The following is a 72,089-nucleotide window of genomic DNA, read 5'->3' as shown; positions in this document are numbered from 1 at the left end:
GCCAAACATGTAGTGATGAGATCACTGCCCAAAGGAGCTCACAGTCTAAGAATAGGATAGAACAGTCTTATCTTCACAGCTGTAGGGAGAGGCAAGGCTACCATGCTGACAGCTCTTGGACTCTAACATTTTGGCTGCAGTAATTTCATTTCATGTTGCAGATCAAACCTTTGAGATAATCCTCTCTGATCTTTCATGTTTCAAGTAATTAATGGCGATGAGCTGTCCTTTATCGCCCCTACTCCTGAATATCTCCAAAATACCACTAAGTGCCATTGTTTCCTAAAATGACTTTACAGTTTGGTGACAGTTATGTGTTATTTAGCAACCTCAGCAATGCAGTGCTGTATTCCTAAGGGATTACATTTTAAGAGGCAATGTCTTATAAGAGACCACAGCCCACAATACAGCATTCTGGATTCTGGCTGCCTGTGCATGCACAAATGGGGCTCTCACAGATTCTATTTCCTCCCTTATACATGGGAGCAAGGAGCAGCCAGAATCGTAGTCCTTGTGCTCTCTAAGCACATGGTATAGGGTAGCAACAGAGCTGCTAGAGATGGCACCTCACTCAAAAGGTTATGTGATGGGAGCTGGTGAGGCAATGCCCAAAGCCCAACCCTCCTGCATACTGGCTGGTAGTAGGAGTCTGGTGCTCAGGAGTATGTGTGGCCCATCTCCAAGAAAGAGGGAAGAGACCCACTTCAAAGTACTCTTCCACAATGCACCTGAAGGCATTCTGCCTCCTTCAGAATGCTGCCCTGAGTTCCTTCAGCAGTTGCCACTTGGGTTCTTCACATACACAGCTCCTCTCCCTCTCCAGTGGCTGTTGTTCTAGAGACCACATTATATAACTGAAGACATACCAAAGCCTGTGAGAATTGCCACAATGCAGCAATACCACCAGTTATGGGTAAATCGTACCAAATGTAGCCGTTCAAGCATGGGGATGCTTGTCTCAATCTTACGCAACCAGATCTCTAGATCACTTTGGTAGAGAGATAAGGATGGATGCAAACTCTTAAAGCATTTCTGAATCCTTCCTCTTTCTTTCTTAAACTACCAATTTTCAAGGCCAAGCACTCACAACTGAGGACAGATTTTCAACAGAATTCAATTACCATTTTTAAACACTTACATATGGGCCAGATTTTCAAAAACAGGCAGCAGTCCATTGTGACCCAGTCAGATTCCCAAAAGAATTCAGCACCAAACATTGTGAGCTCTTTTAAAAATCTGGCTACCTATTTTGGAGCTGAGCATTTTTTTAAAAAAACAAGTCCTTAATTTCCATGGAGAGTGAATGATGTTCTTTCATTTTCATAGACAGGAATCAGCACTTCTGCAATGTTATTGTCTTGTCCTACAATAATCATATCAGGACATGAAGTTAGAGAGCAACTCTTGCAGGATCCTTTGTCAGGGTTTGATCCAAGGTTTCAAATTGGAAGAGCATTGCTTTCCCAGGGCCAATCAGAGGAGAGACCGGGAGGGCCATTTGGCATGGGCCTCAAGCTCAAAGGGGGCCTCAGATTTAGACACTTGTTAATTTTTTGGCATTTGATAATTTTTGCAACTTGTTTTTATGCGCATCCCTATTGGACCAAAGTATGACACGCTCTCTCAGCTTACAGCTGCAAATTTAAGCAAATAAGAGATGTGATTTGGTAAAAGACATAATTTTTTTGTTAACTGATATAGATTTTGTCATATTAAAGAGTTAAAAATATTCATAAATATTGCGTATTTTTGTCATTTTGCCTGCATCAGTGGCTTCAGGTGAATGCACCTTCAGCGTGTTGAAGCAGGTAAAGAACTATCACCATCCAGCTATGGGACAAGAGCGTTTGAATGGGCTCGCCATGCTTAATATCAACTGTGACATTGCATGAAAGCTAGATTTTTCCTCAATAATTAGTGCATTTGCACAGAAAAAGGCTAGAAAAGCATTTGTTTAATTAAAAAAAAATTCATATTATGTCTCACTCTTTTTTTGGTGCCCTATTTTGTTTTCATGTGTTGTCATTTTTTATTTTTATTACGGGTAGGGGCCTCCAAAGCTGGAAGTGGCCTGGGCCTTTCTGGACCTCTGAGAGGGCCTGCACTTCCCTTACAATGTTACATTCAAAAGGGTTGGCAGGCATTAAAGTCTGTGCCCTGTGCAATATTTCCTTCAGCAATATGTCTCCACCCTAAAAGAACTCCATTGCTAGCTTTTATTTTGTAATAGGGTTTGAGGTTGTCTTTAACAAGCATACCATATAAGCCATCAGCAGGCATTGTGTTTCTTGTCTGAATTAGCTGGGGGTTCGTTCAAGCTTGGTATTGAGTGAGGAAAAGACAGGCAGGACCAGGGTAACACTGAAAAGCCAAGTGGCTGCGTTTATTTAGGGATTTCTTTACACCTTGGGCCGGGGGAGGAGGCAATTTCCAACTGGGACTCAGATAAACAATGCAAGCAAATTCAAACCAATAACAGTGTACTGTATACTGCTCACCACACCACCAAATAGACAGGCACACCAATCTCTCAAGGTAGGAATCGGGTTCGTCAGGGCGATGCCCGGTGCAACACAGAAAAGAGACCCACGGGCCACTGCCTCAGCCACCCTTGCGTTCACACAGAGGATAAATCCAGAGTGTGGTGCGGCTGCAGCTGGGCAGATTCCACTCACTCAGACCACGGGGACTGGACCCCCTTGGTCAGCTACCCTCTAAGTAGAGGCAGCTCCCAAGTTAAACACACACACACTGGACACAGACAGAGCAGTGATTCAAACACATAAAGCAGTTTGCAATTAACAATTCAATAACAACTAGAACAATTATACAAGCTAGCTAAACAATTGTGCAATTCTGAGCTCACTAATACAATTCTGATATCCTGAGTAGATATTTGGTACCAAGTTAGGGAGGGGAAAAAATAAGAGGCTAGATAAGCTAACTGTCAGATATCAAAAAGCAAATACCGCACTCCAGGCACAGCTGACCAGCAGAACAGACACCAGAAGCATGACGAGCTGACAGGGATCGGGTCCAAACGACAACAAATCCAAACGATACGACACGAGCGCGCTTTACCGGGAGGAGACCCTGGCCGAAAGAGTGATCAGGTCCTTCAGCTAACACACGGATGCTCCACACAAATTTTGGGGGGAAACCTAGTTTTATAGAAGGGTCTTACTCCCTCGTGTCAACATCTGATTGGCTCCCTGGTCCCTCCTCCCTTCAGGCTTCGAGCTGTTGCCACCCCACGTCGGAAGGATTTGCACACGGCACACTGGAGTTAACAAGTAAACAAACTTGACCCTTAGATGACTGGGTCCAAAAAGAGCGGGAAAGTGAGTCTCTGGGCAGAATTAACCTGACTTCCAGACGACCGACCCAAAAAAAACAGGTTGCTGGGCAGAATCAGGCCTTCACACACAGAACTAGCCTGACCTTTAGATGGCCCAGCAGGAGAGAGATAAAAACAAAAACACAGGAGAGCATACACAGCCAGTGTTGCTGGGCAGGATTGAGTCTCTGCCCTCTCCTATACAACAAGAACCTGGTCCAAGATGGAGGCTGCCTTGTCCTTTTAACAGGACAAGATGGCCATGGACCGACAAGTGGCCATACATAGCCATAACTGTGCAACGGATTGCGACATTTCTTATAGATTTTAAAATGAAAGTGTGTTTTACTTGATTTCTTTATGATGTTCCAATGGGCAACCCTTTAGTTCAACAGAGTATCAGAACTGTCATACAAGTTACATGTTAACAGTTACAAGTTACATACTGTCACATGTCCCCTGTCACATCCTATCCCATCACATTATCATAACTGTCATGCAAGTTACATATTAACAGTTAGATCTGCAGTTAAGAGCTTGTCAGTGTGTTGGGTTTTTTTTAAACACACTTTATTTTGCTTACAAATCCTAACCAACTTTTTAGAAACATGAATGTTCTCTTGAAGGGCTCGATGGTGTAAGGTGCTGAGCACGGTGGACCTGACCAAGTACAAACTAACCCAGTGCTTAACTTTAAGCATGTGATTAGGCCCATTCACTTTAATCTCTCCTCCTTTTTCTGGACCCTGCAGAGGGCACTTCACAACACTTGGGCTTTCGGGGGATGGCGCCTGGAGGAATTATAAAAAGGAGTTGGGAGGGAGCTTGACAAAGAGGCATATGGGGTGAAATTCTGGTCCCATTCAAGTCAAAAGGAATTTTATAATTGACTTGAATGGGGCCAGGATTTCATACAGTCCCCACTCTCACCTTTCAGAGGGTCTGATTTACATATTAGAGTTTGTCAGAACAAAAAAATTGACCGCAAAATTTTCCCACTCAAAATGATGGGGTGAAATGAAAAACATTCATTTCACTCTGAGTTGTATTTTCCAACAAAATAAAAGTAAAAATGTTCAGTGAGAGTCAAGACAAAAATGAAAATTTTAATTTAGTTTGGAAATTTCCACCCAAAACTTCAAATAATTTCCAATGAGCACTTTTCACAGGAGGATGATTTCTTGACCAGCTCTATTATGTATTCTGAGGCACTCCACCCCTAGGGTCACCTGGAGTCAGAGGAAATAACTGATAATGCCTCTCCCTTTGAGCAGCGCTGCCAGTGGAGTTAGGAGTGGTATTTTGGGGCTCAGAGCCAGTGCTGAGACATAGGGCCCTCTGGGGCTGACAACCCTGACCTCCCATAGATCCCAGGACCCACCATGCTTCGAACAGGGACCCACAGCCTATTCCACAAGAAGGTAAGTACAGCCTCCACACTACAAAAAGTGAGTAACTACATGAGGAGATGCTCATGGATATGTACTTCTGAAGTGTGTCCCACCCCAAACTGCCAAGGTGCTTTATAAACATTGATGCTTAAATCCTTGCAACACTCCTATGAGGTTGGTAAATAATAGAGAGGGTTGAAATGTAAGAAAAAGAATTTTGTGAAAAATTTCAATGTCACAATTGTTGCCATTTCCCAAAGATCACAATAAAACAATTTCTCATTTTTAAATTTGTCATATAACTTTTTTTGTTACTGAGTGTAATAAAATGAGTGATTTTCACCCCACACGTTATTTTTTTTCCTTTTGTGATCCAAACTAAAATTTGCTTATTTCATAAAAGTCACAGAATGGCAGAGTTCTAGAGTTTCTTTTGCCACCCTAACTTTTGAGAAGTTAAGAAATAAAATGAAAAATGAAAAAGTGAAAAAGAAAAACCCTAAAAGTTCTCCACTCAGTGGTACAAATTAATAAAGGAAAAAAAAGAACAAAGGAAGAAAAACTTAAAATTTCAGGTTTTTAAGGAGAAACAACATTTCTAAAAAAAACCAAAGCTTTTTGCAAATGTTCTGAGTTTTCAAAAAAGGCAATTTTTTTTTGTTGGGAAAAGAGTTCTAAATTAAAAAAAAAATTAGCCAGCTCTAATAGGTAGAGCTGGGTAGGAAATTGTTTTCCCATCCTGAAAGAATTTTTTGAGATGTCAGATGTTTCCCATCCTGAATTGGGTTGAAGAGTCAAAATTTTAAATTTTTTTTGTGAACAAAACAAACAAACAAAAAAAGATCAGGTCAAAGTGCTTTGTTTAGATTTCAAACTTTAAAAAAAATTTAAAAACATTTTTGAATGAAATTAACAAGCTTAGAAACAAAGTTGTTTCAATGTGAAAAACTGAGCTTTTTTTTTCAAAAAAGTGTCAAAACAGGATCTTGACAATTTTGAAACTTTTTAATGATCAAAATGGAAAGTTCATCGACCCTTTCCTGCCGTTTGTTTTGACAAAACATTTTCCAACAAAAAAAAGTTTTATAATAAAATTCCTGATCAGCAATCCTAGTGAATATTATTATGCCCACTTTGCAGATGGGGAATTGAGTCCCAGCGAACACAACAAGTCTGTGGCAAAACCAGGACTAGAAGCCAGACAGAAGACTATAAACTGCATTTGCATCAGAAGAAAGACATCCAGTTTTACATTTTCTTTGAAAGAGCTATGTCTACTGCTTTGTAAATGCTAAGTGTTGTATTGTTAAAAATGTAGCCTGAATGATAAATACAGTATGCTGTGTATATCTTCCCTCAGATGCTGTTAAGCAGAGAATGCTCAGAGACCATGCATAAGTTTTTACCATGCAACATAACTAGAGGAAAAGAAATTAAAGCAGCAAGGGCAAGACAACAACATAAGACCAGAAAATACTCTTATCTGGGTGTCCATCTCTATGTTTTTATTATTGTCGCACTAACATGACTAAATGCAGAAGTGAAAGAACGCCCCTCCCTCAAGGACAAAAGAGGAGCCTGACCACTGATGGAAATATAACTGCTCTGACCACAAGACAGTTGCTCTATAGACGTTAGAGAAGCATTGCACTTACTCTGCTAAAGTCCATTAAAGAGATTGTAGCCCAGCTGGAAGATGCATTTTCAAATGGATAAACAGCTGAAATGGAATGTTTCCAACAGTTTTAACTTGGGGCAAAATCTAGAAAAAAAATAGGTTTGATTTAGTGGCATAGCACAGTCTTTTGCAGCGCAGAAGTGACATATGTTTCTACTCAATTGCTTGAGCCCTAAAGCTGCAATACTGTACAATAAATCTCCATAGGTTGATTAAAACTCCCCCCGTTCCCCTACCCCCTTGGTCTGTCAGTGCTTGAATTGATGATCTTCAAAAATGCAGCAAACCTCATATGATTTAAAGGGTAGGTATAGATAAAGGGCAGTAGTTTGTCATAGGGGATTGGAAAGTATTGGCCTTTTTGATCTGATGAGTTGAGCTTTAGTATTTTTTAAAAGCACCCAGATAAATGCTTTACAAGTATGAATAAATTAATTCATTTAAGGGCCGGATTATATCATTTAGTGTCCAGCCCACATTCTGTTCAGTGTTGCTCTAAATACATCGGGACACATTGGCTCTTTAAATAGAAAGCACCCTCCTTGAGAAATAGTGGAATGCGGAAAGTGCTCCTGCTAGAAGTTACCAGTTATCTGTGCTCCTCTGAGCATGTGAACTGCTCCCTTCTAGTACCCCCTGCAGTACTATCCACTCCAAAGACAGGAGGCCAGGCCAAGTCCCCACCAGCCTCCACCCTGGCTGGGGAAAGAAGGTATGCGCTGTAGTCTCTTAAGAGGTGGTTCAGCAGGCATGGTTCTCTTGTGTAGTGAGGAAAATATGGGGTAAAAATCAGTACTTGGTCCTGCTAGTGAAGGCAGAGGGCTGGACTCAATGACCTTTCAAGGTCCCTTCCAGTTCTAGGAGATAGGTATATCTCCAATTATTTTTTTTTATTTTAAATTGTGCATTAATTTCCTGAGTGCCTTGAAGTTCATTGCCTCCTGGAGCTTGGCTGGGGCTATGCACCAATCTCAATGCAGGCCAGTGTCTTGATCCTACCACCGATCCTTTGATGGTTGGATAACACATGGGCTTAATTGTTTTTGGAGAATGTGGTAAGAATATAACTTAAGTACAATGAATCTAGTGCTCCTAGTGCTGGTGGAAACTGGTCCACACCACTGAGTCACTGCACAATCTGGCACAATGACATTTTCGGTTTAGCAGAGGCTGAGGATTAGAAGTCAGGGGTGTTGGAAATAAAGGATCAGAGCTGGATGGGGAACCATGAGCAGCACCGGTCTATGCTGTCACGAGCTCTAGCTTATGCTGTCAATTTCTCACTTTCAAGATAACTCAGAGCTACCCCTGACTTAAAAAGAAAACGGAATCATGACTTGGTGAGTCAGCACACTTTTCTGCTTTTCCTGACCACCACCTGTTGGGTTAAACCACACAGCACAAGAAACACTCTGAATAGAAACAGTAAATATGTTCCCACCCATCAGTGAGCCTATGAGTAACTGTAAATCAAGGAACAAAGCAAATCACGAGTAACTGTAAATCAAGGAACAAAGCAAATCAGCAGCTGGCATTGTAGCTGGGTTAATTTTATAAGGTGCCAACAACATGGTCTCTACAAAGTCACATTTTCCACAACATTTTTAGAACTATTCTCTGTAATGAAAAATTGTGTGTGCAGTTTATTTGTTCATACACAAAACACAAAGAGACAAAGCCACATTCACAGAGATGACAGAAAAACAGGCAAAACAAAGTAAAACCCTTGAGGACTGAAAATGTTAAACTGAAAAATGTGTAAATTTAGGAACATAGAAGTTGTCATACTGGATAAGACCTAAGGTCCATTGAGTCCAGTATCCTGTCTCCTAACGTGACCAGGGCTACCCGGGGGTGGGGAGCAAGTGGGGCAATTTGCCCCAGGCCCCGGGCCCCAGAGGGGCCCCCACGAGAATATAGTATTCTATAGCATTGCAACTTTTTTTTATGGAAGGGGCCCCCAAAATTGCTTTGCCCTAGGCCCCCTGAATCCTTTGGGTGGCCCTGGCAGTGGCCAGATCTTTCAGAGGAAGGTGCAGCAGGCGGATGTGAGAATCTGATTTTGCACTAAGGTAATGTGGCTTTTGAGACTAAAATCCTCTGGTTAGTCACAGAATAGGTACATCTGAGCAGCAGCAGTGTGAAATTGCCCACAATGCCATGTGCCTCAGTTCTGACCTGGAGTGGTGGCCCACACTGGATGAGACAATAGTTTATTTCCCATGTTGATTTGAGGCTGCCAGAGATGACCTTTAGTGCCAACTATCGAGGTGAATTCTGTCACTAGGAACTAGACCCAGGTGACCAAATTCATTCTTAATAGGCTACAAAAATAGTGCTCAGATGTTAATATTCAGCACAGGCTGGATTTGAATGAGATTTGGGAGTTGGTTAAACTTGCTGTCTCAGGTTTTGTTGCACTTCCCTTCCCCACTACCTGCTTTTATTCTTACTAATCATCTTTAACCTGCCCTTTTCACCTAACTGCAATTGCTAATTCCAAGAAGGCAAATTGTGTTTCAGTTGAAACAATCTCCTGAAACCTGCCCTCAATGTACAACTGAGTAATTGTGGGTTCTATGGGTGAAACATTGCAATTTTCCTACTTTCTGTGAGATAACTAATCTTCACAATAATACCTACACAATAATGCTTATGAGTCATTAGAGAAATACATATATTTAAATTACATGGTTAATTTTGAGGAATACTATATAAGCCATTTCCTTATTTCTGAGCTTATCTTATGAGCATAGTAATATTCTGATACTTTGAAAGAGCTAATCCATATGCTTATTGTATCACCAATATCTTAGTTTAAATCCTCAAAGCTTCACACCACCAGAGTAAATCTACACTTTCACATGTGGAAAAAATGAAGCAGAGCTTTAAGGGGCAATTTTTCAAACAGCTTCTGATTTTGAGTGCTGAAATAGAGTCTGATTTTTTTCAGACGTGCTTAGTGTAATGAATCATAACTGTACACACCCACCCACCAGATCTCAGGAGACTGAGTACTTCAATTCAGCACAAAAAGGCACAAAACCCTTTCTGGATGGCCATTACATGAAGGCCACCCAGGCAGTCACTGAAGGCACTGAATTTTCAAGGTGGCTTTGCCCAGCTGCCCCATCTCTCCCTGGGAGCAGTAGCAATAGCTATGCAAATGGGCTGCTAAGTCCCTGTGGTTTCTGTCCAGCTTCCCCTCTTGCCATCTGGGATAGCTTCCAGAGATGGTAGGATCTGCCCCTTACAAGGAACCCCTCCCCACATATACACACACAATCAGTAGCATGGGGGACTGGGAACAGCTATGCTGATGCAGCTGCAGCCTGGCCATGCCATCCCTACACCATGCGGGGAGGAGCAGCAGCAGTTGTGGCCTGACTGAAACTGTCTGAGTGGCCCACAGATGGCCTGTTCCCTCTCTCCTGTCCCCTCTCCCCTGTTCCCTCTCCCCAAGACAGTTCAGACGATGGGAATATCTGCATATGATGGTAAATGGTCTAATGTTGGCTCTGAAGCCTATAGTACTTGAGCTACAGGAGAACGTCTTTAGCTAGCCAGTACTAGCAGGGTGTCCAGTAACTGGGACAAGCCACCAACACGAGTCAAGATCATGCGCACTAGGCCAGTGTGTGCCACTGAGAAACCACAGCACCAAAAGCAGCTGCTCGGCACCTCTGAAGAGGTGGGCACATAAAAATGGAGGTGCCCAAAATCAGTGGCCTCACTAAGGGCCTGATTTTCAAAGGTGCTGAGTTCCCACAGCGCCCAATGACTTACAGAGGAGTTTTGCGTACTGTGGTCTTCTGAAAAATCAGACTCTCGGTGATTTGCCAGAAGTCATAGGGGGTCAATGTTACAACCAAGCACCCACAGCTCCCCATTTTTGTACTCAGACCAACAAAATGTGCCTCTACCAACCAACAAAATTGTACCTCTACCTGCAGCGATGGCATTGTTCACTATACAATTTAAAGCAAAATATCCACAGTTCTTGGAGAACTGGCACCACTGTGCTTTTGTTCCTTTTAATGTTTGCCTAACTTTAAGAAAGTTCTGACACTGTCTTCCTCGATATAGACAGTGTGATCTCACACATCTTTTTCATTCCTTGTCCCTCCGGAAGGACAATTGTCTGCCTAACTAACTACTGCCAGGCTTTCAGTTCTGTAACAAATAAGAACAAGTAACCGGTAACAATTAGCTTCCTCTGAAAGGTACCAGGGCTTGTAAATTGTGAGGGAGACTTCCAGTAATCCTTATTGATGTATTAAACATTGGAAATTAGCAAACTCCTAAATCCCACCTATTTTCTTACACCATGCCAGCAAAAGAGAAAACAAGAAAAATGTGGCAGTAATTTATTCATTTCCCTGACTTTTTCTGTCAACTGGACCTAATTCAAGAGGTATTGGAAGTGGTTGGTTGGTTGTGAATGCTGATACTTGTACTGCTTTGTCAAACGCAGCACAAATATCAAAAGGTTTGTGGCACTAGAATTTGGCTATTGCATCTGCAACAACAGGGGCAAACTAGTGTTTGTGATTGCTGAGGCTTTTTTAGAAGATGCACACAGAAGATGCATGGGGAGTGGCAAGTAAAGCGCAGTGCAGCTGTTTAAAGTCACCTGGTACAAAAGGTGGTTTGGTTCAAGAAAATGCACCCACCACAGAATTTTTAATGGAAGGATCCAAGGCATTAATGGAAACTGCAGCTGCAAAAAGCCATACAAGAAATATCCCAAGTGTCATCAGCAGGGGAGAAGCCTACACCATCTGCACTACATTCCCTTGTTACACCAGCCATCTTATATACAACACCCAGAGACAACCAGGCAAGCACTTGACAGCAGTTTGCGCTGCTTGCTACCCATATCACAGTTTAGCCAACCTCTAGCTCAAAGAGGAGGAGGAATGGAAAGAGGGTGAGAGGCCCTATGGGCAGAGAAGAGCTCAACCATATCTGCACACCAAGATTTATGGGTCGGACGATTATCCGTGGGGTGAGCAAGGCACAGGAGTGACAAACTATTCCAAGCCCCCATGAGGAGTTACAAGATTATCTAGAGTCACAAATGTAGAAGCTGTCCAATATCAGTGGGAGTTAAAGTCACCATTGTGCAATGGTTCCTTCTAGTGGAGGAGTTTGATGCCAGAGGAAAAAACCTCCCACACTGAAGGCATTAAAGCCAGTCTTCTCTTCCACCTGCATAGATCAGTTTCTGAGTGCCAGCGCTGGGAGGATTGATCAGTTTACGTATAACCAAAAGGCCATGGTCCTGTCCCATATGTCCTGGGTACCACAGGCTACACTGTCTTTAAGGCACTCTCCACAGCCAATGTGGTGACCTATTGGAATAAGAGGATGTTTTATGCAGTCAGTGTGCAGATTGTCAGCGATACAAAGCACTCTGCTGACACAGTGGTCCAGTACTCAGCACTTTGGACAGTCTCAGCTGGGTTAGCCTGGAGAATTGCACGGTGGCTGAGTAGTGGGTATGTAGCATGTGTGGGGGTCACTGACAATGCTAGTATCCAGCATAGTGCTGTGAACAGTGCTGCCTGCTAAACACATTCCTATGCTGCAAAAAGACAGTGCTAGCTCCTTTAAGACTGCATTCATGATGCCTGTACCTAATCCACATGCTCCTCCCTTTTATAATGCTGGCCACCATCCCACCAGGATGTCCATTTTCTCTGTAGAAAAATTGGTCCCTCTATTCTTCTGACATCCTCTCCTCTCACCTGAAGATATTACTGGGAGACATGTAGCTATAGATGTGTCCGTGTGCTCAATTTCAGGAGCAAATCCAAGAGATCCTGTATGCTAAAGGTACTCTTTTGTCCATAGTGGGAACAAATGCATCATAAATCATCTCGGTACTTAGTATATTGTTGGACAGTTGGGTCAGCAAGAATTATGGGACTAATATTACATCAATAGTGTACTCCTGTAGGCAAAAGGGCCTACATTTCTCATCTAGCACATGAATCTAGCACATGCCACATCAACCTCACAAGAAAACGATAATACACTACAATTTCAATTGTGGCAGTTGAATGTACTATATTTAACATTAACTCAACCACACTGAACTCACAAGCAAGCTGCTGTCAAGAAAATGTCCAGTATGGCCTTTCTCTGTAAGACTTGCTGTCAGTATATTTCTCCTTCCTTCTTGAGCCTCCCATCCCAAGTTACACTGCGAAAGCTGGAAGCTGTTTCAACAGATGGTACAACAACATGTTGGAGCAATAGCAGGGACTTCTAGTATCCTACGAGTTTATTTTTAATCATACATTTTTTAAAAAGTGCTTGTCCATCTAGCTGGGTGTATATAGGCCTTGTCTACACTGGCATGGAGGGTAGACATGGCTACCATCTGCAGTGGAAAGCTGGATGCATCCAACACTGCACGGTGCAGCTACATGCAGCAGTAAAAGGCTCTGGCAGAGGGGACCTTCTTCACGGCTAGAGAAAGGCCCTGGCTGCTCCTTGTGGCAGGGAAAAGTGGCAGCAGTGAGGAAGAAATAGGACACTACACTGCAAAAACAGGGAGATAGCTTGTGTGGCTAGAGAGCTATGTAGGGTTCATACGCTAAGGTTCAGGCATGTATTTACTCAGCTAAGTTGGAAGAATTTTGTTTCAGGTCAAACAAAATGTTTTGATTTCAGGGTTTTTTAACCTTTAAAGCAAAGGAAATGAAGGGCTAGAGCAGGGGTGGGCAAACTTTTGGGCCCGAGGGCCACATCTGGGTATGGAAATTGTATGGCGGGCCATGAATGCTCACGAAATTGGGGGTTGGAGGGCAAGAGGGGCTGAGGACTCTGACTTGGGGTGCAGGGTCTGGGGTGGGGCCAGAAATGAGGAGTTCAAGGTGCAGGGGGGGCTCCAGGCTGGAACGGAGGAGTTTGGAGGAGAGGAGGGAGATCAGGACTGGGGCAGGGGTTGGGGCACAGGAGGTCAGAGGTGCAGGGGCCGGGCGGTGCTTACCTCAAGCATCTCCCAGAAGCAGTGGCATGTCCCCCCTCCGGCTCCTATGAGGAGGCATGATGCCAGCCAGTTGGCTCTGCATGCTGCTCTGTCTGCAGGCGGCACCCCTGCAGCTCCCATTGGCTACGGTTCCCGGCCAATAGGAGTTGCAGAGATGACTCTTGGAGTAGGGACAGCGTGTGGAGCCCCCTGGCTGCCCCTATATGTAGTAGCCAGAGGGGGGACATGCCGCTGCTTCTGGGAGCCCTGTGGAGCTGGGCAATCCCCCGACCCTGCTCCCCAGTGGGAGCTCGAGGGCCGGATTAAAATGTCTGACGGGCCAGACGTGGTCCACGGGCCATAGTTTGCTCATCACTGGGCTAGAGTCACAAGGATATTGTAGTGTTGTTCTCCTTGTATCCAGTGGTTAGGACATTCCACTAGGCTATGGAAGATTTACAGTTGAATCCCAGCTCTGGAGCAGGACTTGAAATGCACCTCTCTCCCTGTCTTGAAAGTGCCCTATCTTATGGGGTAAGCCTCTCTCAGTCTTTCCTGTTGCAGCTGTTCCACTTATTTAAATAACTAGTCATTAGGCCAGAAAAAAGGAGAAACTGACTCTCTAGCTCAGTGGTTGGGGCAGTTGTTTGGGATGTGGGAAGCCGAAGTTCGTGTCTTTCTGTGCCTGATTCAGAACAGCTGAGTGCCCTAATTCTGGTCAGTCTCAGAAATTCCATCCAAGACCTGAAAAAACCTTCCTCATTAATTTTTCATCAAAACCCAGTACATTGCTATATAACATTTCTGTTTCGATGGAAGAGAGTTTAGTTGAAAAATTTTCAACCTGCTCTGTTCAGAAACCATGTGAGTTTTCAGTGGCTAGTGGTTTGGCAGGCAGATAATTCAGTTTGCAACACAGATAATTCCTCATCAATGGAAATGAGAAAAAAAAACAAGACTGTGCCTAGAAAACACTTTAAAAGCAGATAATAAAAAGGGGAGGGTGGGGGGAGAGGTTAGAAATAATCCACTTTCTTGTTTTGGAAAACATTTTTGTCAGGGAAGTTTGCTTTGTGTGTGAGAAAAAGCTTTTATTCCCAAATTTCTAATTTGCTGGCTGCCTAGGGGCAAAAGTATGTGGAAAAGGGAGAGAGGAAATGAAAAAACTAATAAAAACAGAAAAAAAATCCTTTTAATAAATAATTTATGTGTGTCTGTTTTTGGCTGAAGTTTTACTTGGTGGTTCATTTGATTTTTGGCTTTGTCTGAACTAAATATTACTACAGATAGCCTGGCACAGAAATAGCTGGAAAGCGTTCCTTGTATATCAGTGAGTGAGAGTTTATTGTTTAGACCATACATCATTTGGAACTTGTTACTGTCTTTCCACATGCAAAAAGTTGGTGGAAAGAAGGGAGGGGGGAAACCCTCGGTTTTGAGTTACCTATGAAGTAACACTGGGCACTTGCACAATGGTCCAGTCCAATGCCCGTGCACCACTGAAGTTCCCATTTGAACTCTCAGCAAAATGGTCCATTGCACAGGGGCGATTTTCACATACAAAGCTTTGCCACTTAGTTAAAATGTCCTTGCACTGTTCAGTATGTAAGATTGTCTAGCTGTATACAAGTAAATAAGAAAGATCATTTTGCTCTCATTGAAAATGCACAGATTTGTGTATGTTGGGAACCCTGAAATTCATTGCACTGTACTAGCAGCAGCATAATGTAAATTCCAGGTAGAGAATGAAAAGGAGAACACTGGTAAAGAAGGGATGAATATTCTATAGGTTCTGTGCTACTTTGTACGTTGCTTTAATATCACAACAAACCAGCTCATCTACTGCAACATCTGTCACTAAGTTCTTACATGGCACCTCATATTGGAGCACCTCATAGATAGCAATCAATATTTACAGCCTTCCTGACACATCCTCTCTTCCCCCCACACCAATCCACTGTATACTGATCGGTTGAGCATTTGGTTATATAGTAAATATCAGATTAGACGTCTGAAAGTAAAGATAGTTGCTCCTTGTGAGAGCCATTTTAAATCTGCTTGACCTGTATGTGCATTAACATGCCTAGCAAAATTTGCCTTCTCCTTGCAAGATGCCCATCTGAGCATTTGTCTGATACAGGACGCTCATGGCTTTATGCATTATAATTTGTATATAATGACCAAAACAGAGGTTGGAATTGCCCAAATTTTTGCATATTAAAAGGCTTCCACAGCCCGTTGTGGCTAGCAGGAGTCATCTGGATAAGAGCTCAGTTAATAACGCTGTTTTGCAACATTAATATGTGTCCATACTTATAGCCAAATAACACAATCAGAATTTGTCTCTGTTTTTAATGGAGTACTGGAAAAAAGGGATTGTTGTTAGTTGCTGCTCTCAAGGCAGGACGAGACTACAGAATATAGATTCCTGTAGCTCTGAGAAATATTCGTCTTCCACCCCCCACCTCCCATTTCTCAGCACAACATAGGATACAATTTGTCATAGAAGATCACAACATCAAGCTATCAAGTCCTGTATTCTGCATCTTTCAATGGCCAGGATCTTCAAAGGATGCTTCAAGGAAAAGGCAGACACTGCTCCATAATGCACCTAACCAGATGTGCCTGAAGTGTTTGACAGTATCCTTCATAAGAAAAAGATCTTACAAAGGAGCCACTAAAAAACAACATTAACAATCTAAAACCATGGGCCTCTTTCTTTAGGAAACTTTTATGCAAGAAAGTCCACACATTGACCCCAAAGTAAGATACTCCATGTTTTATGTGGTATTTATAGCTTTGTAAATTGTGATTTTGTTTTAAATTTCTAGAAGTCTGCTGTAGAAGCTGCCATTGTGTGTTCATTTCATATATGACACACACACTATGCTCTCTCCTGCAATGTATGTTTTTTTTCTTAACTTGAACTAAAACTTATTTAGACCAAATACTTAATGATTGCTCTGGGTATGGAAAACAGAAGCCATTCATCACTGCTGACCTCATGTTCCATTTTCAGAGAGTCTCTTTATGGTATCCACTTATACAATGGAGTCGTTATTTTTTTAATAAGTTTACTACACTTTATGGAATGCTACTACATGAATTTAAGTGACTATGTAATCAGGCTCATGCTTACTTTTAAAGATCCGTACATTACAATAATCTTTGTAACAGCTTTTTGTGGCATTTCTTGTTAACAATTCATTACTAATGTATCTTATAAAGTATTCCAAAATAAGTTATTAATGAATTTAGCTGCACCTAGTAATTATTTCATGAATATTGATAAAGCATATATAGAAAAACAGGAACAACGTAAAATGCTATTGAATAGCTAACAGTCCACAGCAAACCAACATAATTCTCTGATCAGTTAAATTGTGGTTATTTGACTTTAATCTCTCATTGAGAAAGCAAAACAAAAGTTAGTTTGGAAAACTGTCATTCATTGATTTTGGAGTAGAAATCAACCAAGTTTTCCATATAATCCTAGACAAACAGTTCTTGATTTGCAACCAAAAATATTACTAGTTTTTTTTTTTAAACAAAGAGAACAAAGAACGAACCAGTGATGAACACCACATGTCCCAGAATAACAACACTAATACCATCCATGCTGCTTTATTTGGCAGAACACTCCTCCTTTGTTGGGTCAGCCATCTTGGCCACTGGCCTGAAACTTTTTCTGTGTAGGCTACTGCCATGAAATACAGGCCTGAAACTTTATCACTGAAAGCAATTAATTATTATTATTATTTATTTGTATAACAATAATGCACAGGAGACGCCACTGAGATCATTGCAAAGACACTGTACATGCACATAGCAAGAAACAGTCCTGCCCTGAAGAGTTCATGATATAAATAGAAAAGACAGACAAAGGCGGGAAGGGAAACCTTGGCACAAAAGGAATTGACATGCTCAAGGTCACCCAGCAGGATAGTGGCAGATCCAGGAACACAACCCAAGTCTCCTGAGTTCCAGCCCAGCGCCTTATTGAGTGGTGCATGCTGCATTACTGCAATTACACCAATGTGGACAAATTATAAATCCAGTGGCTAGCCTATATAAGCAGGCTGAGTGCTGGGCAGATACATGGAGAAGGATCCTTTCGTTCAGGCTGCAAAGCAACTGCATTGTTGCTCCCTGGAGATTACTTCAGAAGTCTATAGCAGATTGCCTGCTTCACTCAGCTGGTAGGGGACTAGAGGATCTCTCTAGTAGGATCCAGTGATTCTTAGCCATGCAGGAAAGTTGCATATCCCCACTGTACATCTCTCCAAATCCAGGACATTCACACAGCTGCAAACATTCCACTTCTTTGGGGCCCTCCATGGCCAAGGAGCGAGAGGCAGGATTTATTCCACGTTGTACCAGAGAAGGTCAGAGCAAGCGCCTTAACTTTCAGCTGTTTTGTTGTTGGTGTGTGAAAATTTGTCACATGCAATCATTTTATGCATTTTACTGTATTACATAATTTTTAGCCATCAACACTTTCCTTACAGTTAACACAACCCCTATTTCATGTACTGGTTGTATTGCAGAAGTTCAAGACATCCATTATCAGATGAGTGAGAAAAACCAAGAAAAGAGAATTAAAAACATCACAAAAATTATTAATGGAGATATTAATAGCCAGGTCTGTCACAACACATTATAACATTTCCTTTGGAGACATTACAATGTATCATGGGGAATGGACTAGTTGACCCAATAGATCTTCTCTTTCTCTCATTTCACATTATCATGTCAATCAGTGGCATGGAATCAGAATAATTTATACCTTACATCACTTCCAGAAAAAAAATAATTGTAATTCACTCCTATAAAGCAGATCCAGGAGCTGCAACTGTAACATCACATTCCATTCTTCTCCTCCACTCCCTCTTTGATCTACCAACAAGGTAGGAGGCCCATCCCAAAGAAGTTAGGGCTACATCCACAACAGGACTTAGATGCCTAAATCCAACATTTAGGCTTCACTGAGAGCCTTAAAATTGCTGCTTAACCCTGCTGGCCTCCAAATTCATTAGGCACCTAAGTTTCTGCTAGTAGGCACGCACAAAACTGCCTATGTCTGATGCTGCTGAACTGCTCAGTGTTCTAGATCACACCTAAGCCCCAGTGTTATTCACAAGCTGGAGCTCCCCTATCTCACCTGTAGGGCCTGATCTGGTAGGTTGAAGTGGCAGGGATGCTGTGAGCCCTACCTAGGATCAGACCCTATGTGGCCAGAGAACGCTGTTGTTTAGTGCACCTTTTACTCCTTCCCAATGTCACAGCTACAGGGCAATAGCTTCCTGCACCTCACTCTAGGTGGAACCAGGGAGCCACGCAGACTGGATCTTGGGTACAGCCTTCTGGTTGCCAACTGTGTGAACAAAATAGGTCCAACTTGGTTTTCCTTTTGGAGCAGGGGACGTCATAACTTTGCCTTCAAAACAACTTCCAGCAGCCTCAAAACAAAGCAAGATTTAGTCAATCCACAGGGGCACAAGGCATACTTCCCTATCTAAGCTTAACCTCTCTATTCAGAGCTCAGGGAAGTCCAGCTTCTTCCCATTTCAGAGTTGGAGGACCCAGCCTGTCCTCCTCACAGCATCTGTCTCTGTCAGTCAGTTTGCAATGACATACCCTGTGCAGCATCTTCTTCCTTTTCTAGACTCTTGGAGATTTTAGATCCCTTTTGATCCCAAACTTTTGCCTTGAAAGTCCACGCATCATATGGGTGATGCGCCATTCCAAAAGCAGAATCTGGTCAACAAGCCAGCAGAAGTCATCTGGGCTGCTACAAGTGAAAGAGACCTACTAGGTAAGTGGCTGATACCCCCTCTTCATTGCCAAGAGTAAACCCTTGTAGCCTGGATGGAGTCACACAGGTAGTTTATCGATGGCCCAGCAAACGCTTCCTCAAAGAGCCTTATCATTGCCATTGTTTTTACCTTTTCTGCTTGGTTCCTTTAACACCATTCTTTGATTAATAGCAGGTTAATATCAAATAGGTATCATATGTTATTTAAAAAAAACACAAAACAAAAAAACCCAGCAACCCTACCCACAACTCCCTCATTCCTCCATACCAAAGCTACATAGTATACAGAAGGGCCAGACCTAAGCATCTAGCCCAACATATACAAGTAAGTTATTATTTTGGGTTACCTGTAACCATTTCAAAAAAATTTAAACAGGAAAGGTTCAGAAATTGGACTAACTTACACCATCAGCACTGGTTGCTGGCAAGCCAAGGGATTCAAGGTTTTAACAGGACCCACCTGGCTCTCCCACAAGTGTTCTTGCAGTCCTATGCACATCCAGTCAAATCCTCTTAGTTATCATGTTGCTAACTATCTGGCCATCAAAGTCTGTGACATTCCCCAGGATACAATCTGGGTTTATGGACAGCTGTGTTGCCTCAATTCTCCAACCTGGGGTGTCCTTTACACTGGTTTTCTGTGAGAGAAACCACTCCTGGTCTGGTCTGTTCACACACAGCCTCCAGTATGTAAATCACTACCAGCTATAGTGTATGAGTGCTATAGCTATCCACTCATTAATTACATTGCATGATAACACCAGCAGATTCCCAGTCCCAGACTTTCCCCCAGATATATGTGTCTGGTACTGCCCAGCACCCTCCTGGACAATACAAACTCATATAAAGTCTGTCATTTCATTAATAGAAAATCATAGAATGTCAAGATTGGAAGGGACCTCAGGAGGACTGCTGGACTTCTTCCAATTTTTCCACATCCTTCTTGTAGCGTGGGGCTCAAAACTGGACACATTACTCCAGATGAGGCTTCACCAATGCTGAATAGAGGGGAATGATCACATCCCTCGATCAGCTGGAAATGCTCCTACTTATACTGCCCAAAATGATATGTACAAGCCTTGTTATCTCAAATGGAGGTCCCCAAACACTTCAATACAAGACACACTGGTTTAGATAAACCAATGAAACAAACCAATGAAACAAGTTTTTTAACTACAGAAAGATAGATTTTAAGTGATTACAAGTAATGAGATATAAAAGTCAGAATTGGTTACAATGAAATAAAAGGTAAAAGAAACTAATAGCCAATTTAACTTGTTAAATCAATTCAAAACAAAGGTTTCTCTCACCACATGCTTAGCAGTTCTACAGGCTGGAATCCTTTCAGCCAGGACCTCTTCCTTAGTTCAGTGTTAATTTCCTTGTCCTTCAGATGTTGTCACTGCCATGATTAGAGATGAAGAGAAAGAGATTTTTGGGCCTGTGTTCTCTTTTCTCATAGCTCTCTTTTCCTTTGAAAATCATCTCCAGCAAGGTTCAGGAGACAGCCAGTCTGTGGAGACAGGAACCTCCAGCTGTTCATTGCCAAGATGAAAATTTCTCACTCACACCCTTTTTCCTGCCAAAGAATGGCTGCTAAACCAGGTGATAGTCCATTTAATTTCATTGACACCTGGCTGAGGCCTCAGTTTGTCTTTTGTCTCTGAGGAACTCGTTTGTGCCTGTTTTCCCAGATTTAGAATATGTCTTTGTAACATCATGCAGTACAATCTTATAACTTTACATACAATGTTGCCATACATATTTTGCCAGGATAATAATGTTCAGAAAATTATGAGTTTTCATATGATCTCTCACAAGGCATACTTTGTACAACATCCCTTATAGTTTTGTAAAAAGGATCAGCATAGGTATACAGACTGTGACAAAGTCCCACTGGGTCTGTTATCAAGACCTGCTGAAAGGCATTTCTATTCAGATCAGTCTATATCTATTTTGCTTTCCACTTTCACCAGCTCTTTCGTTTTGGGTTAACAATACATCACATACTTATGCCTTTCCTAATCAAAGGCCCTCATCTCATGAAATGGGGCAACACCTCCTAGGATGCATGGGGAATGTGCCATCTTCTCAGCAATAAGACCACCATTCAGCAACACACTTAATCATAAGATTAAACAGTCTATTGAATAGGGATGGGATTACTCCTTTAATGTAGTGCTTTGCTGAACGAGGAACCAAGAAAAGAACAGGTGAAAATGTAAAAATTACTTACCAGCTAGAAGAGCATAAGACATAGCTAGCAGATACAAAATGGCCATTATAAAGCTGCAGCAACTTGGCTCCATCAAGTTTAAAGGACCAGCCCAGAAAGTCATGTTGGGAGAAAAAAAAATTGATATGAATGTAACTGCAGCAGGTAATATTAATAGAAAATGACAAGGGAAGCTGTTCCCAGGGAAAGTGTTTTATAATTTGAGTTGAAAAGTGTTATGTTTATCAAACCCTGCTTAGCTGAATGTTTCTGCTCCTTTGTTCTATGGGGATAAACAAGGTTATAAAGGTTGTTGCTGTTTGTGGGGGTTTCCCACCATGTATTTGTTAGAATGAATGTTTGTTTGAAACCAGGAGATGAAGTTTTGATCTAATTATTGCTTTAATTTTGTACAGCACGCTGATGTTTGAAGAGGGATGTTTTAGAAAATAATAATAAAACAGGGACCTTATATTAAAAACAGGAGAAAGCAATTGCAGAGACTAAGTTACTTCTCAAATTGGATATTTTTATAAGGGATGTTTATTTAATTTAGGCTTAAAATCTAACCCATGTATGTATTTGAGTTGTTGTGAAAATGGAATTTCTGTCCTGTGGGACACTGAGTTTTTGAAATTTGTTTTCATTCTGATTTAAAACAACATGTCAAAATCTTAGAATTTCCTGTGAAATGAATTATTCTGAAATATTTCATTTGGGGAAAAATCAAAAAACGTTTTTGACTTTAATATACTAAATTATAATATAAAATAAAAGCATGGACTTTAATCCTTCAGTATACTAGAGAATGTAAGCCAACATGCTGAAACAAAATGTTTTGACTTTATCAACTACAGAGTTTTCACTTTCTTGAAGTGTGTTGATGATTTCCCATTAAAGTGTTGATGAAATTAGTAAGTTCCTGTGAAATATTTAGATTTTCTCAAATTAGCATTTTTTGACAGAAAATTTGTGTTCAGCTGTATATTTATCCTTATAAGTATCTAATACTATGGTACTGTACTTCAACATAGTACAAATGTAAGGGCGCAATAGCGACTTTGTTACCCACCAGCTTGTGTGGCATTAGTCATGCTCACCTGTAGGTGAGATAGGTGTACCTCGCCTACCTTCACCTGGTTTGAGGATTAAGCTGGGGCATAGGTGTGAAATAAGTGCTTAAATGCCCGCCTGAGGCATCATTTCACATGTCTAAGAGGCAGTAACTTGGGCACCAAATTAACATTTACAGAAGAAATGTAGGTGCTGAGTGAATTCAGATGCCTATGGGGTTAGCCAGCTGCTGAGTGGAAGATCTGTAGGTGGCAGTAACACCTAAATCCAGGGGTTAGGCACTTAAGTTCCTTGGAAGAGCTGGGTGAAAGTAATTAGCAGTATAGGCCGGTGCTCCCTCCCATTGTTTAAAATCCTTGTTTAATGGGTCAGCTTTTGTGGAAAAAATATTTAGATTACCGGTACTTAAACTATTTTTGATGAAAAAATCTTTCTGTTAAAAAAAAAGTCTGACAAGTTCTGTTAGTCAGAAGAGACTCTAATATATAAGAATGGGGCAGGGAGGAAAATGACTCCTAACATACCAAATGACATGCATTTTTTGTTTAGAGGGGTTTGTTATATAACAAACAGGAATATTTCCAATATTTTTCTTGTCTCCGTTTTGTCTTGTTTGGATAAATTAATTAATTGTCAATATTAAAAAGTCTACGGATACAATTTTCAGCAGTAACTTGCTGATTTAGGAGCCGAAGTCTCATTTTAAAAAATGACTCAGGTGCTTAGGAGCCGAAGTCTCACTGAAAGTCAGTGTAGGCTGTAGGCTCTTTAGGGCCACATTTTTCAAGGTACTTAGGCAATTAAAGCTGTAGATAGGTGCTTTGTGGGATTTCCAAAAGCACATAGCATTATGGGGGAAGGGATAGCTCAGTGATTTGAGCATTATCCTGCTAAACCCAGGGTTGTGAGTTCAATCCTTAAAGAGGCCATTTAGGGAACTGGGGTAAAAATCTGTCTGGGGTGGGCCCTGCTTTGAGCAGGGGGTTGGACTAGATGATCTCCTGAGGTCCCTTCCAATCCTGATATTCTATGATTCTATGTCTACAGTGCAGCTGGGAGTGAGCCCACCAGCCTGGGGAAACAGAATCCTGCTAGCTTCACTTAAGCTATCATGCTAAAAATAGTGAGGTGGAGACTGTGGCTAGCCAGCCACCCAAGCTCAAACTCAGTGGGCTGGGCTTGAAAGCCTGAGCTACTTCCCAAGCCTCAATATCCAAATTGCTAGTGTGCATCTGTCTACACATGCTGAGAGGTTCGCTGCAGCATAGACATAGCCTTGGTGCCTAATTCCCATTGATTTAAAAAGTGAAGAATCCCAGTAGGCACCTACTTCTATCAGTCTTTCTGAAAATGTTACTCAGTGTCTATTAACACTTGCTACACAGCAATATCTTTTCTACCTAATTATGGCCTGGAATGAATTGTTCAAGTGGTTAAAATAGAATTGCTGATTGATTCAAGTATTTTCTGGGAAGTGTCTGTTTAATAAACATATGTTCTTGGTGCTCACTATTTATTAGCATTAAATTTCTCTCCTACTTAATAACTGGACACAATGTAAATTGTCTTATACAGGCTATACTTTATTGACTGCCTCCTTGAAAAAGGAAAAGCTTAATCCTTGCTGAATTAAATTAGAAATGTTAATTCTAGGATAATTATCACTGTTCTGTAAAAAAAATATTTAAAGCTGCATTTTAATCATCTGTTGGAAATTAAATTTTAAACCTGCCATCTACGTCGACAATCATAAAGTCAGATTTCTGTATTGAACTGCAGCTTTCAGGCAATTCTCACACAGAAGGTTCTGTATCAGACACAGAAGGCTGCATCCAGTCACTGTTCATTTGAGTGTTAAACTTCAATTTCCAGTTGCACAGATGTTCAAGGATCCTTTGAATTTAATGAGGATGACTCACCCAACTGAGGAGTAAAGAGGATGGACTTTAAGTCCTCTAATGCTCTCAGAGATCAATGAATTCCAGATGAAAACCATTCAGCTAAATCTGTACTATCATCATGACCTATCCATTATCTTCTATGTCCTCTTTGCTTGTCTTGCTGCTTAAAATATGGTGCATTTTGAAATGAGGGTTCCAATGACCTTTACATGAGTCACAGTAATGATATAACATTTCCTGTCTTGTTTTTGAATTATATTGCAAATGGCTCAAATCAATTTATGAAAATGTTGGTACATTTAGTCATTATGGGGTGCATCTTTAGCCACATGCATAATGATATTTTGCTTTCCACTGCCACCATGCCAGTTAATTTGGATTAATTTCTGACTTGTTTCTGATTTAATATCTTGTTTTTCAGAAGCATGGTTAGAAGTATAGAAATCTATTGCTGTATAAGGCTACCTGTGTTGGTATATACATTGCAAAGTATTGATCCTATTAAACATATTTACCATCAAGGTAATATTTAAATTATAGAATGTTGAGCAATAAATTAATTGGCCATTCATTACAAGGGTGACCAACTTTGTTGGAATTTGTATAATTCCTCATTCAACTGGAAATACAAAGCCAGATTTTCAGAAACATGTTTATACAATTATGTTCCTAAGTTGGATGTGCAATTTGGATTTTGAACACAGCTGTTGATTGCATATGCAAGTGGCCATTTGGATGTGTAAACTGATGAGTGCATGGAATGACTGCAGTTACACAAATTTGGCACACAAATGCATACACTTTGGGGGCCAGAGGGAAAGTACTGTCATAGATTAAAAACTGGCTACGTGACCGAAAACAGAGAGTAAGAATAAATGGTCTATTTTCATCATGGCAAAGAGTTAATAGAAGGCACTACAGTGTTTCATACTAGGAATGGTGTTGTTTAATATATGTATTAATAACTTGAAAAAAGAATTGAGCAGTGGGACAGCACAATTTACAGGTGATTCAAAATTATTTAGGTTAGTCAAGTCCAGAGAAGACTCTGAGAAAGTTCAGAGGGACCCAACTAAGGTAGGTGCATAGGCAACACAATGGCAGATAAAATTTGAATGCAAAGTAATGAAAACTGGAGGGGAAAAGACACTCATTCATCTCACAGGGTTCTAAATTAATAGTATCTCAGGAAAAGGACATGGATGTCACTGTGGATAGCTCACTGAAAGGGTCTTGCTAATGTGCAGCTGTGGTCAAAAAAGCAAACAAAATGGTGGGATACATAAGGAATGAGGTGAAGAATAATAAAGAAAATAGTATACTACTATTATATACACATCAATAGTACTGTCTCATCTAGAATACTGGGCGCAGTATTGGTCACCTTATCTCAAAAAGGATATTGCTAAAGCAGAAAGAGTTCAGGAAAGGGCAACGAGAATAAGTATGGACATGGACAAACACGAGTGAGAGAGATTGAAAAGATTGGCTTTGATTCCCTAAAAAAGGAAATGAATAAGTGAGGGCAAAGTAAAAGTACATAAAAAAAATGAATGGTCTAGAAAAGGTAGATCAGGAACTTCTGTTCTCCTGGTCTCAGAACACAAGAGCAAAGGATAAAGTCAGCAAAATCAAAGGGGAGCTCAGTCAAAAGTGAGAAAAGGAAATGGTTTTTCAGACACCGTGTAATCAGGCACTGCAACACATTGCCACAGGGTGTCATTGAGGACAAGCATTTAGCAAAAGTCAAAAAAAGAGAGATTGGACTTTTACACGGATAACAAGAATAGTCAGAGTTTTTAGTGATTACACTTGCTCTCATCAGGCATCTGTGGCCTGGGATACATGAGTGTTTAAAAGTGAATTAAGATCAGATTGTATTAAAAACAAATGTGGATTGCTGGCTGTCGCAATGCCCAAAATGATGCCGAAGCCTTTGATTAAATCTTCATAGAAAACAGCTCCCCAGAGGCCCCGTTGGAACATATGTATAGGGCCCTTCATTTTTGGCTTTGCCCCAAAGCCTCTGAAAAATACCTGGGTTTTGAAAAATCCAGTATTCAGAATTTTCTGATGTCTACCTGGATTTTGTACATGCTCGAACTCCCCAGACCCAGCTTCCCCCTTGCAGACTCTCCAGTGGATGGCACACCTCCCCTGAACAAGGAAGCATAACTGCCTCTTGGTGCCTGCTGCAGCTGTGCAGAGGGAGAGAGTGAGATGGGATGGGAACCTGATGAAATCACAAACCGCTGCAGTGACAGGCCACAGGGAGGGCAAGGCTGTACACCACGTGCACTGGTCCCCTCATGACCCCACCCTTCAGTGTAGCTCTAGAGCATTTATGCCCCCCGCCCTTCCAGGTACCCTCTCCTCCTCCCCTTACTCCCCCTTTGAGGGTCAGGCACCCCCTTCCTACCATCCACTTCCTCCTGGCCCTCTCTTTCCACCTCATATCCCCTGCCGCTGTATCAGGCACCTTCTCTCCCCATCAGGCAGCCCCCATCCCATTCCCCTGAGAGCCCCTGTGAGTAGCTGGGGTTGAGACAGATCTAAGACTGCAGGAGAAGGAGCCTTAGAAAAGAACTTTGAAAAAAAATTGCTGAGTCTTTGCTACTACAGACTTTTGGAATTCACACTGATACCCCTTATGTCAAGCATAAGTGTGCAAGGCACCAGCAGGAAACTGCTTTTGTTTTTAAAAAGAAGCTTTATTTTTGTAATAGGGATTAGAGACTATTGTTTGTGAAACCATTAACTCTTACTTAACTCTGTTTGTTGCTTTTTGTCTGTCCTCCCATCCCCTAATATTAACCATGACATTGACTTAAAAAGTGAAGTTACTTTTTGTACTGTTTTTTAAATAAACACTGATAAATTCCTGGGAAATTTTAGGAAAAAAATAAAAACTGGCACTTCAGGGCCATACATGGTATCTGATTCCCATTTCCTTCTCTGTATTTTCAACACCTATATCCCCTGCATCTTCCTCCCTGCATCATTCTGGCTAGTGTCTAGTAGATTCAAAAAACAATTTTTGTCTGGCTGCATTTCAGCTGCAGGTTGATGTAAATTGTAGGAATATCAAATCTTCTATCAATATTTGTCACTGTGATATGAGAGAGAAAGGGGTTGGTGGGGGAGAGGGAAAGAGATTTTCACCATTTTAAACATGGTGAAGAAACCTCACTGATTTTTCATTCCACCTCAGAGCCTGTGGTTAACTGTCTTCCTCATGATGGCCTTTTACACTGAAAATGTGTTGGCTAGAACCTGGCTCGTGGTATCTTGCTTTACTGCTGTGGCATATCTGCAATCAGCATCTTTGTAAAAACTAGTATGAAAGCCATCAAATAACCAAGCAACGCAGGGCAAGGCTCAGCTCTTGAGCTGTGCCTCCTGATAGGTGCAGCACAGAAGGGGTAGTCCAGGGGCAGGGCAAGGAAAGGTGGCCCCATGACATTGTGCAACTCCTGTCCCAGATTCTAGATTACTCCAGAGGCAAAATATCCCTTGGTATAATTTAGAGTAGCCCTTGATGCTGTTTTACTTTATGGCAACCTCCGCAGGATTGTCTGTTAGTTGTGCAGCATCCCAGAATCTCTGTAGTATTCAGAACTAGGACACACCCCTTCCCAACCCCCATTATTCTACTCCTGGCTCCAGCCCCTTCCCCCAGCATAGCCATATACCAGCATTTGCAAGGAAGGCAACATGGCCTAGAGCAGTGTTTCTCAACCTTTTTGATTCCAAGGACTGGCTTGTTGCCTTCCTAAACTGTGTCAGGGAGATCTCAGGGACTGGCGCTGGTCCACAGAGCGGTCGTTGAGAAACACTAGTCTAGAGCATGAGACTGAAACCGGGATCTAGTTCTAGCTTTATTGTTGGGTGAGCAAATTGGTTCGCCTTCCTGTGCCTCAGTTTTCTCATCTGTAACATGGGAATAATGATACTGACTGCCTTTGTAAAGAGCGAGGAGATCTATGGTGAGAAGCACTACGTAAGAGGCAGGTATCTTTACTAGAATGGCTTAAGTTGATCTTGCACTGCTTTTGTGCTAGGGGAATTCTCCCAGATTTACCCTTGTATGCCAGTACTTTGTGCTTCTCCAGTAGCACAATGGAGCCATAAATCTGGCTGAACTAGCACGTCAAGTAATTTTTTGGTTTCTTTCTATTGCTGAAGTGAATTCCAGGCCTCTGTCTTTCCCCTCATTGGGCTACTGGTGTTATACATTCTGATTCTGTAATTCATCAGGTGGCACAGCTCACATGTTATTGCAGGAAAAGTTTGATGTTACTGTAATTTCTGGTTTGAGATTTACTATAATAAATACATACAGTACTGTAATAACAAATAATATGCCAAAACAAGATTGACAGAATTGTCACAATAGTGAGCAATTACTGACACAGCTCAAGAAAATGAATGGATGTTCTAGTTCCAATTGTACTTGTGGCTGAGGTGGACGGAGTCAATTATATGGAACATGAATCTGTGGTGTCATTTTTTTCAGCCCTGCTGTCTGAAATTTGGGAACATGATTGTCAGAAAGAAAATGAGAATCTAAAACCTGTGGAACATATCGTTTTCATTTTATACTTTACAGCGGAAGGAAAAAACAAAAAACAAAAAAACCATGCTCTGTAGCCAAATCCATTTTTAGCAACAAAACAAATATTAAGGGTAAATATCTTTTTATTTATTCCATTTAGCCTGAACAAGATACTGTTCTGTATTCAGTTTGCTGCTGTACTTTCATGTACTCTACTTTCTAAGTCTTTGTTCACATGATTCATTGTTGCCTGCCGCAGTCTGACAGCCCAGTACCGCAAGGCACTGTGTGGGTCCCAAGAGTTCAGAGAAAATGGAGGGGCCTCCATGCATTTCAGACAGCCTCTCACAAGACTGGGCCCCTGGTGTTTCATTGATCTGTTTGGTTCTGTATTTCACTGGGCTGCATGAGTACACTTTGGTGGATGCTTACTGTACTGTACAGAAGTTAGGTAGTATCCCTTGAAATTGTTGGGAGCTCTCTCGTAGGCCCCCCTGTCTATTATTGAAGAAGCAACCAGACCCTAACAAGAGCTGGTCAGGAATTTTTCCAACACAAAACTCCTCTTTTTTGGGGGTCAGAAAATGCTGATTCTGTGAAACCAGAACTTTGTGCAGAAGCTTACCAGTTTTGACTAAGCTTTCATTGAGAAGGTTTTTCCTCACTAGAGAGATGCCCCCACTTCAGAGGTTAGGGCATTCATCTGGCCTTTGGAAGACCCAGGTTGAAATCACTGCTCTGAATCAGGCAAAACAGGACCTTGAACCCGGGTCTCCCCGGTCCAGATGAGTGTGCTAACTACTAGGCTGAGTATTTGGCTGTTTGAGGGTAGATTGCAGGCCCTCCCTCTCTCAAAATTGAATTAGTGTTTCCTGGTCAACCCTAATCCTAACAGTGTATATACAAAGCTAAACCTTTTATATTTGTATATAATTAGTAAATATGGTCATTTGGAATCCAACTCCGGCTATGTGTTTACATTATATTAAGAATATGAGGAAAAGAGCAAAGACCCAATATTCATGTTACACCCTTATGAGAAAATATGACCAACCTGACTTTATTCAGAGTGTCTACACAAAGCCTATGCACCACTTCTGTCCCTTTTAAGACTGTTTGTGGATTTACATGGTACATAATCCTACTAGCTATTCCTCTAATTATACACAAAAAATTTCAAAACAGTCTCCATATAATGCACAGTAAACCTGTGGAGCTCCTTGCCAGAGGATATTGTGAAGGTGAAGACTTAAAAAAAACCCAAAACCACACACTAGACAAGTTCATGGAGAATAGATCCAACAATGGCTATTAGCGAGAATGGGCAGGGATGATGTCCCTAGCCGCTGTTTGCCAAAAGCTGGGAATGGGCGACAGGGGGGATGGATCACTTGATGATTACCTGTTCAGTTCATTTCCTCTGAAGCACCTGGCACTGGCCACTGTTGGAAGACAGGATACTGGGCTAGATGGACCTTTGATCTGACCCAGTATGGCTGATCTTATGTTCTCATATGCATACCAATGAGGCAAAAGAAATCTTGGATTTTTTTGTGGGATGGAAAAACTGTTTTCTGCACAGCTTGGTACATTCTGGCAGCACTAGCCATGTGCTTCTGTGGTTTGATTGAATCAATCCAGATCCTACACAGATTTGTTTATCTATACACAAAAAGATACCATATATTCTGTCTGAAAGATTATAGTGACATTTTCAAAGATGCCTCGCAAGTTAGCCACGCAACTCCCATTTAAATGAATGTGGGTTGTTTGTATTGGCTAAATCCCTTGTCTGCTATAACCATCTCAACCCTGAATTTTTGAGTAAGGAAAAGAGCAAGAGGAAGGGACACAAGCTAGATTTCCAAGAAGAGCACTGTGTATGTCTCTTTTGTTACAGGCTGTTGCCACTCTAAGATCAAACAGGCCACTGCATCTGCAAACACAGTCAAATGTAAGTGTATAGTAACCGGAAAAGTAAGACCTTACAGTTTTGTAGCTACATGCACCACACACTATATATGGGAGCGTTGGAGAAAGCTCAGAATTCACTCAAAACACACAATCTGAAACAAAGAGGATAAAATTCAGCAATGACAAATGAAAAGTACTGAACTTAGGAGGAAATAGTCAATGGAACAAATACAAAATGGAAATTGACTGCCTAGGAAGGAGCACTGCACAAGAGGATCTGGGGGTTATAGTGAATTACAAACTCAATATGATTAAAGGTTTAGAAAATGTGTCCTATGAGGAAAGGTTGGGGTTGTTTAGTCTGGAGAAGGGGAGACTGAAAGGGGACACAAGTCTTCAAGTACATAATAGGTTGTTATTACGAGGAGGGTGATACATTGTTCTCCTTAGCCACTGAGGACAGGTCAAGAATAATGAGCTTAAGTTGCAGCAAGGGAAGTTTAGGACGGTTTTTCCTAATGACTAACTTAACTGCCAAGGTACTTAAGCACTGGAACAAATTACCTAGGGAGGCTTTGGAATGTCTGTCACTGGAGGTTTTAAAGAGCAGGTTAGACAAACACCTGTCAGTGATGGTCTAGATAATACTTAGTCCTGTCTCAGTGCAGGGGATTGGACAAGATGACTTTGAGGTTCCTTCCTGTCCTACATTTCTATGATTATGTTTTTTGCATCTGCCAAATAGGACTGGAAAGGACCTTGAGAGGCCATCTAGTCTAGTCCCCTGCACTCATGGCAGGACTAAGTATTATCTAGAGCATCCCTGACAGTTGTTTGTCTAACTTCCTCTTAAAAATCTCATGACTGAGATTCTACAAGCTCCCTGGGCAATTTATTCCAGTGCTTAATTACCTTGACAGTTAGGAAGTTTTTCCTAATGTCCAACCTACACTGCTCTTGCTGCAATTTAAGCCCATTGCTTCTAGTCCAATCTGAAGGGGAATACTTGAGTAGAGGTTTCCCACAGGGAAATACATAACCATCAGAGTGACTAGGATTGTTGCTTTGAGCTATTCATAAAAATTGTTTACCCAGGAAAAAATAAATCTTTAAAAGCTTTCCTCCTCTTTTTTCAGTTTTTAAATGTCTCCCTTCTAGTAGTTAGAGGGCACTGTTTTCCTTCAAAGCTCTTAATCAGCTAGCAAATTGTTAAAGGTAACACAATCATGCTGCCTGCTCTACTGTATCACCAGATTTGATAGGAATATGTTTCATGTCAGTCAAAGGGGAAATCAAATAGGCTAGTAAGTGTGCTGTCAAGGCAGAAGATTTAGGTTTTTAGCAACTTGTGGACACCCACTTCCAGAGCTGAGAAGCAGGACATTGTTAGGCAAACAGTGCATCATCAAAATCATCTAGAACTGGTGAAAAAAAATTTTATTGCGAAAAAGATTTGATGGAAAATGGCTTTTTGACAAAACACTTCTATCTTTGTTGGAAATATTTTGGGTTTTCATCAAAGACTAGAATGTGTCATTTTTTGCAGTAAAAACGAAACATCCCCCCCCCATCACATTTCCCATGCAGCTCTTCAACTGTCACCACTACTCATCTGCTGCAGAATGCTCACAGCCCCTGCCTCACATTGTTGTAACTACATTGACTTTAGCTGAGAAGCAGCTCAGTTTTTAAAACCGATTCTTAAGAATCAGAATCAAACCCTGTAGAGAGTCAATTTTCCATGCCAAGAGATGACATATTGAGAACAGTTCCTTCATAGACATTAGATAAATGTGAGTAATAAGCAAACATTTAGGGATAAATTGTCACTTTTATCTACATTGAGATGTACTGTATGGTCTTTAGGTCTTCCATTTTATAAATGGACAAATGGACAAAGAAAAGTTAACCTATTCAAAAGCACTGAAGTGAATTAATTTCAAAACTAGGATGAAGAACCAAGGCTCCTGGATTCCCTTCTTGTCTCTGCCAGTGATTCTATGATGTTGGGCAAATTAGATTATTTTTTCCTGTTTTGCCTTATTCATCTATAAAATGTCTTTACCAATTACTCCTAGTGTAAGGTAATTGGTATTTGTACATTTCTTTGGGATTCTGGCATGGAAGGTGTTATATAAATACATATGTTAATATTTCTGTAATCTTTTCCTTTTTTGTTTATGCAATATCTTAATATCTTCTGTCTTGCTAACAGAAGATGCTTCCATATTTTTTTAAATCTCTCTCTCACACACACACTGCAGTGAAGTAATCTATTCTTAGACATTATTTATTATTAATAGTAACAATACCTAGCTCTTAGATGGTGGTTTTCATCAATAGAGCTCAAATATTTTACAAAGTCTCATTAACCTTATTTTACCTATGGGGAAACTGAGGCACAGAGTGATTAAACGACTTGCCCAAGGTACCCAGTAGGCCATTAGCTAAACCAGGAACATAACTCAGGTCTCCTGAGTCCTAATCCATTGCTCTGCTAGGCCATGCTGCTTCCTGGGGTACATCTACATTTCAATAAAAGACCTGTGACATGAGTGCAGCTGGCCTAGGTCATCTGGTTTGGGCTGTGGGATTATAACATTGCAGTAATGAGATTTTGGGTTGGGGTGAATCCTGGGCTCTGTGATTCCAGGAGGAGGTTGGGTCTCCAGCCTGAGCCCCACAAACCTGAGTCAGCTGACCCATGCTTTGAGACTCAATGCCACAGGTTTTTTATTGCAGTGTAGACATACCTTTGGTTATTACCTGAATAATTAATGTTGGGTTAGGATAAAAACATCCACAAAGCTACCTCATTGTCCTCCTTAGAACTCGCTTTTCTTGCTATAGCTACACAAAAGTAACAATCTGGGGTGCTGATCCCACTGCCTATCAGACCGACCAATACTGGAAAACAATTGAACTATTTTAACAAGATTCCCTTGCTCCCTCTTTTCTAAAAGATACCCAGGAAGAGGTGGGGGAAGGGGGCAGGGTGGGACAGAGGTTTGGAGAAAGGGGTGGATTGGGGGCAGGGCCTGGTACAGAGCAGGGAGGTGGGGGGGAAGTCGAGCACCCCTTGGGAACACAAGAAGTCGATGCCTCTGATCTGTGGTCAGATACAGATACAATCACCGAGTCAGAACTTCAGCGGTGTACACCAGAATAGCTCTGACTCCAATTAAGTTGGCCTGACTTACACCAGTTGAGGATCCAGACAAACAGACCATTTTTTAAAAAACTTCATTATATAATTTTACTCTTGGAAGAACAGTATGCAATGGAGTGGACTTTGCTAAAAAGAGCAATAATGTGTTTTTTCTGAACCAGTCAGAAAGTGCCCTTCTACCTTCGTACTTCATCAGAATAATGCAGTAAAATCAACTAGAGGCAGCCTGTAACCTAGTATCCTTGGCAATAAAATAGACTAGGACAGTGGAGAACTCAAGGAAGAGAAAGATTACAAAGGCTGGGGTTAGGGATTAAATTTAGCCACCTGGTCATCTGTTCCTTTTTTTTTTTTTTTGTTAGGGAGGAAACTCAGCAAGGCTCTGCCTCTATCCTGGGTCAGGAGTGGATTTCTCTCAACATTAGCTTTTTGTACATACATCACGACCAAGCCTAACCTTTCCATTTCCCCCCTTAAAAACAAAATAAAACAAAAAAACACAACCAAAACATTTCTCGTAGCTCTCATTTGATCTCACGTCTCAGTTGCATGAACAGAAACCTCAACTCACGCAAACCAGACAGTCAACCCACTTGTATAAATAATACACCTGCTTCTTCAAGAGAAATACCTGGGACCAATGAAGTGAGTCACTGTAGAGGTTTTGATTATAAAGCCATGAGTTACTCTGGGCTGTAAATTAGAGTATGTGCTTGAAACACTTTGCTTTTGCTGGAAGTGAATGTTGTCAAGGACAGGTCTCCTGAATAATGCCTCTTATCTGGGGATCAGACAGCACTCGGTGTAGTCCCTTTGCCCTCTGAAAAGAGGAGTCAGATGAATTTTTGAATTTTATATAAAATATACCAAAATAGATTCTATATTCAGCATAACAACAAAGTTCCTACTGGACTACAAGGGTAGAGTCTTCTGTGGTATTCTTGTGTATTGAATGGAGATTATTATAATCAGTACATGAGGCAACGTACTGTACTTCTGCGTGAACAGTCAGGTATTCTTCGCAAGTCTTTGTATCATTGTTTAATTCATACTATCCTAGGCAACACTTACCTTCCCATTCATTTACTCGGGAAGATACTGAGATTTAGGGGAAGGCTAGATGAATGTGGATCATATGCTAGCGTAGGTCAAGATTCGTATACCTTTACTAACCTTGAATAATGCTTTGTTCCATAAGAATCTCCATTGACTTTGTGGAATAAGGTGCTGCTCATCTCAACTATCATCAATATCCTATTAATATAATAATTTGTTGTGTCTAATTAGATACTCATCTTTGTTCTTCCTGTTAAACTGAGATCAGAATTGTCTTGGTTTCTCACAGAAGTCAGAGATGCCCAGCCCTCTGACCTGATCCAGCAAAGCATGTAAACACATGCTTTACTTTAAGCATGCGAATACTCACCCACATACTTAAGTTAAGAGGAAGGTGGTCCATTAGTTACAGCACTAGCCTCGGACTTCGGCAACGCAATCAGCTCCCTGCTTTGACAGATTTCCTGTGGGACCTTGGGCAAGTCACTTAGTCTCTCTATGCCTCAGTTCCACATCAGTATATGGGGATAATAGCACTTCCTACCCCACAAGGGTGTTGTGAGATAAATACATTAATTGTGAGGCAATCAGAAGTCAAAAAACAGAATTTATGTAAGAAATTCCCATCCTACTTAGTGACTGCTGACTCTGTTATACAAATCAGATAGACTGACTGCTGCATGTGTAAGACCCCAATCTGCAAACAGTTGAACATGTAACTTTACATACTTGAGTAGTACCATTGAAGTCAGAGACAACTTTGATATATACAGATAACCACAGGAATAAATACTTGTAGTATCGGGGCTTAAACAGAAAAACAAATGAGCTTAGATACGAAGCACCAAGCAGCCAGATGGGGGATTTCTCATCACACAGAGGTGCAGCTTGTTTACTTTTTAAACTTCAGGAGTATGTTATAGCAGATATATAGGCACTGTAAATTTTGCACCAAAATATATTACTCTGATTGCACTATTCATATAATTCTCATAAATAAGTGTCTGTTACCATTCCACATTTAAAAATGGTTCATCTGTAAACCACTAGCTGGCATGTTACAGTCAGGCACGTGTTTGCTCATAATGTTAACTTACCTACAGCAGATAAGTGATACAGATCACACATTTGTTGGATGTGCTCATTTATTGAGCCACAGAACTTGCCATTTGAATTTGCCCTATTTGAATTAGAGGTGAGGTTAGAAGGAAACTAAGTCAAGCATACTCATACAGAAAAGCAAATTGAAGTACAGCAGGTGAAAAAAGATTCAGAAAAAATGTCAATTCAGCAAATACTGAAGCATTATGCACATTTGTGTCCATTTCCCTAAACTGTTAGTTTCAAAAACAAACCACAAGAATTCTGAAAAATTAAAATGTTTTGACAGTTTTTCAAAAAAGATTTTTTAAATGGTTTGTTTGAAATGACTTCATTTCAAACTGTCCTTTTGTTTAGAAAAATGCATAAAATGGTTGAAATTTAAACAAAATATTCAGTTTAATCAAAATAGAACTTGTGTGAGCCACATTTGTTTTTCAATGTTTCGTTTCACTAAAACATTGGTTTTGATCTGAGCTCAATTTTTAAACTTTTTAAAGTTGACAATAAACCAAAATATCCATTCTTCAATCCATCCTACTTCCAAGCAACCTATATTAGTCTTAATGATTTCCAAATTTGTGTTTTGAAATATGAAAAAACAGGAAATAGAACACTGTGTGTAAGGCATGAATAGAGTTCAGTTCTGCAAGATGCTGAGAATAAATAACACACGTTCTTTGTTCCAATTTCTGTGACTTGACAAGAAATAAGGATTAATGTTCAATTTATCTGATCGTAGTTATATCTGTAATTGAACATTAATCCTTATTTCTGCACTGTGAAAGGAATATTTTAATTTGCATCCTAATTTTTCTCATACTGACAGGTTATTTTCAGAGTGGTGTTGTAGCCATGTCGGTCCCACAATATTAGAGAGATAAGGCGGGTGAGGCAGTATCTTTTATTGGACCAACTTCTGTTGGTCGGTCTCTTTCACCAACAGAAGTTAGTCCAGTTAAAGAGATTTCCTGACCCACCTTGTTTCTTGGAATATTTTCAAGGTAGAGATCCAAATAGAACAGCATGTGTAACTAAGTATATAAATGAACAGCTCAAGTAACTTGTCTAAATCTCTTAAGCATGCAAGCGCATGTGTCTAGTTGCAGAGTTTTCCTTTTAAATAGGAAATGTTTGTTGGATTAGTTGACATTACTACTTGCAGCTGCTGTCTCAGGAAATTATGCTCATTCTTAACTTCTGATAGCAGTCTCTCAATACTATTCATCTGTTCCTCTCGACATGAGAGTCCCCATTCTTATTTTAGACGTGGCCACAATGGCAGTTGGTGCCATCACACCAAAGTAATTTCTATTAAAAAGAAGAACTCTTCATGTTGTAAGGCTCATATTTGTTAGAAATGATGATGATACCTTTAAAAAAAAAAAGTTAAGTAAAAGTATCAGTAAGCTTGACAATCTCCTGTCTCTTATAGGCCCGGTTTTCAGTAAGATACTCTACACCTATTTTGCATATTCACTATAGACTCAAATCTGTTTTTGTATATGCCTCTGGCTAGATTTTAACTCTGAGGCAGGGACTATCATTTTCTATGTTTGTACACCACATCTCTCAACGGTCCCCCACCAAATTGGTCAATGTTATTATTAAACAGACACTTATCCTTGTGCACCTCAGGGACCTGAGTGTACACATCTGGTAGCGTGCATACAAATTAGATGAGCATTTGTGTAGGTGACAGCAAAAGAATGCTTCTAAACTTAGGCCCTGATCCTACAAACGCTTATACATGTGCTTAACATTATGTATGTGAGTAGTCAACTTCAATCAGAACACTCATGTACATTTAAGCACCTCTGTAAGCATTTGCAGGAACAGAGCATCACTGAAAATCAGGCCATGATTAGTGGATGAATTTAGACACAGGTTAAGTTTGGTTTGCTTCCAGAGCCTATTGCAAGCTCCAGAGGGACAGAGTTAAGGTATTGAGAGGATGTGGACTGAGTTATGTTTAATACCTTTGAGGTCCATTGTACAAAATGCAATTGTTTATAGGTTGTTGTGGGATTGCATGTAACTTCTCTAGGAGACATGACTAATGCAGTCTCTGGGAGATATTAGAAACTACAAAGGATTTCTGGGGACAATACATGTGAACTAAATTTCCTAGGATATACTTGGGGGTGAGAAGAATGCAAACGACCCACCTTGAATCCATCCTTTTAAAGCTGCACTGTGAGCAGAGAGACCCATTGTCTGGCTGATGACTTATTCACGGTCTCTTCCAAGAGACCAACTGCATAAATGAGCAACTCTTACTCGGGAGTGTTCTTGTCTGGAGCAGAGGGCGTAATGCACTTGAGACCACAGGAAAACCTAGGTGGCGGTTGAAGGACTACCTCTGCCAGAGCCCATGCTGCAGTTGGGGTGATCTCTAGTAAGCTTAACAACCTGCCCGTACATTCCTTTATTGTTGTTTTTAAATAGGTTTTTTCTGTATGGCTTTTACCTGAGAAACAACGTGTGCTTGGTTAGAAAGAACTGCACGGTAACTTCTACCTGTGGCAATTACACTATGTACTGTCTCTGAACAGAAGGCAAAAGAAGTCTCCTTAAGAAGCCTGTCTTTCACTGGGGATTTCACAGTATAGTCAAGGGACTGTGCAGCTTGGAAATACCCCAGTCAGAAGGGAGAGAGATGAGTATCTCCATCGAACAAAGGCAACAGTGGGGGCGCCAGAAGAGTAGAGTGGTTGCCCTTGCTGGATCATAGAGGGGTAAGGTCATATAGGAAGAGTTGCCCTGAACTGTAACGTATAGTTACTTAAGTTTTGTTTTTCCTGGTTTTCAAAGGTTTAGAGATTTTCTACCTTCCATGGTCTGAGAGAGCATGAGGATGGGCTTGGAAATCTGAACTCTGCCTTTACCAAGTTTTCAGGTAGTAATTATGAATTATGTGAAAGTAAAGAATAATAGTTCTTGATTAGAAGGAAACAGACTTTGGAATATCAGTTTGTTATATTTATAGGTTAGATGGCGCATTTTTGGTGCAAAATCTCTAGTGTATCAATGCTGTTCCAGAATCAGTTGGGATGTGTTGCCATTAAACACTGCAAGGCTCTCCTAAGGTGTAATCGCTAGTCCCTATTACGACTGTTTGATTCAAACTAGAGTTTTGTCTTTGTCCAGTAAACTCAGTATATCTTGTTTATATATAAATTAATCCTGTCTTTGTTCCAAAGGAGCGCTGCAGTTGCCCATTCCTAAGGAATGAGGTTGCATATGAAATTCAAACTCAGGTAATCTTTCCAGGCAGCACAAACAGTAGCTACTACCACTGCCATCTTATGCTGCTCTTGTCAACTGTTACTTCAATACTTTCTCGAGCATTGAAGTTTTGTTTGTTTTTTTATCTGCAGCTGTGCCATAACTGCTCAGCTGGTGCTAACCTGGGTAGCTCTATTGAAGCCAAAGGAACTATGCCAACTTACTTCAGTGAGGATTTGGCCTCAGATATTTGTTATTTGCTATGTTCTAGAGCAAAACACATACATATTCGTGGGTGAATGTAGTGCACAAACTATGCAAATCCATCTCTTCCTTTCTTCTATGTACATGCAAACATACATATGAATGTCAATTGCTTGTAAAGTATGCAATTGGTCTTTCCTGCATTTGTGAATGATGAGAGAATTTCAGCCAATCAGTAGGCCAGCATAAATGTCTTGTCCCCAGGGTTGGTGATTTTGTCTAACAGAACTTGTATTATTTTAATAGCTCGCAGTGATCTTTTCTTGGTCCATCTGGACTTTTGGTTCATTTGTTCCAGATCTAGCTTGTTCATTCCTCTGTGCCCATTGTCTGGTCTGTTCTTTCTGCTGGAGGAGACCAGTTACAATCTAGGATTGATCCTTTTTGTGGTGATGGTCTAGGATTGATAAATCTTGCTAGCTGGCTAGTTCCTCTTCCTTTTGTTCTCCCAATACCCTTCTGACCTTAGCTCTGACTTCTCCATGACAAAGTAATAGCTGATTCTACCTATAGCAACATTTGCTAGCTAGCCCGTTGCTTGCATTGGTTCAGTTATAAGCAGCGTAACCCTTTCAGCTCATTCCGACCCTGCTAATATCAGCAATACTGCATTTCTATGGAACTGTACTCCAGAATCTAAGCTCTCATTTGAAAAATATTAAGTGTCTTGACATCATAGTTACAAAGAAAACCTTCAAAATGTGAGGAGAATGTAACCAATGTAGTAATAGATGCATGAGCCCGCACACAGCCTGTACCTGTAGCTCTGACAGAAGTGTGAATTCATCTCAGTGGCGCATTAACTCCTAAGCCTAATGATGACAATTGAAAGGGCAGCATTGTTAATGGTCATAATTCTATTTTAGCAGAAGTGTCAAGCTAATATTCTCTATTGTTATATGCAGTGGCCAATACTGGTATATGGGAGGGAGGCAGCTGTAACTGAAGGATACCTCAGTTAGGGATTAAGAAATGTAAGCCCCATTCTCCCCAAATTTTTTTTTAAAATCACCACAACTGTCCCTGTCCAAGAGCCAGATCCAATGTACACTGAATTCAGTGAAAGGATTCCCATTGATTTCAATGGCCATTGGATAGGGCCCCAAAAGAGAGACGGGGGGCGGGGGAAGAGAAGGGGAAGGTGCGAATGCGTTTCCTCCCCAGAAAAAAAAAAAGACGCATTTGCCTGGTGGGTGCCAAAATCCAAGATCACCTCCCACACCTTCTAAAAGTTTCCATGATTCAGGGGTCAAAAACTCCTCCTCCCCATGATCGCTTCTATGATGCAAGCATACACTGTCAGTACAGAAGATTACAGCTCACTGAAAGTTTAGGGACAATGTGAAATAAAGTGAACTTAATATAAAAATAAATGATACAGGGATACTACACTGACTGTGCTGGACTGGCCAATGGGGAGGGTATAGTCCCAGGGTTCCTGCTGCATAATTCCAGGTTCCTAGAACATAATTTAGGTCTAATGTGCCCCACAGGCCCTGGGGCTTTGTTCATATTTTGCTGCAACTTGTGGTAAAACTACAAGCTTGACTGTATATGCGCTATAGCCCAGAAGACAGATATGCAGATCCACAGCTGGTGTAAATTGATGCAACTCCAGTGACTTCAGAGCTACGTCAATTTACACCAGCTGAGGACCTTTCATATTTAGTTTCCTTTCTCATAGGGATAATGAGGCTTAATTAAGGTTGATAAAATAAATAAAGAAGTAGTGATTGAAAACATGGAAGCATGTGGAGGCTAAAAAGCCTTTTCATCTGATTCAGAAGTCATTGTGTTTAGCTGGTCTATACCACTGTGTAAGCTCACTAGTGTTATTCGATCCATCTTTCCCTTCTCCCTGCTAACACTGTTTAAAACCACCTTGTTGCATCTTGCCTTTAGGCTTCAAGCTCTGTGGGACCATCTTTTACTTTTTTGCATACAGTGTCTAGCACGGTGTGGCCTTGATCTGTTTTGGGGACCTCATGGCTCTATTTTAATACAAATGATGCTTTTGAGAGCCTCCTATGAAAGGAGCTATAGAGGTGTAAAGTATTATTGTGCCTTTGAAGCTGTGTGTGTGTGTGTGTTTGTTTTGCATGTAGAGGATCCCTTCCTGTCCCAAGTGCAAATTAGGGGCCTGACTTCAGCCATACCTTAAAAGAGTCACTCTTTTAGCACTCAATTATTTACTAAGTGCCTGATGGCTCTGGTAATTTGTGTTCTTACATGTCTAAATTAACTTAATTGTATCAACTAATTGCAGGGTCAAAACTTTGGCCCCAGAAGTCATTTGGATCACTCCTGTGTGACCAAAAGCAGCAGGAGATGTCTAGTCACAGCATTTTTTAATCAGGATCGGGAGATAAGTGCTATACTTTCTATGAAGTGCTGTTAAGTGTTGTTAAAGCATTTTTTTAATAATATTTGTACATTTTTAAACAACATTGGAGACAGGAAGATTTCCAGCCATTTCACTTTCTTCTGCTTCAAGATTGATTTACTGAAGAACCGATGGGTCTAAGATTTAGGAGAAAAATTGTGCTGGGGCTGCAGCTATTGCTTTACCCGAAAATGCAATGTCAGTTTAATTCTTTCTGAAGCTTCAAGGGACATCAACTGTAAAAACCAGAGTCTCCTGAGAGCATTGGGAGGGTAGACAGTGAGGAAGCTGCAAGGCAGTAGCTGCTGTTCTGGGATTCTCAGAAGTAGAGATCCAGGTGTTATTAAAATGAGCTGCTGGCAGAATTACTAGCTAAGAAGAATGGATTCATCATTGCCTAGAGGGATGATAGGAATGCAAAGGAGATTCTCTCCAACAGGGTCCATTTATCTCACAAAGGGCTGCAGTTTTGAATGACTGTGGTTGAATTCTGACTTCCTCTCGGTTTCAGTTATTAGTTATCACTGATTTGACTGCCAGCTCTATTCTCTCACTCTCCCTTATTTGTTTTGTAGGGAACTGTCAGAATTATAGCCCTTGATTCTTTGGAAATGCTGGATAGCATCAGCCTATTTTTCCATTAAAATTCCTCTCATCTCTATAAACACCTCTCTCTAGTCACAGAGAATGTCTCTGCCATGTACGAACAATACCCCTTATTATTGTCCGGCTGCCACTAGTCCCTGTCTGACTGAGAATGTGACCAGTTCTAACAGTGCTATATACCTACACCCATGATAAACACCATTAAAAATCATTCCATGTCAGATCCTGACAAACTGTTAAATGACACCTTACCTTTTTGTACCACCTATAATGGTATGAATTTCTAGCACAGATTATAGTATTTGAGTGACTGCAACCCACAGTATCTGCACCGACTCCATAGTCATCCACAAAGGCCCTGGCTCCTGCACAATGCGGCAACCTGCCTCTACAATAGATGGGGCATCACAAACAAATCACTTAATACCTTTGGCTCAGTAGAGTAGAGAAGTTTGATAAAAGAACAAGTTTACCCTGAGCACAGAGGAACCCTCAAACTGAATCCAAGCCTCTAGGGAATTCATTGGCTTTAACCAACAAAATATGTTTTAGATGACACAGCCAGTGCAAAATCTCTCTGCACCAATGAAATTTGAAGTCTGGTGTCATTATCAGCATCAGCCACACCAGAACATAAAATAGCAGCTGACCCTGGTAACAAATGTTACATTCCAGAACAAAAAGCATTTGCTGCTGTTTCCCAGTTACACTAAAGCAAAGCTCACTTTTCTCAGATTACAGCATGCTCAGATCGGTTATTTGTTTAAGGTACTTATAGGGCCCCGCATCACCATAGTACCAAGCACCTCACAATCTTCAATGTATTTATCCTCAACATGCCCATGAAGTAGGACAGTGCTATTAACTGAAGCCCCTAAGTGAATTGTCCAAGGTCACACACAGGAAGTCTGACTGAGCAGGGAACTGAAGCCACATCTCCCACGTACAGACTAGTGCTCTAACCACTGGATCATCCTTCCTCTATGTACATGTGAAAGGATATTTTCAAATATCGCCATTGGGAATCTGGCAGCAAGCCTGTGAGAGTTCCTGTTTGGGGCTGAGCTTCATTTCCTGTTGATTTCAGTCCCCACTCTGAGAGGTGCTGAGTATCTGACTTCACTGAGAGTGGCAGATACTCAGCAGGTGTTTGACACGTCTCAGGAGAAAGCCCAAAAGGCAAGAAGTGACCGTTCTCAGTGCCACTGAGAAGAGTGTACAAGCCAGTGGCTTACTAACTGCTAAGCGTACAGATTAATTTGCATTTATGGTGTCTTGTTCTAGCTGCCCTTGAAGGCAATAGGAGTTTTCCCATTGACTTCAGTGTGCATAAGATCAGGCCTTTAGACAATTTAGGCCTGATTCAGAACCCAATGGAGTCAATAGAGGTCTTTTTATTGACTTCAGTAGGCTTTGGCTATTTTTCTTAAAAAAATAAAATAAATCACATATCTGTTTGATCACATTCAAACTAACATGGATTTAGCTACATTTTCTAGATTGCTATCCCTCTCAGTGGGCACAAGTTGGCACCTTTGCTGGAAGTTTCAGCACTGAAGCACAGACTTGAGTGAACATGGAGACTTTGTCTTGCTCTTTAAAATTGGTCCCTTCAGGTGGCGAAGCTTTTGCTGCTGCCTGTGATTTAACTTTGTTACAGCTAAATAGAGGACTTCAGTCTCTAAGGCCGTCAATTCAGCACTGTTAGTGACTGATCCAGTGGAGTCAATTGAAGGGCTCCCATTGATTAAAGTGGGCACTGAATGTGGCTCTAGGCTCCAGTCCAGCAAAGCACTTACTTAACTTAAAGGAAGTGGGTAGTGTCAGTGAAGTCAGTGGGACTACCCGTGTGCTTAAAGTTAAGCACATTTTAAGTGTGTTGCTGGAGAGGCGCCTTAATGAACATCAAATTCAGGCAAATTATTTAAACTAGTTACTGTTTGGTGCTATACAAGACACAAAGATGCAGTACTTGCTACAAAGAGCTTATCTAAATAACTGATGAAATTTTGTTAGTTACGACTCTTTCTCTACCACAGTAGTAATTGCTTCCTTTCTTCTGTATTAAGAAGATTGACAGCTTGTCACTTAAACAAGAATCTCAAGGACACAATTGAGCAGGTGATGCAGAATGCTCATGAGAAATGTATACCAAATGCCAGTTTTTTAAAAATAGGGCAAATCTGGCCCTCAAGTTATACCAGGCAACCACACTGACTTCCCTTGTGTTGCCCAAGGGTAATAGAGAGCTGAGTTTGTGCCATTTCCTTATAGCACTTGTCCCCCCTTGCCAAAAAAAAGTGCCATAGATAACGAATTATGCACTATTACTGACGTATATCATAGGATTTGAATATTTATTAAAATAACTGTTCTGTGCTAGAGGTTTCCCTATGGTCAGGATTCCCTAGGTTATTCCAAAGTCTGAATATTCTTAAGCCCTTTTTACGCTGTTTTTAGCATAGCTTTAATAAACATGACCCCCTAGTTTTGGATAAAAATGATTTTAATTGGGGAAGCATGTTGTTGGTGGCTATTCTAATTTAGAGTGCTTGCACTCTTCAGGGCTCGCTGCAGCTGACTGCACTGACGTCATCGCTAGTGATATTGACACATTCTTTTGTGTGGTGTGAATGAAGAACTAAATTGATCCCAGTGGGGACTATGTTCACAATGAATAGAAGTCTGCAGCTCTACCAGCTATAGACAGCATTAGATGTCTGTTAGCATAGTACTTGGTTTGACACCCAAGTCAGTCAGAACAATGATTTAAGTTGTTTCATGTTACTCCCAGAAAACTGATTTTGGCTACAGTAATTACATGCAATTTAATAGACAATAATTAAATGATAGAGACTATGAATAAGAGCATTTCATCTATAGAGCTCAAAGCACTTTGCAAAGAAGGGCAAGCTTTATTCCCATTTTATAGATGGAGGAAAGCAGGGTCAAGGAGCTAGGGGCAGAGCTGGGAATAAAAACCAGAGACTAGATCCTCAACTGGGGTGGGGGACTGGGGGAAGAGAGGATAATCATCAGTCTGTTGAAATCAATCTTGCTAAGTTGATTTACACCAGCTGAGGATCTGGCCTCAGGTCTCCTGAGCTCTAGTTATTGTAGAAATACTGTTCCTTATGCACTGAAAGTATGCTCAGAATTTCCAAACAGTGTTGTTGGTTTTTTTAAACAAAGAAAGATACATTGAGATCTCAATTTTTAAAATCTACTTATGGCACTCACACAGCTTCCATTGCTGTAGCACTTCACAATCTTTAATGCATTTATACTCATAACACCCCTGTGAGGTAAGGAAGCACTATTATTCCCTTTCACAGAAGGGGAGGGGGACACACAGAAAGGTTAAAGATGGAATCTACAAAAGATGTCTAAACCCCAGACCTAGGCACCAAGATCTTGGGTGTAGGTTCCTAAGTCCCACAGGTGTCTCCATTATGACAATTCCCTAAGCACCTACATTTCTGCCTCTGAGCATGTGTGCTGGTTTCTGACTCTAGGTTTCTGAGCATCTATCTCACCTAAATCCTAGAGTCATTCATGAACCAGAGAAGATGGGAGTTTGGCCACCTAAGCCACCTGTAGGGCCCAATCTGGTAGGCATGCTAAGAGCCCTACTAGATCAGATCCCACTCAAATTCTGGCTGGAGACAGTGGTGGTCACCTTTTAGCACAGTGGTTAGAATACTTACCTGGGATGTGGGGTACCCAGGTTCAATTGTCCCCTCTCTGCCCCAGGGGAGAAAAGAAAGCGGATGGGAGGGAGAGGAAGAATTTGAACACCTCTCAGGAGCAGTGATCTAACTACTAAACTATAGGATATTCTGACGTGAGTCTTCCTTAGTCTCTCCTGTTGGAACTGCTCCACTGTGGATAAATAACAAGAGAGTAATTGGAACAAGGGAATTAGGGCTAGAGTCTCCCATCTCTGTTACAGGGCATGGTCCCTCATACTGGATTTCTCTTTGCAAGGAGTCCTCACACACTTTTATGTAAGGTTTCAGAGTAGCAGCCGGTGTTAGTCTGTATCCGCAAAAAGAACAGGAATACTTGTGGCACCTTAGAGACTAAATAAATTTGTTAGTCTCTAAGGTGTCACAAGTACTCCTACTCTTATGTAAGTTCACCACAGTGTACTTTATTTACACTGTCTTGTTCAGCATCCTATCCTATCACCATAAAGCTATTTCCCAAGCCTCAACATACCCTTTAGCACAAGGGAAGAGAGCTCTTATCTAGCTGAGATCCTGAGTTTCTTTGCCCTTCATTCCAGCCTTCCTCTCACCCTTCCTGTCTCCTATTTAATAGTCCCCAGTTGATGAGCTGAATCCCCTCCTTAACTGGTTAATCATCCAGTCCTAATCATTTATCTCCCCCAATTTGTCCCATGCAGGGACATTTACCAAGTGTACAGAGTGGTGAATCAGCCTCAGGTTAATTCTGTCACAACCTCCCAGGTGGGTGCTGTAACCAATGGATTAGAGCCTCACTCTCTCTTTCTTTCCCTTCCCCATGACTATTTAAGCATTTATCCATAGAGGCACAGTCCTTAGACTGCCTCCTCCTCTGTCTGTTCTGTGCACAGCAAGGCAGGTACCTAACTCATTCCCACAAGAAACTGCTTAGGTGCTTAAGCTGCCTAACTCTAGGAGATGGGTTCCCATTTGTGGATCACTAAGCAGAGACAGGTGTCTATGTCTGGGCTGCAGGGAAGTGCCTATCTCTAAGAGAGGGGCAGGGCTTAGCACACACTGTCTCATCTGCATCTCCCTTTAGCTAGCTTAGGCGTTTCCCTGCCTAACACACTGGCTTTTCTGGATTGTATTCTTAAGTGCTCATTTCTCCCCATTCATTGTATAGAGAGCCTGGGCACCTAACTCAGTTTTGTGGACATCAGTGTTGTTCCTCTAATTTTCTAGGCCCCTAAAAGTTAGGCACTGTGATGCTCAGCATTGCAATGCCTAAGTCCCTTCATGTTTCCTACTCCAAGTGACCAGACCAAAATCACTTAGGAAGGGAGTTGAATGCAGGTCCCCCAAGTGGCCTAACAACTGAACCATCTTTTCTCACTTAAAATGGTACAACTGATATTTAGTAACTGTCTGACAGGATACTGACAAGGGCAATCAGGACCAAGGGTCATAACAGGGTCAGACCTGAGGCTGAGTAACAGAGGAATTTGTAGCCAAGTCCCAGGCTGGGGTCGATACCAGGGATCAGAGTCAGAGTCAGGTTTCAGGGTCTGGGTCAGGAGGTGAGGTCCAAATAAAGCTGAGGTAAAAGCCAGGAGTTCAAGAGCATGAATGGTCATGGCAGCAACAGGAGATCTATATTGTTGCCTGGATACTTCCTGGAATGCCCCTTGGGTTTATACAGGGCGAGGAGACAATCAGGAACCTTTCAGACCCCTTGATGCGGGATTTCCCATGGTCTGTGTCCATAGCAGGCTGCAGTTAGTAGAGCACGAGCTGGTTACAGCTGCTGCTGGGTGGTAGCATGAGGTGTTTGCTGCTTTGCAGGCCTAGATTTGAGGCCCACTTGGCTTTATGCTGTGTCTGTGCTGAAATTTTTTTTCAACTATAATGATGCCACTAGTAGCAATGAAATCAGGCATCTGTCTGATAAGTCATCTACAACTCTGCCCCCCTCAGTTCTCACCTTATTTTCTATTTCTCATGAACTTCATTTGTTCTACTGTCTTTGGGGAGTTTGCAGATGTTGTGAATGCTTCCTCCTAGCAGATCTCCACCTGTGCTAGCTTTTGTGCATCACGCTTGAGATAGCTCTGTCAACACCTCCTTTTCTGTGGAGTTACGATAATAATAATTCTGGAAGAGTCACCTCTAATCACTTTCACATGGTGCTTGAGTATTGAAAATATATTGTTTGTCACTTTGGTCATGAGTTTTGGCCACAGGAACAACATACCACCACTCATAGCTTCTGACTTTATCCAGAGATAAAGGGAGTGCTATGACCATATACGCTGATAACGAAAGTTTTCATGGTGGTTGAACTTATTGGACACCCCCACCCTCACTTTGTTCTCAGAGGTTGTAATTTATCAACATTCCCTGCTCCTGCTGTCTGAGGTAGTTGGGAGGGAGGGTAAGGGCAGACATTTTAGTTTGAGCCCTGATTCATACAGACCACTGAGTCTCTCTCTGCTCTGCATTACAGGTGTTCATGTTATCTGAGGTGATAAAGAATCCACAAACTAGAGTCTGAGTTTAAAATGTGTTACACTAGCCTGGGATAGATGTATTAAGGGTGAAATTGATCCTAGTGCAGAGAGGCAGCAGGAAGTCCCCCACACCATTTAACCCCGGCTGTGGGGGCAAGCTGCAGGCTATGCAGAGGTCTCAGAGTAGGTCCCACTGTGCAGAATAATGCTGAGACTTTTCACCACTGCAACTGTCTTCCTGACAGATTCTCCTGCACCATATGGGTTTTGGGCCTCAGGCTATGTTAGCTGAAGCAGCATAACCAGAGGCTAATTCTAGCTCCCTGATTTAGTTCTGGTAGAGCCTCTGACTTCGCTTGTATAACTGAGTCCTGGTTCGGTGACTCAGCCACCCCTGAGCCAGTTTGGTTTTCTCCATATGGGCATCCAGTTCAGCATAAACTAAAAGAGGCCAGGTTTCTCATATAATCACATTGTCTACATCTGACCTCTGTGCAGAAGACACCCACTCCAAAACAAAGTTTGAGCATGTTTATGGCAGGACGGCCATGCATCAAGCACCCTCCAGTGTCAGGCAGCATCATGACAGGTGCACCCAGCTTCAGTTTCCCTTTTTGTCTGCCCATGAAAGGAACATAGTATTTCAGTGGCTGATACAAAGTGCATTTCCGGGCATAATTTATTCATAAATGCCAGTGCAGCAGATTCCCCAAAGCCTTGTAGTAAATACCATTCTCCAATTCCTACAGTAAAACGTATAAATCTGCAGTGAGATTTCCCATTCCCATCTCCAGGGACATCACCTCCAAATAACCCACCCAAGAGTCAATAGCAGAACTTTATTTCCAGTTCCTTTTTGCCTGTGACCCTGCGCCCCACTCTCCAGGCCTCTCTTCCTGAGAGCAGCCAGTCTCATAATGCTTTTACCACCACATACAAATCAGGTCTCCCGCAAAAGGATTCCCTGTGAGATTTCACTCCCCAGGCCTCCTTGCCTAGGAGTCTGACCCCTGCCCAGGGGATCCACTTTCCAGCACCAACCCTCTTGCTTTTAGGCTCGTTTCCTGACCAAGCTGGATCTTCTCCTTTTGCCCAAGGTCCACTGTTCAAGCCTGCTTCTCATCAGGGGTCCCTATTTTTGGTCTGTTCTCACCAACAGTTCTCTTTTAGCTTCTAGCAGGCTCTACTGGAAAAATGAAGTCCAGTCACAGGGCCATGGAGAACTGGCCCACATATGTAGAAAGACTGGAGCAGCACTTTGAAGTAAATGAGATTCCCTCAGAAAAACATGTAGCAACATTACTGAGTGCGATGGGAGGGAAAAACATATAGTTTAGTGCTCATTCTGATCACCCCAGAGAAGCCAGGAAGCAAAACCTTTCAACAGAGAGTGCACCCAAGCCCCAGATTATAGCAGAAAGGTTCAGGTTTCATAAGCAGAATCAACTTGAAGGTGAATCTATTTCCTTCTTGCAACCGGGTTAAAAAGATTGTCAGAACACTCTGCTTATAAGGATGGGCTTAACAAGGCCCTAAGAGAGACATATCTGTGTGGACTGTTTAACGAAAGCACACAGAAAAGGCTGTTAAGTGAGGAAAATTTTATCTTTACTTGTGCAGCAGAACTTGGAGTAGTAATGGAAACTTCAGCACGGGATGCAATAGAATTGCATACTGGAGTTAAAATAAAAGTAATAACACAAACTATCTGTAACCCAAGACAGGAGCCAGTCCACTCAGCAAACAGACATGTTATTCATATGGAAAAGGGTTTCTTGCTCCTTGTGATTGCCGATTAAAAGATGCATATTGCAAAAGCTGTAATAAAAAAGGGGCATTGCCAAGTGGTTTGACACACTAAAAAATAAGGAAGAGATCAAATCAGGATATAGAAAAAGGAGTATCAATGTACACTCTGTAGACAGAGGAAGTAGTGACACAGACTGCAAGAGTGGATTAGCCAGCCTTAGGGTTGCCAGGTGTCCAGTTTTCAACTGGAACACCCAGTCAAAAAGGGACCCTGGTGGCTCAAGTCAGCATTTCTGACCAGGCCGTTAAAAGTCCAGTCAGCAGCACAGCGGGGCTAAGGCAGGCCCCCTGCCTGCCCTGGCTCTGCATGGCTCCCAGAAGTGGCCAGCCTGTCCCAGCAGGGGTGATCATGGAGGCTCTGCACGCTGCCCCTGCCCCAAGCGCTGGCTCCGCAGCTCCCATTGGCCAGGAATCATGGCCAATGGGAGCTGCAAGGGTGGCGCCTGTAGCTGGGGGTAGTGCACAGAGCTGCCTGACCGCCCCTGTGCCTAGGGGACACACGGACATGCTGGCTGCTTCTGTAAGCTGCCTGAGGTAAGAGCTGCCCGGAGCTCACACCTCTACGCCCTGCCTCTGCACCCTCTCACACCCAAACTCCTTCGCAGAGCCCACACCTGGTCTTGTGCACAAATCCATGGCCCCAGCCCTGAACCCCCTTCCACACCTCAAACTCCTCATCCCCAGCCCCACCCCAGGGCCTGCAACCCTACCCAGAGCCCTCACCCCCTCCTGCATCCCAACCCCCTGCCCCAGCCCAGTGAAAATGCATGAGGATGGGGGAGAGTGAGCAATGGAGGGAGGGGAGATGGAGTGAGTGGGGGAGGGGCCTCAGAGAAGGGGCGGGGCTATGGACAGGGCCTCGGAGAAGGGGTGAGGCGGGGGTGGGGTAAGGGTGTTCAGTTTTCTGCAGTTAGAAAGTTGGCAACCCTAGCCAGCCTGGATATATAAATATATATAGTGAGGAAAAAGTGACAAGTCATCAATCTGGTTGATATCCCAGGTCACAGGAAAAATGCTCAAAATGGAATTGGACATGGGCTCCACAGTGCCTCTTATCTCACATTTGGAATATGAGGGACACAGGGACATGCTGGCTGCTTCTGTAAGCTGCCTGAGGTAAGAGCTGCCCGGAGCTCACACCTCTACGCCCTGCCTCTGCACCCTCTCACACCCAAACTCCTTCGCAGAGCCCACACCTGGTCTTGTGCACAAATCCATGGCCCCAGCCCTGAACCCCCTTCCACACCTCAAACTCCTCATCCCCAGCCCCACCCCAGGGCCTGCAACCCTACCCAGAGCCCTCACCCCCTCCTGCATCCCAACCCCCTGCCCCAGCCCAGTGAAAATGCATGAGGATGGGGGAGAGTGAGCAATGGAGGGAGGGGAGATGGAGTGAGTGGGGGAGGGGCCTCAGAGAAGGGGCGGGGCTATGGGCAGGGCCTCGGAGAAGGGGTGAGGCAGGGGGTGGGGTAAGGGTGTTCAGTTTTCTGCAGTTAGAAAGTTGGCAACCCTAGCCAGCCTGGATATATAAATATATATAGTGAGGAAAAAGTGACAAGTCATCAATCTGGTTGATATCCCAGGTCACAGGAAAAATGCTCAAAATGGAATTGGACATGGGCTCCACAGTGCCTCTTATCTCACATTTGGAATATGAGAACACTTCTAAAAATACCAAATTGAGGGAAACACCAATGTTACTAAAAACTTACATGGGAGAAAAGATAGTGCCAATTGGATTAATGCAGGTGAATATGGAGTATACAGTAAGCAATGTTTATTAGAATTATATCATATTAAGGGGGACTGGCCCTCTGGGGCTATGAATGGTTACATAAGGTTTCTCCGGATTGGAAATCTATAAAGATGCTGCAGTTTCTTTCATCAGAACCCACTAAAAGAGTTGAACAACAGTTGTGAGGGCTACTAAGTCAGATGTGAAGGGTATTCAAGAAGTGCACAGGAAGTCCAAAACACATTAATGTTAAAATAATCGTAGCCGAGAAAGCACAGCACAAACTTCACAAAGTTCAACCTGTTCCTTACAGTGTTTGCTCAAAGGTAGATGTGAACTGGAATGCCTGGAAGGAGAGGGCATAGTTTCAAAAGTAGCCTGGAGTGAATGGGGAACACCTATCATTCTAACTATTAAAAAAAAAAAAGGAAAGAAAGTGAGTCCGTACAGGTGTGTGGAGATCTTAAGGTCACCATAAACCCTGTATTGCAAGTTGAAAAATATCCCCTAACTCAAATTGAAGACATTTTTGCTACTCTGCCAGGGTGACGATGATTCAGCATAATTGCTTTGTCACAGGCCTACCGCTAGATAGAAGTTGAGGAAGAGTCAAAGGCATTCCTCACAATCAACACACAGAAGGATGTGTACCAGTACAACAGGCTAGTGTTTGGTTTTTCTTGAACTCCTGCTACATGATAATGGGCAATGGGCCAAGTTTTGCAAGGTATTCCAAGAACACAGTGTTATTTGGATGGTGTTATTGTGACCAGTGGAAGAGATGAAGAATATCTGGAAACCCTGAAAAGGATATTAAAATGTCTAGATGAATATGGGTTATGAGCCAATTGCATAAAATGCTAATTTTTTAAGGACCCAATAGGTAATTGTGGGCATGCTATTGATGCAAAAGGCCTGCATAAATCTCAGCAGAAGATTAAAGAAGTCCTGCAACCTCCACTGCCAAACTGTGTGTCACAATTTAGAGCATTCCTAGGATTTATTCACTAGTGTAGCTGATTTGTATCAAAACTACCAACTGTATTGTCTCTGCTGAACTGTTTTCTACAGACTGGTCATGTGAATGTCAAAAAGCTTTCCTGGAACCTCTGACCAAACAATTGGTCACCTCAGACAGCGTGCTTATGAACTTTAACCCATTCTTGCCTATCAAGTTAGCATGGGATGGTTCCTCACACGGAATTGGGACAGTTATATCACACATTATGCCAGATGGCAGCGAGTAGCATTTGCCTCCAGCTCTTTCACAGCATCAGAATGTAGCTATGCACCATTAGACAAAGAGGCTTTAAATCTGCAATGGAGTGTGGAGAAATTCAACCATTATCTATATGGGATGAAATTCACCCTTGTCATGGACTACCAGTCCCTAGTAGCAATCCTTTCTCCGAGGAAGGGAGTTCCTGTGCACATATGCAACTGGGCTCACTTCTCATCTGTTTACATCCATGATATCAAATTCAAAAATACAGAAGTGCACGCAAATGTAGGTGGGCTCTCCCTCCTGCCCTTGGTAGTTGAAGGGCAACCTGAAAGAGAGAATCTATTGAATTTGCCAACTTCTTTCAGATTGAGTGTGCCCCAGCGACTGGTAGTTTAATTCAAGCACAAAGCCCAGAGGGATCCCACACTAGTTTATGTTTCTGAAGCTACTCTGAAGGGCTGGAAATACACTGACAGCCCTAATCTGGCACCCTTTCATGCACTCAAAAGTGATCTTACCATACATCAAGGATGTGTTGTGCGGAATTCCTATTGTTATACCTAATAAATTGCACACAGTCTTAGAGGAGCTCCGTGTAAGTCACCTAGGGGTAGTAAAAAATGAAGGCATTTGCCAGAAGTTTTGTATGGTGACCAGGCATTGACCAACAAATGGAGCAGCTTGCTAAGGAATATTTAGGATGCCAATAGGCACAGAGCATGCCTAAACCAGCCCCATTACATCCTTAGGGATGGCCCTGAGCTTCCTAGCAATGTCTGCATATTGATTTTTGCAAGAGCATTTTTGAGAATGCTGTATCTAGTGGTGGTCAATGCCCATTCCAAATGGCCAGAAGTTTTTTGCATGAAAATTGCTACAGCTGCATAGTCAGAAGACAAACTTCAAAGTTTGTTTGAAAGAACTGGACTGCCAGGACAAGTTGCGAGTGTAGTGGTACTCAGTTCAGGAGTGTTTTGGTGGTTCTAGAAGAAAAATAGTATTAGACATATCACCTCACCACCATATCACACAGCAGAAATGGCTTAGTTGAAAGGTTTGAACAAACTTTTAAATAAATCTTGTGATCCATGAAAGATGAGAAGGGGCCATTACAGCAGAAGCTGGCATGCTTCTTGTTAGCATATAGAAATGCAGTACATTCCACAATGAACCAAACACCTGCAATGCTTTTTAGGGGCAAAATCTCAGATCATGCTTGGACTTATTAAAGCCAGATCAATGTTTGCATGTCAGAAATTGTGAGAGGGATCAATATATCTTGTCAGCTACAAGTGGGCCAGTGTTGGTGCATCGTTATCAGAGACCAAGTACATGGCTTCCGGCAATTGTTAGTGCACAAAGAAGGTCCTTTGTCCTATACCAGGGGTCTCAAACATGCGGCCCTCGGAGCTCTTCCCTGCGGCCCGCGGAGCTCCCCCAGTTACTTCCTGTCGCCGCCAAACTCCCCTCACCCCTGCCCCCTCCCCGAGTTATTTTCTGTGCCTAAGCTCCCCGCGCGCTGCTCCCCAATGTTTGGGGCCGGGTCTCTCCCCTGGCCCCACCTGCCGCCCCCACGCGCCTCCCCCCAGTGTCTCCCGGCCCCCACTTGCTGCCCCCTCACCGCCCGGGAGCCTGCCCAGGAGCTCACGCTGACTCCACTCCTCCGCTATGCCGGCTTCCGGCATCACCTGCTGCCGCAGGGTCCTAGCGCCCCCCTGCACTAGGGCCAGGGCAGGCTGCCCTTCCCCTAGTCCTGAGACTCTCCAATGCCCCGAGCCTCTCCAATGCCTCAAACCCCTCACCCTCAGCCCCACAGCCCTCACCCCTGCACCCCCTCCTATCCCCAAACTCCGTCCCAAAGCCTGCACCCCCACCCCCTGCCGCAGCCTGGAGCCTGCACGGAGCACAGAGCCTGCACTCCAGACCCCCTCCCCCACCCAAACTCCCTCCCAGAGCCTAAGTGCGTGTTTTGTCCTTTGAGTGAGGTGCATTACTGAGTGTATATATTTATTAAAACTGCTTGGAAATGACTTCGTCAAAAAAAAGAACACTCATGGAAGAAAAGAGAGTTTTCCAAGACAAATGGGAGAATTTATATTTTTTCACAGAGGTAAAAGATAAAATTCAATGCCTTATTTGTCAGCAAACAATTGCTGTTCCCAAGGAGTATAACGTGCGTCGGCACTATGACACGATGCACCGTGAAAAATATGATGCATTCACCGGAAAAATCCGAGAGGAAAAAGTTCAGCAACTTAAAGCAGCATTTGCCAAGCAAAGAAATTTATTTTCAGGGATTAACAAGTCTAGCGAAGATTCAGTAAGAGCAAGTTTTGTGATAAGCTAAATGATACCTAAATCATCGCGACCTTTTACAGAAGGCTTATTCATAAAAGAATGTCTTATGAAGGCCAGTGAAATTTTATGTCCTGATAGGAAGAAAGTTTTTGAAGGCATAAGCTTGTCTGCAAATACAGTTGCCTGCAGGATAACGGATTTAGCTGATAATGTGCAAAAACAATTGATTCAAATGGCAAAAGACTTTGAAGTATTTTCAATTGTTCTTGATGAGAGTACAGATGTATCAGATACCGCACAGTGTGCAATGTTCATTAGAGGTGTGGACTGCAATTTGAATATAACTGAAGAATTGCTAGACTTAATGCCACTGAAGGGTACCACAACGGGACGTGACATATTTCAAGGATTGGAAGAGTGCATTGAAAAAGCTGCGCTGCCATGGAACAAACTCGTATCTTTGGCTACGGACGGTGCACCATCAATGTGCTCTGAAAACATTGGTGTGGTTGGATTATTGAAGACCAAACTGAACAGCCTCAGTATACCAGGAATTAGCTTCACCATTGTATTTTGCACCAAGAAGCCCTGTGTAGTAAAAGTCTACAAATGAAAGAAGTTATGGATGTAGTTGTTAAAACTGTTAATTTTATACGTGCACGAGGGCTGAATCACAGACAGTTCACTTCTTTTCTAGCAAGTATGGACAGTGAATATGGGGAACTTCTGTATCACACTCAAGTTAGATGGCTGAGTCGTGGAAATGTTTTGAAGCGTTTTTTGCACTTAAAGAGGAGATTGATTCCTTCATGAAAATGAAAAACAAGGAGGTTCCACAGCTTGCTGATTCCACTTTTATCTGCAACCTTGCTTTTCTAACAGATGTAACTGATCACCTGAATGCACTGAACTTGAAACTTCAGGGTAGAAAACAGGTGATAACACAGATGTATGACAGTATTAAGTCATTCAAAGTCAAGCTTACTTTATGGGGGAAACAGCTGACTGCTGGCAATTTGGTCCATTTCTCAACTCTGAATTCCTTAGGAAAAGTTGAACCCAAATCCTTGAAAGAATATGCAGAGATCATTTCTAACTTACACAAACAGTTTGATGTGCGGTTTAAAGATTTCAAGGCACTTGAACCACATTTTCAACTTTTTTCCACACCATTTGCTGTTCAAATTGACAATGTTGCAGAGGAAATGCAGATGGAGTTAGTGGAGCTTCAGTGTGACACGATTTTGAAGCAAAAGTATACAGATGTTGGAATTCCAGAATTCTACAGGTTTCTTTCACAAGAAAGATTTCCCATGTTATTCTCTGCTTCTGCAAGGATAATGGCAATGTTTGGAAGTACATATATATGTGAACAGTTTTTCTCTTCCATGAAGATTAACAAATCTGTGTTAAGGTCAAGGCTCACTGATGAACATTTGCAAGCAACACTGAGATTGGTTTCGTCTCAGGATATCAAACCTAATATTGATGCTCTGGTTGATGCAAAACGCTGCCAGCTAAGTGGCCAAAAATGAAATGACTGTCAAAATTAGCACTGACGTTTCACATTACAGTTAAAGAAGTTAATAAAAAAGTTAATAAATTGACTTTTAATAGCATACTATATTTTAATACTATACTACTATATTACTCTTCATTTTTTTTTCTGCCTACCTCCAGGCGCTTCCCGCCGCCAAGCCGCCAAACAGCTGTTGGTGGCGCTTAGCACTTTCCAGGAGGGAGGGGGGAGGAGCGGGGAGCCGCGCGCTTAGGGGAGGAGGTGGAGAAGAGACAGGGCAGGGGCGGGGCCTCATGGAAGGGGTGGATTGGGGGTGGGGCCAGGGGCAGCAAGGGGGCGTGTCAGTGATGCGGCCCTCGGGCCAATGCACTAGTCCTCATGCGGCCCTCGGGGTCATTTGAGTTTGAGACCCCTGTCCTATACAGTACAAGTGGCACCACCACTCTGACCAATTGCAAAATTTAGGAGTGATGCTGTGACTGACAAAAGAAGAAAAATTCAGGGAATTGCCAACTGTTCTAACATCAGCACCCTCACTTGAAGCAACAAGCAATAATTTTATACTGGAAAGCAGCAGTGCTGAACAACCAACATCATCTGAGAGAATGTTTTGAGTCAGACATTGCTGAAGACATGCCACTTCCTCAGGAGAGTGTTGAAAATAGTGGCAGATGCTATCCCAAAAGAAAACGCAAGCCCCCTGAAAGACTTGACTTGTAACTGGACTTTTAGTGGTTATCCCATACTTAGTTCTGAAGGTGTTGAGCCCATTTCATTTCCTGGAGGAGGATAGATGTGATATATTTGAATGTATTGGGTGGAATGTTGAATCTGTTTAAGTGATTTCACAGTTATAGTTCTTTAACAAGTTACATATGTTAAATCTATTGTTATATAATGGCTTCTTTCTTTCTTTCTTTCTTACAAGAGAGAGTCAACCTTGTGTATGAGTCTGTCTCTCTAACCAGGGATTTGTGCTATGTCTGCCATACACAACTTCCTAGAATCTTTCTCTACCTTGGAATATGATTTAGCATTTAATTTCAGAGGGAATGTTTTCTTTTTGGGGAAGCTGGTGGATGGGAAGAAGAGGGGGTAAGACTTGGCCTTATAACAATAATTTCATGGATCTCAAAACCCTTTCCACAGGAGGACAGAATCATTATCCCCATTTTATAGATGGGGAAATTCAGGCATAGACATAGAAGTGACTTGCCCAAGGTCACCTCGCAGGCCAGCGGCAGAGATGGGACTAGAACCCAGGTCTCCTCTAGACCAACCTACAGTAGCTTAAATGTTACCTAAGGAGTTTATTATATTTATTATAAAATAAACCTTTGATGGCAAACATTTCATTTATTAGGGTGTTTTTTCAAGACAGCATTCATGTAATTATGAGATCAGATATACAGAAAGGACCAGCCTCATACAACAAACAAGTTTGACCTACAGAAGGTAGTGAAACCATTCATGCAACAACTGTAGAACTAATTAGGATAGTTGGAACAACTATTTCAGCTCAGATGTTCAGTCAGCAGCCATTTAAATTTTGACAGGTACATCCTCAATCATAACACTGGACAGAGAATTCCAGGAAGGTGAAGCACAATATACCAATGTATTTTTGTGTGTGTGTTCGGATTAGGAATCTGGAGAGCTAAACCACTAGGCTTTGATGCATAAATGAATGATTTTTGCATTGGAAACATCACTCAACACCAAGGTGGATTGCCAGAATGCCCTTATCAGCTAATACCAGTAGAGCATACAAAAGAGATGAAGGTCACTCAAACTCAACCAATTTAATTTTTTCTGTAGAGATAAAATGGTAAATTCTATAAGGGCAATGTACTCTACCTAGCTATATTAGGATAAATCATGCATAGTCAGGCTGCTGCATAGCTATTGTGTAGCTCAATCAGGGTATGTGCTCATTCTCAGCCTGGCAGGGAAAGAAAAGTAAAGGAAAGAAAAAAAAATCTGAAATATGGAATTTACACATTGTGGAATTAGTAGAATATTATAATGTGTGTTGGTTAGGACACAAATACTTACAGAATCGGGATCCTATCTTCCATCCCTCTTGCAGAACCCAGGATGACCGTTCCATAAAAAATGAATAAAAATAAGATGTAATTATCTGAGATGTAGTGCAAAGTACAGATTCAGATCCAAATATTCTTACCTAATTTGTCTGCCACATTTCTAAATAGGCTCAGATTTTAAGACCAAAATGGACCATTATGATCATCTAGCCTGACCTCCTGAATTTGCATCCATGCTTTGTGAAAGACAGATCTCACATGACACCATTCTTTGTACCAATGGCCCAGCAAATGGAAGAAATACCAAATTAGTAAATGGCTAGCCCACAAAACCACAAGGGGTATTTTGGCTTCTGCTTTAAACCTGTGGTTACTAATGCCCACTCCCTGCAAGCAAAGTCTTATGTATCAGGTTGCTTCTCTGAAGACCTCCTTCGCTGTGCCTTCAGGCAAATCTGTACCAAAGGATTAACAACACAATCTGTAAGCTATTACCTCCTAAAAATCACTAGCAATGAGCCAAGTTTCTATCAATGCTAGTATCATAAATATTACAATTTCAAAGAGTAGATCCAAAATGTTTAATTAAAGCCATCATATCCTATGCTTCAGATTGCCTGGTACATGACACCAGTCCTTAGTATAATTATAGTCTGGGCCACACTGAGTCCAATCCTGGATGTAGCAATCTACATAATGCAAAGCCCACAAGAGTTCAGAAATATACCTGGACTCCACAGACAAGCAGCTTAATTCTATCTATAGAACTTACAAAGCTGCCATCTTCCTAGTATCTGAGTGCTTCTTTAATGTATTTTCCTCACAACACCCCTGTGAGATTGTTACCCTCATTTTACAGACAGGGAACTGAGACACAGCCTCAAAGGTATTTAAGCTCCTAACTTCCATCTTCCCTTTCAAGATCTGGGCCAGAGAGACTAAGGAACCCGCCCAGTGTCACACAGCAAGTAACCAAACCAAGGGCTCCCAAGTCCTACTCCAATTGGCCATGTGGCCTAACAATATCTCCCTGGCAGACAGGTTCAAAATGGAGTTTATCCAGGGAGAATGACAAAGAGGTCCGGGGGTAAAGATATCTTCCACACCTAACCCTGGGTGATAGCCTTGAGGAATGAGCTTCTCCATTTATTTACTCAAGAGGCACAACATGAACAATGCAAAATTCCTTCATACAACCCTGACCACAAGTGGTGAGAGGGTAATTCAGTTTGTTCTCATTCAGTTCCTTGGCTTCAGTACTGAGACTGCCAAGAAGGCAGCCAGCGAGTGCCAATTTTGTTATTTTTTATGCTGAGGATAGCACCAGGAAGTCACTTGAGAAGATCAACTCATTCAGTAGAGGTCACCAAACAGCCATCAGGTTAACAGAACATGACTTGGATTTGAAATCATTACATAAAAGTAAAGAGCCTTCCATTGCCAGTGCCCTAAGACTTCTGGTTTTTCGTGACCATACTTGTTGGATGACACTAGAAAGGTGTGCAAGGGGGAATGCTGGAAGACTGTTTGTTAGCTTCCTGATCAACGCCATTCTCCTTATTTTAGTCCATGGAACTGGCCTCCAGTGTGTAGTTTTCAATGGTACCTTTCCACTTTGAAGAGCATAGTTTCCTTCCCTCCTTGCTTTGACAGGACTGGTCCCCTATATATTCAATAGGCAGATGAATAAAGTTATGGATGCTCATTTTTAGGCCTCTCTGGTTTGCCTCACATTCAGTACTTGCAGGTAAAGATCACTAAAGCCTATTAGTTTGCTTCCTGTAAAGAAAGGGTCATCTTGGGTCATTGACTGAAAGTCTGTCATGAAACTTGAAGCTGAGCCAACATGTAACCTTCACAGTGTTCCAGTCCTGGGAAAGAAAAACATGCCAGCAGAGGAATTCAGCAGATTTGTTAACATGAACATCATTCTGAAACAGAAGGAGAGCTGTCTCATAGTACAATTCAGGAAACTCAGGATAAATATTACTATTCACTCTGAATATATGCTTTATCCTTGCACAGCACAACATTTTAATATTATCCTGATAAAAGAGCACCTTATTAAAAGAACAGTTTGTGTTGTCATGGGAGAGGAGTTCTGTAAGTGGTGGCTATTGCTGTATAAGAATGAATATTATATTTATGTACCTATGACAAAGACCATTCACCTACACTAGGTAGTCTCGTCTCCTTCAGATGCCACCTATTGTTTTGGTCATTTTTCTTTCAGCATGTGTCTCCTTCCTAACCCAGTCCCTTTATTTTCAGCTCCCTCTCCAGCAGCCTTAGGCCCATCATCTTTCTGTTTCTTTCTCCCTTCTTGCGCATAATGGTTTCTCTCTGCTCAGAGTGGCCTCTCCTGCTTATCTCTTTCTTGTTACTTAGGAGTTTCCACATGATTGTAGCTTTTAACAGAAAGTATTAGCAGTGGCCTGGTTGACTTTCAATTACATTTTTTTCAAAAGAAAATACTTCTATTATGACTTCATAAAACCTATAATTACCTCTGATAACTGCAGTCAAATGGCAATTTAAGTGTATAAAGGGCTTTCTTATTCATTTTAGTGAGTTGGCACATTACAAATCTGAGTCATATAGTTCTAATACAGCAGCAAATAGTATTATAGGGCAATCTAAGGGTTTTTTTTTTCTTAAACATTTCCCTTCAGCACTTGGGAGAGGGGAGTTGGGACAGTCACATGGATAGGAGCCAAATTCATTTGCATTAGAGATGTTGGGTTGTGGATTATAGTGAGTCTGGGAAAGAGGAGTAAATGGTATAATAGGGTACCATGGATTATATGGAATTCAGTGGGTACATAACACAAGTGTAATTTATACCAGTAGATGGAAGAGGCTGCAAAAGGAAAAACAGGAAGGTGACAATAGAATGGAGGAGATCCGTTTTACTGTATATTCCCCAGTTGTTTGTTTTCCTAGTTTTACACATATCTTCTAACTCTTCAGTGTATAAGTTACATTGGTCTGCCCTCAAATACCATATCGGTGCAAGTTACTTTATCCATTACCACAGTATTTTCCTTACTGTGTTTAAAACAACAGCTATTTTAAAAAAAATTGTGTTTGGAAATGTATTGGTTGTGGAAGATAGCCAGTTGAGCGGTCCTAAGTCCTCTATGTATCCGCATACCTTGTAAAGCATGAACAGCAGCACAAGTTTCTTCTCACTGTTCTGACAATGTGTCCAAATATGTGGGGTGCTGGGAGTTGCACACATGTAGGTAGGTGAGGAACTAGGCCCTTTTAGGGTGTGTAGCCAGACTTGCAGTAGCTCAGCTCAATGTCGCACGCTAAAAACAGAAGCATGGACATTGTAGCATGGGCAGTGCTCAGGCGAGCCACCCAAGCTCAGACTCGGGTGTTGGGTGGGCTTGGACTTGGGCAGCTAACCAGAGTAGATGCCGGTGCCATGATGTCTGCAATTGCTATTTTAGCGTGCTATCTTGAGGTAAGCTAATGTGAGTCTGGCTACCCAAACTGGGAGTCACACCTACCAGCTGCAGTGTAGACATAGACTTAGTCTCCATTATGGTCAGTCAATCCTTGACTTCTCTACTGAGACTAGCAACAAGCATTCCAGTGTTAGTGCCAAATGCAGGGTTTTGGGGGTGTGGGGGGTGGTTTTGGCCTGCAAGTCCCTGAGATGGGAGCTAGGGAATATATAAACTGTGAGTATGAAGTCTGAACACACAAAACCCAGCACATTTCCTAGCCCACCATTTAAAAATGAAATTGGCAACATTCCCTGTTGATTTTTTTCTTACTTCAGCTTTCAACGTACTTAAGGGATTCAGAAATGTGCTGCAAAAGGTCAGAACTAAGAAAGGAAAGCTTTGTGAGTGAGGCAGAAGACTGGGAGTTCGGAGATCTGGGCCTCGATTCAGCAAAACACTTAATCATGTGCTTATGTACCATTGACTTAAAGGGAACTGAAGTATGTACTTCAATGTTTTGGAGCCTTGGTTCCTCAGTTTTAACACAGACTCTCTCTCTGATTTTGGCTAACAGACCTAACCTTGCAATGCCTCAGTTCCTCTAGCAGTAAAGTTATGATAAAAATGTCCATCTATATCACAGGGTAGTTCTGAAACTACATTCGCTAATGTTTGTAAAGCTGTCTGACACTGTAGATACAATGCAAGTGCAGAGTGTTATTAATAATCCAAAAGAAAATTTTGACTCATATTGTACTTTGATTATTTTTGTTTGTAATCTGGCAGTAGTGAAACACTGTCCAGTTCATCTACGTTGCTGGGACCAAATCTTGCCTGACGTTTTCTCTGAGTAAGGAGAGAATAAAAATTGAGTAAAGGATTTCAGGATTTGATGCCTTAATAATTAACAGGTATTGGAAGGAAAAAAATAAAAATAAAAGTGTCATTCTTTTTAAAATGAGGTATCAGTGCTTTAGGCTTGTTCATCTCCTTTCAAATGGAAATGTGAGCTCTCGTAATATATTTCAATTAATATATGAAAGTTTAGCATTTTTCACATAGTTATTGCTGTTACTATTTCAGAATTATTTTTATACACCTCCCTCATACTGTCCTTTTTATGACAACACCATAATTATTTTAAACATATCCTGTCTTCTACATATTTTATAGCAGAAGTAATGAGAATGGTGATTAGCATTATTGGTCCTATATATTGAAAATTGATCCGGTGATGAAAAGAACAGTGTAAGGAGCAGCACAAGGGGCCTATTTCTCAGGGATTAGATCAGTTCCTTGCACTTTCCGCAGTGTTTTTCATTAACCCATTGATAACCAACCTATTAGTTTCACATTTGAAGCAGCTATGCTGGAGGAACGAACATGGCTTACTGGGTTGTTAGTATGATTGATTGCTCAAAACGAGCCCAGTTAGTTGTGAGCAAAGGTAGGTAGCCATCTCATGACTGTTTGTTTGGTGCCCTGTGTGGAAGATCTGTTTTGGCCTGCAAGAGAATTACTAGCTACAGTAAATGCTTGACACCTTTGTGCAGCAGACAAACATTATTTCCATAAGTGTAGATTTAAAAATGATTCCTGCAAAAGGACTAGGGTCTTCATTCTCAAAACACTGGGCCACTTTACAGTATTTCATCAAATTGATTTATATATGGAGCAATAATAATACAGACTACACTGACAGAAGCATGAAATTATTTCCAACATGTCATTATTCTTTATTATCCTAAAGCAGAAGATAAACATTTCTTGAGTCAGGATCCTGTGCCTTTGGTAGAATGTCCACATTTTATACTAAAATTCCATTGCACTTTCTTTGTGTTTTCAGACTTCTACACACACTGCCCTATTTACTTAGAAGGATCAGCGATATCAACCTAGTAGGGCAACAGTGGGAGATGATGAGTGAGAGGAAACTTTTATTGTTTGATGACGACTGAAGCTGGAGCTTTGCTGTTCTATATTACAGTGTTACTTTATTCATCCATTTATGTGCTGTAATAGTAATAAGCCTGTATCAGATCACATATGTTAGAGCTAGAAAAGATCTACTACATCAGAGATTATCTCCTTGCAGAACATCTCCCAGTCTCCTCCCTGTTGAGGTCAACTTTCACAAAGGTGACTATCACACCCTGTGACTCCCATTTCCTCCCTCTAATCTCTACCTCTGACCTTCAGCTTCGGACCACTCTCCCACCCACCATATGTCTTTACTAAGAGCTGCACCTTCTCAGATCTCTCACTAGCCATGTTCTCTCTTTTTGATCATCAGGTCAGTTCCTTTTGTATTACACATGCTCATCTTGTCCCCAGCCCACTCATCTGCCCCCTTCTGTGGTATCCACCCAATCTACACCCCTAGTTTCTTTCCATTCTTTCTTTGACCTCCCCGACCCCCTTTCTCATCTCCAGGAATTCCAGGTTTAATTCTCAACTGCTGATTCTCCCCCAGTACTCCAGCCATCACACTTACACCAAACCCTGGCACATACTTACCATGTTTTCTCTGCTCCTAGACACATCTGGAGAAAATACAGTTGTCGTCTCTTCCTTCAATATCGCCATCTTACTAATAAAACAGGTCTAATTGTTTTTCACATTGACTTCCAAGTCTATAATCTCTGACAACCATTTGTCCCCATGTGGTTTTTTTAAATTAAAATATCTATAAACAGACATTTTGACCTGCACAATTGTTATAAATAACTGTGCAGTAGTAGGAAGGTGGGTTTTTTTGTTTTTTTGCTTTTAAAGCCAATATATTTTTGAGCAATGTAATGCAAGTGATACAATCAATTATATCTCTCCTTACAGGTTTAATATAGATGGTCATTTATTTGTATTAATATCCAACAGTATTGTCAAAGCAGGACTGAAATGCAAGGACTTTCAGAGGTAAACATCATACAGTTTTTTTTTCTAAAGCTACCATTCAGAAATTAATAACATGTTTCTTACTCATTGGTGATTATCTTTATTTTAATAATTTATTTTCATGTAAAACTAACACTTAAAAATTCCATTTAGCAGTTGAAAGTATTATACCAAAAGGCAGGAACGGATATAAATGTCTATTCCTTCTGTTTCCTGAAAGGAACCTTCCAGTCCCAGAGTGACCCTTTGATAGCTATTCTCAGTACTGGTGAGTCATTCATTAGAGCCTTTGAGTCATAGATGGTATCAGTTTCATATATAGGCATCAGAATCACAACTGTATTCGCTATATAAAGAATGAAAGTAGTAGTAGGAGATAAATTACTTCAGCAAAGTGTTTCTATTTTCTTGCTTTTCCTCATCCTAATTTAATATCTTTTGGTGCCTGTGGACATTCATTATTGAAATGTATTGTGTCACCTGCAGTCACTTACAAACTTTATTTTGATCAGCTTGATAGGGAGAAAAAAATCAAATTTACTGGGCTTTGTTATGCTGTAACTGGAACAGATGTCTCTAGGCAAAGGATATTTTAGAATGACATTGAATGTGTCTTTATTCCTCTGAGAGATTATAGTGTATAGTCAAATGGATAAGTGAAGGGAATTTTTTGATAGATATAAATTTTGTCCTAGAATTAGTTCTATCTTCCACAGTCATGAAAGAAATTGCAGGTAGATCAGGTTTTGTTACCTGAATTTTAATGAACAGCATTCCTATTCAATACCTGTACATTTGCAGCTCTTCACATTTTCACCTTTGGTGAAAGAAAAACAAATGGAATTTCTAGTATGGGAAAAAAACAAGAGTTAAAACACTTATTGTTTTACAGACAGATTCTTCCACCATTTAGGGCCCAATTCATTCTAGATCCAGATTCTGCTACCTTTAACCATGTCACCCATTAAGGGCTGTCCATAATAGGATTACAAATTCTTCCTGCCCCTCCCCCTCCCCCTCTTTCAGATCACCTCTGGATAGTTGAGTGATGCCTACATGAGTATTTCATTACCAGCTATCTCTGCACAGGTTTTGTAGGAAGAGTCTCAAAAATGTCTTTTTTGATACAGTTTTTAGGACACACAAATACAGATTCAGGTTAAAAAAATAACTGTAATTTGATAAATGAACAAGAAATGGAAAAGATGAAATGTGAGTAAAGCATATAGTTACTGCAGGTCTGAGAAAAACAGCTGTGTTGGAACTGTAATAACTGCTGCTGGATGTTATCTTGGTGGCTTTTTTCCCCAGCCCAGGGAAGATTAAACCCCAAGCTCTGATCTCCTTCAGGTCCTTCCTTCAGGGCATGGCTTGTTAATTAATATAAAACACTCACAAAGCAACACAAAACAGCTATTTCCCTGACCAGCACAGGCTCTAGGGACCCAGAAGCCTTTCACTCTGCACCCCCCGTCTGTTCCAAGGACAATCACAGGCACCAACCTCTCTCTGTAGCTCCTTTCTCAGCCCTTTACAGTTTATACCTGACCCTGCTTCCCCTACTGGGTCTAACAGTCAAACAAGGCTTACCCCAGGCCCTTAAAAGGGAAGACCACCCTGCTACAGTGTTTGTGTGTTGATATGGTTTCAAGCACATTGTAATGGGCTACTCTTTCCCCATTAGTAGGGTCGCAGGTGGGTGTGCTTTAGGGTAGGCTGAGGGAATAGGACTGAAACAAATAGTCTTCTTTTGGTGGGTGGTGCTCCTTTTTGCCAGCTGCAAGGGAGAGAGGCCTGTTAGGGCTCGGACTGCATTAAAAGTAGTGTTTCCATTGGGATAATTTTCTAATGGAAAATGCAATTTCCACAAAATTGAAATTTTCCATTGGAAAGTTTTGGGGTTTTTTCCCCCAGAAAATTAAATTTTCTCTTAGGAAAATTGACATGAAATATTTCATTTGTCTGAGCAATCCATTTGTCTGACCCAAATCAGAATATTTCAACAGACCTGAACATTCTACTTCATTCTCCTTTTGTGGCACATTAGAATCATAGACTCATAGAAGATTAGGGTTGGAAGAGACCTCAGGAGGTCATCTAGTCCAACCCACTGCTCAAAGCAGGATCAACCCCAACTAAATCCCCCAGCCAGGGCTTTGTCAAGCCTGACCTTAAAAACCTCTAAGATGGAGATTCCACCACTTCCCTAGGTAACCCATTCCAGTGCTTCACCACCCTCCTAAGTGAAATAGTGTTTCCTAATATCCAGCCTAGACCTCCCTCACTGCAAATTGAGACCATTGCTTCTTGTTCTGTCATCTGCCACCACTCAGAATAGTCTAGCTCCATCCTCTTTGGAACACCCCCCTTCAGGTAGTTGAAGGCTGCTATCAAATCTCCCCTCACTCTTCTCTTCTGCAGACTAAATAAGCCCAGTTCCCTCAGCATCTCCTCATAAGTTATGTGCCCCAGTCCCCTAATCATTTTCGTTGCCCTCTGCTGGACTTTCTCCAATTTGTCCACATCCTTTCTGTAGTGGGGGGCCCAAAACTGGGCGTAGTACTCCAGATGTGGCCTCACCAGTGCCAAATAGAGGGGAAAAATCACTTCCCTCTATCTGTTGGAAATGCTCCTCCTAATGCATTGCTTTATTGGGTGTAGTTCTGGTCCCTATTCTCCAATGAATCAGGCTCTCTGGAGGACATCTTCCACGAGGCATAGGGACACTCTGGAATGCCATTCTGGCATATTTTTGGGGATCTGTAATGGCATTCTGGTCGTTCCAGTGCTATCACTTACCAGAAGTAGTGCATATACATTCCAGAACTTCTTTTTAGGATGGAAGCACTGATGTAGCAATGTTCTGATTTCACTCTGACCGAACTGCACAATGCATCATGGAAGTCACACAAAGACTGTTGGATGCATTGTGGAAGCCTGACCCATGCGGGATTGAAAGTGCATCAGGATCCTGCACTATAACTCCAATAAGGCAATATATTGTCAAAAGTAAATGTAGTTTAATTTTGAAATTACCTAAAGCATTTTGATTTCAGAAATGTTGCAGTATGACTATGCAAAAGCCATCTTAAAGGACTACAACACAAGGGGGAACCTTCATTTTTTCATAGCCATTGTGCTGCCCTTTTGCAGGAATGGTAGAAAAGAGAGTTAAAACAGCTAAGCAGCCTGTATGCTGTGATTTTCATTTCAACTGGAAGTCTCAAAACAAAACATTTTGAAATTTCCAAATAGATATTTTTTGGAATTCCTTTTTGACCGAAAATTTTGAAATTTCAACTTTTCATCCTATTTCAGGATGAAAAGGCAGGTTGAAATATTAGAATTGTTCATGGGATGGAAATTCTGAATTTTGCTCAGCTCTAATTAAAAAATTGCTAGATTTCCATGAAATGTGGTCTGGCCTCATTCCTTTGAGTACCCCTGATGTTACAATATCATGTGATCAACCTGCTAAGTAGAGGACTTCATTTCTCACCAGCCCCTTCCCACTGTAACCCTTTCTCTTGACCAGGTAAGAGGAAGGACCCTGGAAGTGACTGGGCACTCTTGGGCAGCAGGAACTGTGTGCAGAACTATGTGTAGGGCCAGAAATTACAGCTGGGTGTAGGTATTTTGGGTCTTATGGGAGAGCAGAAGTGATGGGGGAGAGAGATAGTATAGAAAGGCCCCAGTGTGAGAGACATCACTAAGTCAGCTTGGCCTGGAAACCTGCAAGCCCCTATTTCCTGGAATAGAGACTGGACTGGAGAGGGCATTCAATCCTTTGTATATGCATTTTTAACATAAATGGATGTAATTATATGGGAAAATTTTGAATAACAAACTATTCAGAGCTGCACAGAATGCTTCAGTTACAAGTCTGGTACTGAGTCTCTGATTTCTCACTCTTGAACTAATACCTTATTCTCAGTACATTAGAAAGATTAGAAATATTTTACATGGGGAGATTTAAGTAATAAATCAAAAGAGCTACTGAAAAATGATAATTTAGTGTGAAGAATGGTGATAGGAGAAATCACTGGTTACCCCCAAGAAAACGCAGGAAGTTATCACATAAATTTACTCCATGTAGGAAGGGGAATGTACTCTTAATGTTCTAAGTCTGTGACCATACACTTTCCAGATAATGTTGTTACGTGGAAGTCTGCCTGAAAAGGTCTTTTAGGAATTTGGGCTAGCATATATTATATTTTTATAATTGAGAAGTGCATGTTGCTATTTTATAGGCCAAGTTTTTTAAAAAGTCATAGATCTGTGAACAAATTTATGAAACTAATTATACTTCATGACATGCCTTCTCTTACGTTTACTTATTTAAAAGCTTATAAAACTTAGATAGGCAACAAATACTTCTTCAATCTGTGTAATTTTCTGTTTCTTATTCTAACAGTGAAATCCTTGCTCGTCTTAAACACAAAAAAACAGCTTACAAGAAGTGGAAGATTGGACAAATAACCAGGGAGGAGTATAAAAGTATTGCTCAGGCATGCAGGAGTGAAATTAGGAAGGCCAAATCACACTTGGAGTTGCAGCTAGCCGGAGATATTAGGCGTAACAAGAAGGGTTTCTTCAGGTATGTTAGCAACAAGAAGAAAGTCAAGGAAAGTGTGGGCACCTTGCTGAATGAGGGAGGGAACCTAGCGACAGAGGATGTGGAGAAAGCTAGTGTACTCAATGCTTTTTTTGCCTCTGTCTTCACAGACAAGGTCAGCTCCCAGACAGCTGCACTCTGCAGCACGGTATGGGGAGGAGGTGACCAGCTCTCTGTGGAGAAAGAAGTAGTTCGGGACTATTTACAAAAGCTGGACGAGCACAAGTCCATGGGGCCGGATGCGCTGCATCCGAGGGTGCTAAAGGAGTTGGCCGGATGACTGGAAAAAAGCTAATGTAGTGCCCATCTTTAAAAAAGGGAAGAAGGAAGATCCAGGGAACTACAGGCCAGTCAGTCTCACCTCAGTCCCTGGAAAAATCATGGAACGGGTCCTCAAGGAATCAATTCTGAACCACTTAAAGGAGGGGAAAGTGATCAGGAACAGTCAGCATGGATTCACCAAGGGCAAGTCATGCCTGACTAACCTAATTGCCTTCTATGATGAGATAACCGGCTCTGTGGATGAGGGGAAAGCAGTGGATGTGCTATTTCTGGACTTTAGCAAAGCTTTTGATACAGTCTCCCACAGTATTCTTGCCAGCAAGTTAAAGAAGTATGGGCTGGATGAATGGACGGTAAGGTGGATAGAAAACTGGCTAGATGGTCAGGCTCAACAGGTAGTGATCAATGGTTCCATTTCTAGTTGGCAGCCGGTATCAAGTGGAGTGCCCCAAGGATCGGTGCTGGGGCCAGTTTTGTTCAATATCTTCATTAATGACCTGGAGGATGGTGTGGACTGCACCCTTAGCAAGTTTGCAGATGACACTAAACTGGGAGGAGTGGTTGATATGCTGGAGGGTAGGGATAGGATACAGAGGGACCTAGACAAATTAGAGGGTTGGGCCAAAAGAAATATGATGAGGTTCAACAAGGACAAGTGCAGAGTCCTGCACTTAGGACGGAAGAATCCCTACAGACTAGGGACCGAATGGCTGGGCAGCAGTTCTGCAGAAAAGGACCTAGGGGTTACGGTGGACGAAAAGCTGAATATGAGTCAACAGTGTGCCCTTGTTCCAAGAAGGCTAATGGCATTTTGGGTTGTATAAGTAGGGGCATTTCCAGCAGATCGAGGGATGTGATCATTCCCCTCTATTCAGCACTGGTGAGGCCTCATTTGGAGTACTGTGTCCAGTTTTGGGCCCCACAATATAAGAAGGATGTGGATATATTGGAGAGAGTCCAGCGGAGGGCAACAAAAATGATTAGGGGGCTGGAGCACATGACTTATGAGGAGAGGCTGAGGGAACTGGGATTGTTTAGTCTGCAGAAGAGAAGAATGAGGGGGGATTTGATAGCTGCTTTCAACTACCTGAAAGGGGGTTCCAAAGAGGATGGATCTAGACTGTTCTCAGTGGTTGAAGATGACAGAACAAGGAGTAATGGTCTCAAGTTGCAGAGGGGGAGGTTTAGGTTGGACATTAGGAAAAACTTTTTCACTAGTAGGGTGGTGAAGAACTGGAATGGGTTACCTAGGGAGGTGGTGGAATCTCCTTCCTTAGAGGTTTTTAAGGTCAGGCTTGACAAAGCCCTGGCTGGGATGATTTAGTTGGGTTTGGTCCTGCTTT

The sequence above is a fragment of the Mauremys mutica genome, chromosome 3 (genome assembly GCF_020497125.1).
Source record: "Mauremys mutica isolate MM-2020 ecotype Southern chromosome 3, ASM2049712v1, whole genome shotgun sequence".
Classification (NCBI taxonomy): Eukaryota; Metazoa; Chordata; order Testudines; family Geoemydidae; genus Mauremys; species Mauremys mutica.
The sequence above is the reverse complement of the archived record's forward strand: the minus strand, read 5'-3'. Positions refer to the sequence as shown.